Source organism: Eucalyptus grandis, chromosome 9, assembly GCF_016545825.1.
Source record: "Eucalyptus grandis isolate ANBG69807.140 chromosome 9, ASM1654582v1, whole genome shotgun sequence".
Classification (NCBI taxonomy): Eukaryota; Viridiplantae; Streptophyta; class Magnoliopsida; order Myrtales; family Myrtaceae; genus Eucalyptus; species Eucalyptus grandis.
Window position 1 is genome coordinate 34030788 of NC_052620.1, and position 70509 is coordinate 34101296.

Below are 70509 nucleotides of genomic sequence, written 5' to 3' on the forward strand. Positions count from 1 at the left end.
GGTGATAAACTATAGATTATATACGTGTACATAGGTGCCATTAGCAAAGCTAGAAGTGCGTGTATGATTATTCTAGAAATCTCATCATTTCCTTTTTAGCTATATTTTAATCTGTTCAGCCTGTCGACCAAGACCCCAATAAAAATCACCACCATCTCATTTATCTAACTAACTCGAATGCGGTCATAATCATTCAACCCCATGCTCATATAGTCCCCCATCTCTAGGCCTCTCTCTCTCTCTCTCGCTCTCTCTCTCTCTGTCCATCGCAGAAATGAAAGGAGAGATACAGTCGCGCCACCACAGAACCACACCGAAAATAGTCCTCCTCGTCACCATCCTCTTCGCCCTCCTCATCATCATCTCCCTCTACAATCTTTTCCTCTCTCAGCCCCTCCTAATCTTCTCAAGAACAACCTCCTCCTCCTTCTTCTTCTCCTCCTCCTCCTCCTCCTCCTCGGATGAGGCTGTCGTCGCCGTTGAAGAGGATGACCCTGCCATTTGCTCAAGCATGGTGGAGATCTGCGACATATTCACGGGGGAGTGGGTGCCGAACCCACGGGCGCCGTACTACACGAACAAGACCTGCTGGGCGATCCACGAGCACCAGAACTGCATGAAGTATGGCCGGCCCGACACCGACTTCATGAAGTGGCGTTGGCAGCCGGACGGCTGCAAGCTCCCCGTCTTCAACCCGGCGCGTTTCCTGGAGCTGGTGAGGGGCAAGTCCATGGCATTCGTGGGGGACTCCGTGGCCAGGAACCAAATGCAGTCCATGATCTGCCTCCTTTCTAGGGTACGTACACAGTCCACTCACTATGCCTTTGCCTTTTCTTGGTTTCTTCTTCACCTTCATTGAAGCCCATCTCGGTACTTGCTACTTTCGTTTTCAGGAATTGCATTAGGTCTATTACTTTCTTTTATTCTAATTAGCACAACGATGTAGGGGGTTTTTTTTACTGATTTACACGGGTGGATATTAATATGAAAATACAAATATTCCTTACTATAGAAGTTACATTATGACCAACAACGATTAAAATGAAAATTCAATAAGTTCTTTATTATATCATTCAATCTTTTGACGTAATAAATCTGACCACATCTGTATTGATGTTTTGGTTAGGAGTCCTAGAAAGGCGCAACGTGCCTGGCCCCGTTTGGTTCGGCTCTGGGAATGGGCTTTGGGACTCTAAAGTCCTTTGGCCAAATGCAAACGCGTTTGGTTCAATTTTTTGGGCGACTTTGGCGAGATACAATTACATTTCCAAAGGACTCTAAGCGCCCTTAGTCCAAAGTAGGTCTAGAGGTCCTTTGGGAACTTGCATTTTCGGAATGCAAGTTCGTTTGGGTTACTGTTCATCTTCAGGTTAATGTTCATCTTCGAAGAAACCACTGCATGGAGAAGCCGATCGGAGGCCGGCGATCGCCAATGAAGGGGTTGCGCGCACTGGCGATGCGCTGGCGACTGCCGCCTGAGGGTCATTGGACCTCAAGCGACACTTGGGTTGCGCGACCTAGGCGGTCGCTTGAGGTCACATGACCTTAGGCGACGGCCGCCTAGGGTCGCTCGACCTTGACGACCGTTTAGGGGCCAGATCCGGCGGTCCGGCCGCCAGATCCGGTGGTCCGGTGGCTGGACTTAAAAAAAAAAAAATACAAACATCTATTTTTTTTTTTTTTTCAATTTAATAAAAGTCTTTCACTAGTGCAAATTTTACCAAACGGTATTTTGACCAAAGTTGTTTCTCAATACAAATTAGAATTACAATTCACCAAATGATATTTGCATTTCGGAAAACCCTCTTCACCCAAAGGTATTTGCATTTTTGCAAATGCATTCCCCAAAAGCCGAACCAAACGGAGTACGTGTGTTTAGAAGTTTGAGCACCACTTTGTACAAATTTAATGACGTCACATGGCCCGATCGAAAGTAATCTTTTTACTATTAACATGTGGCTTGAGGGACGAATGCAAAACAGAATTCCTTTTTTATTTTCTAAGGTCCCCATCTGTGCAAGATGAATAAAATATTAGTAATATCAGTTTTCACGAGTAATGACGTGTGAGATTCCGGAAAATGTGGCTAGCTCTTCACTTCTTATCACATAGCTACATGAACTTCAATATCTTACTAATTTCTTACATTATTGTTTCTTTCACTCGACTAACTCGAGTCAAGATGAAAGTCAGCACGCTGATATTCACAGCCGTAGCTACGGCGAGTTTGCATGTCTTCGCTCGAGTAGAAAGGTCTCTCCTTTTTGAGGAACAGGCACGACCATGTGAATTAGACTTTGGAGATAGATGTTCGACTTTGGGTGTTGAGTCGAGGATCTGCGTCGATTGGACATTTTCCTTGGACGTAGTTACGCTCACGTCTTTATGAGAGTTTGAACTAATTCGCCCCCCCATAAAGTAAACGGGTTTGTTGACCAAAACCCATCGAGAGTTCTAAGGTTGAGGTTGAGATAGATGTAGCAGGTGAAGATAACATGGAGTGGAATACCTCGAACACATTAATCGATGGCTTCTTCTTTAAAAAGATTTAAATACTAATTAAGAAAACCATTTTTCAAAAAATGAATTTGAAATTGAGGGTGATATGTCACAAACAATGAGAGACTCGTTCGGGGTTTGTCTTTTTTCTTTTTCTTGCTTTCTAAGTCTTGGTCTTTCAATAGTAGCCATCAATTGATATAGTAGCAAAGGGAAATTGCCCTAATTCCATGAATTGGGCTGCACATGCTTGCTGCTGAAGCCTTCTGCACATGCTTGCTGCTGAAGCCTTCTTAAGGCGCAAGTAAACATGTCACTTCAGTAACCATACATGGTGGAACACTCGTGAGTTATTATATTGGTTAATTAAACTCAGTCAAGGGTCATAAATGAGTTTATAATAGTGAAGTCCAAAATAATATGGGTGTTAAATGAGTTCACGACTTATTCAGACTTAGCCCACTTCTATGACTCTTTTTACACTCTCTTGTCTTCATTCGATTTTGTGCTCGCTCATTTTGCAGTTTTACTAAAGTTAATGTATGAGTTTTCATAAATTAGGATGAGTATGGAAGTATTTTATCAATATGGATTGAATTGGGCGTGAGTCACTGAATTTGTATCATATAAAAGTGAGTCAAAAACTGATTAAATAGGTTAATTTAAGTCAGACTATTTTTGACTGGACCCAAACTCGATCCGATGGCAGGTAGAATAGTTATGTACCTGACGAACCTTTTCATGATGATGGTAGGTGGAATATCCTATTTATGTCTCGCACACGCCGGATGAGCAAGGCCTGCGCTGGAGGTACGTGACCTACAACTTCACGCTCGCCAACTTCTGGACACCCTACCTGGTCAAGTCCGTGGAGACCGACCCGAACGGGCCAACCAAGACGGGCCTCTTCAGCCTCCACCTCGACGAGGCCGACAACAGGTGGTTGTCCAAGGCCGAGGAGTTCGACTACCTGATCGTCTCTGCAGGGCACTGGTTCTACCGCCCGCTCGTCTTCCACGAGGGCGGCAAGATTGTGGGGTGCCAATTTTGCTTGCTAGAGAACGTCCCGTACCTGACCAAGTTCTACGGCTATCGGAAGGCATTCAGGACGGCGTTCAAGGCCATCAACGGGCTCAAGAACTACAAGGGCATCACTTACCTGAGGACCTTCGCGCCTTCTCACTTCGAAGGCGGGATTTGGAACCAGGGCGGCAACTGCGTGCGGACGAGGCCGTTCCGGAGCAACGAGACCGCTCTCGCTGACGAGAACCTGGAGCTGTACAAGATCCAGGTGGAGGAGTTCCGGAAGGCCGAGCAGGAAGCGAGGGAGAGGGGGCTCAAGTACCGGCTGCTCGACACAACGCAGGCGACGCTAATGCGGCCCGATGGCCACCCGAGCCGGTACGGGCACTGGCCGCACGACAACGTGACCCTGTACAATGACTGCGTGCACTGGTGCCTGCCGGGGCCGATCGACACGTGGAGCGACTTCCTGCTCGAGATGCTGAAGACCGAGGGCCGAAGGTCGAGGGAAGAGAAGCTCCGGTTCAGCGACCGGAAGTTGAAGGCCTAAGCGCGATCGATGGTCTTTAGTACGTAAGGTTAATGTGGTCGATTGGCACTGTCATTTTCTATTTGGGCATGGGAAATTGGAAAAATTGGTTGTCCTATATTTTTGGTTTCGTGGTTCCATTAGAGCGAGTTTATTCAAGAAATAAATAAATTATTTCATGTGTTGGCCGTGACTATGGGTCCTCGACACTAGATGAAGCAAAGTCAAGTGGTATTTATTATCTTTTCTCCTACAATTGAGTAGAAAAAAGGATGGAAAAAAAAAGAGGAAAAATAATATAAATGGTTCATGTACTTTGGTCTATTATGTAATGGAGTCCATGAATTTTTAATTTATTCGATGTGGTTCCCTAGCTATAGCCAAATATACAATGTGATCCTTAAATTTTCAATTTGTTCAATGTGTTCCCTAAATTTTCAGTACATAATCAATTTAGTCCATTAACTATATAAAAATATTCAACATTGACCCTGAACTTGAATTCATTGAAAGACATAATTGATTATTTTCATATAATTTAAGCACTAAGTTGAACAATACTAAGGCTAGGTCCAAATACTATTTGCTTTGGGTCAGAGCTCATATGGGTTTTGTTCTTCTACTCTTCGTCTAAATCACCCTTGTTGACTAGCTTCAGAACATATGAAAAACTACTAGATAAAGACAATTATTCATCGTTATCACTAGGTAGTACACAAAGAATGCTTATGTCAGATCACAATTTTGACTCTACTAATTACAAAAAATAACTGGGTTCATCTTACCAAGTATGAAGGTCAAGAGTAACTACCTCACTAAATTTAATTAACTTCATCCAGAAAAGGTCTTGTTACAAGTTAGGACAAGTGGCAATGTGGGATGGCACTTCACCTCACCACATTTAGGCGATGTGGGATTTGGTTCATACCTACCCTCACTCCTGCACTCGATGGATCGATTAATTACAGGCTCACTAGCCTCCGTGTGGTTCATCCTTGAACCTCAAACTTCCCCGACCCATTACAAGCTCACCAGCTTTTGTGTGGTTCGTCCTTGCACCTCATTCTTCCGATTGGGCTTGGCTCTAATATCACAATGTTAAGCCTATATCTCACTTATAATGATATTGTCCGTTTTGGGCTAGTGCCCACATGTTTTGTTCTTGTGGGCCTTGCTAGAAAAGACCTTGTTACAAGTAAGGACAAGTGTTATCACATATATGACACCTCATCTCACCACACTCACATATATGATACTTCATCTTATCACATTCAAGCGATATGGAATTTGGTTCATTCATGTCCCCATTGCCATCCTAGAGCCAGAGCTGCACTTTGTCTGAGCCCCAAAGCTTCGGCAATCACTCTTGCCCTGAATGGATTGGGTCATTACAAACAAGTACAAAAAATTTAGGGACTCATTGAACATATTAAAAGTCTATGGACCACATTGTATATTAAATTAAAGTTTATGAATTACTTTAAACAAATTAAAAAGTTAAGAATCACATTACATATTAATTAATAGTTCATGGACCATTTGTGTCATTATAAATCAATGCAAACTTTGAAGCTAGCAAATGGGATTGAACACCGGAGAGATGTTGACTTTTCTGATTTGGGATGCCAGCACCACAACTTAATTTTAGATACGGAGTAATAGCATATTTTGCTTGGAATATGTTATTATATTAAATAAATAAAATCAAACGATGATATTTTTATTATGGGTACTGTCTAAGGCACTTCTTAAGTTGACTATAGTTGGAAGTAAAATTTTTCAAGTCACTTCGAAAAAAAAAAACAAAACATTTTAATAAAACCATTTATCTCAAATAGTAAATATTAAGTTTATAAAGCATATTTAATAAGATTAAATTTTAAGTTAACACCTTCCTTATATAATTATTATTTTTTGTCGTATTAGTAAAAGTGCCAGTTAAGGAAGCAAGCATGCATTGACAAACGAGAGGTTGTAATCATTATTATTTTTTCCCCTTATTTTTTCCCCACGTGCTCGAAAAGTCTACCTTCCAATTCAAGAAAGGATAGTGGTTAGTGTGAACAACATTTCTTTAATCCATACACATTAATCTAACCTTGGATCCACTAATCGCTGCACTTCATTAACGAGAGAACTTTGACAAAAACGTTAACGTTTAGGAGAAGTAAAATGCCAAGTCAACGTTATTTTTGATCATACATATGTAGCGGTTGACGCGGGAAATCAGTTAAGGAAAAGGGCTCATTCCTTTGAAAAACGCTCAACTTCAGGTTTTTATCCTGAATTTTTTTTTGTCCCATAAAAAATTCCTAATTTTCACTCTAATCTTAAGTCTAATCAAGTATCCAAATATAATCACTGATTTTTTCGATATCATCAACATTAGGAGGTTGCTGTTGTTCCTTTCAAGGTGGGGTTGTTGGTGAAAACACCGTTTTTGATAATGAACCTCTAACTAATTATGATATCAATAATTTTGAGTAAATTAGTGGCAATTTGTCGCGATCAAATTTTCGGGTGTGAACCACCTAGGGTTTGGCTAATGGATTGTTAAGCCTAAACTTAACTCGGTTCTCCCAAGCCCATATCAATTCGCGATTTAAGTTTAAGTTCTTAACATGCAATTAATTTTCAATTATGAGTCACCACTAATTTATTTTTGGTGGGTCGATTAGAAACCCAAGTAAATTAAAGTTTTACTTTACTCCTACAAACCAGAGACTCTAGGTACGGGGATTTAGTTACACTAGATTTCTCTAATACATTTTCGATACCATTATTTTATTTTCCAAAAAATATTTTTGCGGACAGCTTAAATTGATTTTAAATCTATTTCTTTAACATGTGAGGTAATTCATGTAGGTACGCAATCCACCAATTTAACACTCAGATAAACAATAAATAAATTGCAAAAACTTATTTCAAAGTAACGAAAGCATTTGGAATGTTAAATTAAAATCCACATCAACAACCTTAGATAAGGTTTCTAATTAACACGCAATTTCTTTTTTTGTTTTCACTTAATTAATGAAAATAATGCAATATGCAGTGCAATATTAACTAAATGACCTAATTCTAATGACATGTAATTTCTAATTAAATGAGTCTAGCAAAAATACTAAATGACATGCATTTTAGTGAATCTAACCCTAATGACGTGCATATAACATTTTTTTCTTTTTCCTAAAAGAATGCATTTTATCCTAAATAATAAAAATAATTTAACTTATGACATTTTTTTTGTATTTTTCATGAAATTCGAAATTTGGTGAAATGTGAAAATTACCTAACTAGATTAAGATCCTATTTAATTTATATTATGAATTAGGTTGAGCCAAATTCTAATTTAAACTAAAATATTATCTTAACCTAAATAATCCTAAAATGCAATATATCTAAAAATACCTAAACTTATAATAAATTAATAAAAAAAATTATCTAAAATTAAACCAAGTGCAATTTAACCCGACGTACAAAATATGCCATAATTCTACATGACATATGCATGATAATTTTTTGTTTTTTTTTAATTAATTTTCGAAATTAATAATTGCCAAATAATTAAACATGCAATCCAAATTAAAATCTAGCAACCTAAATTGATTTATTTGAATTTTGAATTTTGAATTTTTTTTTTTAAAAATTTGAAATAAAATTCCTATTCTAAAAATGTAAACCCTAAAATATGCAATATTCTAGCTCAAACATATCTCAAGATAAACGAGGTAATTAAGACGAGACAACTCATTCAAAATCATAAAAAATATCACGCATCGTTTAGATCAAAGGATAATATTTCGTTAGTAAAATCTATAAATTGATCTTAAGCCTTAAAGATCAAAATATCAATTTTATTCCCACTTAATTAATTATTTTATCTAAAGTTCTTTATAGATGAAAACAAAAACCTCTTTACACGTGGTTGCGAATCATGGGAATATATCGGGATTTTCAATTATGCATAGATAGTATTTCAACTAAAGAAAACAACATATAAAGAGATAATAATTATAAAATAGAGAAAAAAACCTAAACTAGCCTAATAAAGTAAAGCAAAAATACCTAATAATTTTTTTTAAAAGAAAAAAAAAAGAGGGAAATCCTGGCCGCTGGTTTTGGGGGTAATCGCCGGCGAGGGTTTCCGGCGTAGACACCGGGAGCGGCTCAACGGCGGCGAGACAACATGGAGCGTCACTGGGTGCGGGCGTCGTGGGCGAGGGACTCCGAGCACGGGCAGAGGCAAGGCAGAGACGACGTTGGGGCGGCGAGGCAACGGGGAGCGTCGCGGGCGGAGCAGGAGCTTTGGATCTCCTGGTGTCGGTCACGAGTAGGGCGGAGAGCAACCCCGGGTCGTCAGGTCACTGGATCTATGGCGTCGGGTGACCGATCGGAGGTCGCGATGAGGTTGCAGGCGGAGTGTGATGGAGCAGGGGCTTCAGATCGACGCGAGCTCGCGAGTGAAGGTTCGGAGCGGCGGTCCAACGTCGCGGGTGCGGCCGAGTCGTGGCGGCGGCGGCAGTGCAGGCAAGCAGCGCCGGTGCCGGCAGGGACACTCCCACAAGGAAGATGAACAGTCACGTGGGGGCTTTTCTCTTTTTTTTTTGGTTTGGTCTCTTTCTCTCACGTCACTTTTTCAACTTCACTTTTGTGTACTTTTTCACCGAAAGAAAGAGCCCCCTTTTACTTTGCACGCGGTGTATTTTATAAGTCCAAAAAATGTATCCTCACGACGTATATTTTTTCCTTTTTTGCTTGCGCACAATACCCCTAAATATGTCGTTAAAACAGACATATCCCGCGCAATATTCTATTTTGTATTTCTTGCATATTCTATCTAGAAAAATTCCCTCTTTGCACAAAATACACCCCTAGTGTATATTACCTAAAAATATGAAAAATCTAAATGGAATATATGAAAATATTCCCTTCACCGAGGCCTAAAATAAAACTAAATAAAAATAAAATGTTTCTAAATTATATGCCATGTGTGTTTTTTTTAGTTTAGTAAAAATTAACCTAAAATTTGTGCAAAAATTTAGGTGTCAACACACTTTTTAGATGAGTGAAAGTGGAGGATTTTTTATGAGACAAAAAAAGTTGATGATAGAATTGGGGTTAGATTTAAAGTTTTGGGTGTTTTGGGGAATTAGACCAATAGAAAAAAATATAAAACAAAACATGATGACATCATTTTCTATATATAAAGCTAAACACATTGAGATCAAATAAAAAAAAAATGGGATCGATCAACGCCACTTACATTTATGAAAGTAGATTTCGAACCCATAAAATAATGCAATAAAGTCAATGATGTACCGTTCTAACGTAATTTATAGTCCCCACGCGAAAAACGACGAGCTACTAATCTCTTTCTCTAGCAATAAACGGTAAGCCCCGTGGACGTTGCCATTCTTGCTATTCAATTGGTGTACAGCGATGTCTCACCAGAAGAGAAAATGGCATATTGGCATTACTCCACTTGCCTTTAATTTATTCATGAGGCTTTTGTCTTAGCCTCCTCTCATTCTCCTATTTAATTCGTGCACAATTCTGGAGTTTATATCTAGACGCATCGAGCTATTACATCACATTTTATGGCTAAAGTTTTCATGATATATAAAAGGGAAATCACTTATTCTAATCAATCCACGTGAAACTTTGGTGAGTGATTAGAGATATGCTAACGTATGGTTTTCTAATATGTTCATACACATATCTTTCGTGATACAGATCTTATATCTTTGAAAAATGACATAAGTAATCCTTAAACTTTGGCTCAATGTATAACGTTGTCAATGAATTTTAACTTAATGTACAATGTGATCCATAAACTTTGAATTCGTTCAATATAATCTCCGAATTTTTTGTGCATGTTCAATTTATTCCTTAGTGTAATGAAAATGTTCAATTTTGTTCTTAATCTTGAATTAATAAAAAGGATTATATTGAATATTTTTACATTGTTCAAACACTACATTGAACATGTAATAAAAATTTAGGGACTATATTGAATAAATAAAAAGTTCAAGAACTACATTATATATTAAACTAAAGTTTAAATATTGCATTACATATTTGATCAAAGTTTAAGAATTATCTATGTCATTATCTCTATATCTTTTGTAATATAATCCTTGTGAGCTTCGCTTCTTGAGACGTATGTCATGCGCTCGCCATTGCCGTTGGTGCTTTAACCTAACGGGGGCTTAAAGAAAGACACGGAAAAAAGAACACAACAAAAGCGACGAAAGAAGCAGTGGCTTCGAAACGACTAAAAATCTTTTTAAAAGCTTTGATTCCAAATATGAATGGCCCATTTGGTTCGGCTTTTGGGGAATACATTTGCCAAAATGCAAATACCTTTGGGTGAATGGGGTTTTCCGAAATGCAAATATCGTTTGGTAAAATTTGCATTGAGATACAACTTTGGCCAAAATACCGTTTGGTAAAATTTACATTTGTAAATGACTTTTATTAAATTAAAAAAACAAAAAAACATTTGTATTAATTTTTTTGAAGTTTGGCCACCGGACCACCGGATCCGGGCCGGATGGCCCGGCGCGACCCCCAGCGACGTTGCGGGTCACGACCTAGGCGACCGTCGCCCGGTTGCGGTGCCGCTGGTCGCGCGACCCAAACGTCGCCGGGGTCGGGCGACCCTCAGGTGGCGGTCGTCGGCGGCTGATGGTTGTCGGCCTCCGATCAGCTTCTTCGCGGTGGTGTGCAGTGATTTTTGGAGAAGATGAATAGTGCCGAACTTGCATTCCAGAGATGCAACTTCCCAAAGTACCTTCGGAGCTGCATTGGGCTAAAGGCCCTTAGAGCCACTTGGAGATGCAATTGCATCTCGCCAAAGTCGTCCAAAAAACCGAACCAAACACATTTGCATTTGGCCAAGGGACTTTAGAGCCCAAATAGGCTTTCCAAATGCCCAACCAAATAGGGCTGAAGTCCTAAATGCCGTTCTCATATTTTTCGACATAACTTTCATGCATGCCTAGAAGACTCTCTCTCTCTCTCTCTCTCTCTCTCTCTCTCTCTCTCTCTATCTCTCTCTCTCGCTTGCACGAACACCGTACACACATCCCTCATCCGCCATGAAGGTCCCGCTCTCGGCGCATCACGGTGATAGGAATGCACCGCAGCACAGCGCAGGTGTCAACTTCAGGAGCATGGCGATGATCGTTCCAGCCATGATTCTTCTTGTCGTGATCTCTCTGTGGCTCCTCGTCGTGACCTCGCCCGTCCAGCCTCAAGATTATCCTCCGGCATGGTTGATGGAGGACAAGAACGATAGCCCCAACAACACGAGGAGTGGGGGTGGCAGTGGCAGCGGCGGCGGTAGCGGTGGTGAGGGAGAAGAAATGCGATGTGTTCATGGGGAAATGAGTGTACCGCCCGGACGCGCCGACATACTACACCAACGAGACTTGCTATGCGATAAGTGACCAGCAGAACTGCATGAAGTTCGGGAGGCTCGACATGGAGTTCTTGAAGTGGCGGTGGGAGCTAGACGGGTGTGAGCTCCCGCCGTTCGACACTGCTGAGTTCGCTGAGATGGCACGGGGGAAGTCAATCGCCTTCGTCAGTGACTCTCTTGGGAGGAACCACATGCAGTCCCTGTTGTGCCTCTTGTCTAACGTAAGTGCTCGATCTAGTTTCGGTTGACTAGATTATTCTAATTGCCACGAGCTAATCACTTCCTCTATTCAAAACATGAGAATCTATGATGTGGACATCGAGCCATATTGAGAAGGTGGTGCTAGGGACCCATTGTCTAATCCTATTGGTTCGATTACTCGAGCGGGGGCCGCAATTTAGGCAAGCTGTTGGCGTCATGGTTCGTGATCTTCGACGTGGAGATAATCTTTGATCAAATCTTGAAAATCTTGGCGCAATTTGATTATCTGGTCACAAAATATTTGACTAAGTATATATATATATAGATTGGTTTTAGGGTTTGTGTGGCAGCTAGAAGGCTTATATTAAAGATTGACTGAATTTCTTTGGGGGACAAATATTTTTTTTAAGAAAAAAGTTGAGAGATTATCTTTTACTGTTCTTTTGAGAAGTCGACCTTATCAAGGTTCTCTTGTGACAGGTCCCTACGACTGTGAATTCTTTCGCTTGTGGCGCCTATAACATTGGTTGGTTGACACGCGTTCGTCAACAGGTCACGTTCATACCGAAGTTGCCAATCACAAGTTTGATTGAGGTCGGGGTTCGCAATTCTCACCATTCGAGCCTTCATAGAACGATCTTTCTGCAATGATTCACATCATTTTGGTATTAGAGCTTGCTTTTACAAGGTCTATTTATCTTCAATTTTTTGTTTATATTCAGCAATTTGAGATTTATTGAGCTAGAGTTTCGGTTCTAGCCAATTTAAGGATCCGATTGCTTTTGTGCTTCCATATATAGTTGTTTGTTGTTAGATTTAATTTTTTTTCTAGCATCATAAATTGTATCTGAGTTCGTAAAAAAAAGAAGAAGAGAAAGTTCGTAAAAAAAAAAAAAGAGAAATAAGATGCACAAAAAAAGGTGCACAAGAGAAAAAAAACAGATTCAGCAGAAAAAAAAAAATAGCCGAACAAAAAAAAAATCAAGAAGGCGACTCATTTGTTAGTGGACGAATTGAAACAAAATCAGTAGTAATTTGCGTTTCAATTGGAATTTCGAAAGTTGTACTTATTGGTTTGAAATTGCTATTTGCTCAAACAAAATCAACATTGATCTAATCTTGTCCGATTAGTTTGATTCATTGTCGTGAGGGGGTTGAGAGACGGGTTTTGAGTCCAATAAAGAGCTTGTGAAAAGATAATACGAGAGGGAAAAGACAAGAGTGTGTAATCTTAATTGATGGTGGAAAAAGCCTAGACTTGAGTTAAACACGAGAGGAGTGACAAACACATTGAGAGAAACACGTGAGGGAGCGATTGGTGAGGATTATTGTGACTAACGTATACTTGTAGGTCTAAAATATGTTGCATGAAAAAAACGTGAATTAAAGGGAGGTTGACTCTGTACAAAAGGATGAAGCACTTGTAGAAAGCATTCAACAATTGAAGGCTGTAGTGGAGGAGCTTAGTGGCCAAATAATGGGGAATGACATGAGGGTTGATGGTGACCAAGAGCTACCCAGGGAAGGCCGCAACATCAGCGAGACGCCTTTAGAACACGACATAGAAGGTGTCGGCATTATGATGATGATGAGGTCGACATGGAGGATGATCGAGATGCTTGATTTGGAAAGTGGAATAGAGCCCGAGGGTTTAGACACTGAGAATATAATGAACTTGACAATATTAAGATGGAGATTCCTTCTTTCCAAGGGAAGAATGATCCCGATGCGTATCTAGAGTGGGAGAAATGCATGGCGATGTATTTTATTGCCAACAATACTCCGAGCTAAAAAAGGTAAAAATTGTAGCTGTTGAATTGACTGATTATGCTTTAATTTGGTGGAATCAATGTGTGACTAGTAGGAGATGCAATGGTGAAAGATCGATAGAGAGTGGGATGAGTTGAAAGCGGTGATGAGGATGCGTTTTGAACCAAGTCATTACCATCGAGATTTATTTCAAAAATTACAAAATCTCACACAATGCAATAAAAGCGTGGAAGAGTATCACAATGAGATGGAGATTGTCATGATCCGTGCTAATGTGGTGGAGGATCGTGAGGCCACAATGTCAAGATTTTTGAGTGGTTTGAGCCGAGACATAGCAAGGGTGGTGAGTTGCAACACTATGTTGAATTGGAGGAATTGGTGGATAAAGCCATCAAAGTTGAGCGACAATTGAAGTTGGACCGAAATCACAAGAGTGGAGGAAATTCAAATCAGAATTGAAGATCCAATTGGAAGAGATGAGAAGCCAAATTGGAGAGGAAACAACACTAAAACCGAAACCTCAAAGGAGAAGGAGAGGGACGGTAAAGTTGGACCAAATTCAATTTCAGGTAAAACCGAAAACCCTAATACTAGAACTTGTGAGATTAAATGTTTTAAGTGTTTGGGTAAGGGTCATATGGCGAATCAATGCCCTAATAGGAGGGTGATGATCATGACTGGACATGGTGTTATAGAGTCCGAAAGTGAAAGGGAAGAAGAGAATGATGAGATGCTACCATTAGAGGATTGCAGTGATGGAGAAATAGCTATAAAATGAGACTTATTGGTGGTTAGGTGTTCTCTTAGTGTGCAAGTAAAGGAGGAGGAGCATCATCAACAAAGAGATAACTTGTTTCATACAAGATATGTGGTGAATGGTAAGATTTGTAGTTTGATAATTGATGGAGGTAGTTGTGCAAATGTGGCAAGTTGTAATATGGTGGATAAGTTGGGTTTGAAGACGACAAAGCACCCTAGGCCTTATAAACTTCAATGGTTAAATGATAGTGGAGAGGTGAAAGTATCAAAGCAAGTTCGAATCCCATTTGAGATAGGGAGATACAAGGACGAGGTAAGTATGATGTTAGTGCTACATTTAATGTTTCTGACTTGACTCTTTTTGATGCAAGTGATGATTTGAGGACAAATCCTTTGCACGGGGGGAGGGAATGATGTGGACATCGAGCCATATTGAGGAGGTGGTGCTAGGAATCCATTGTCTATTCCTACTAGTTCGATTACTTGAGCGCGGCCAAGTAATTTAGGCAAGATGTTGGCGTCATGGTTCGTGATCTTCGGCGTGGAGATGACCTTGGATCAAATCTTGAAGAATCTTAAAAATCTTGGTGCAATTTGATTATCTTGTCACCAAATATTTGACCAAGTCAATATATATATATATATATATATATATATATATATATATATATTCTTGTTTAGGTATATTTTAGAATATGACGCATTAGATTTCTAGGGTTGGTTTTAAGGTTTGTGTGGCGGCTAAAAAACTTATATTAAAAACTGACTGCATTCCTTTGGGGGACAGATATTTTTTTTTAAGAAAAAAGTTGAGAGATTCTCTTCTACTATTCTTTTGAGGACTTGACCTTATCAAGATTCTCTTGTGACGATCAATTCGACTTATCTAGCGAGATAGCGAATTCTTTCGCTTGTGGCGTCTATAATGTTGGTTGGTTGACACACGTTCGTTAACAGGTCACGTTCAAACTTGTGATTACGCGTTTGTAAACATGTCACGTTCATATCGAGATTGCTAATCACAGGTTTGATTGGAGGTCGAGGTTCGCAATTTGCATCATCCGGGTCTTCGTAGAACAATATTTCCGCAATGATTCACATCAAACTACTTACGATTGACCTTGTTTATCATGTGATTATACTCAAGATGAGCCCTGACCAATGAATTTTCTTGTCTGCATAATTCAGTTTTACGTCGATTTGACCGATTGCTTGCGGTGTTTGAATTGCCTTCTCTTCCTCTTCCCCCAAAGAGGTTAAAGAGGTGGATAAATGCGCTTAGAGAAATGCGCTAAGTCAATGTGAGCTGTTCTTAGAATGACATTTTCTTATTTTTAATGGAAATTTAAGAGCAGAAAATCATAGATGTTCATACAAGCGAAAAGGATAGCTTCTCTCATTAATTCGCGGTGTTGATTGAGCCGAGCCCTTCAATGCGCAAGGGTTGGGAGTATACTCATCCTTCCTCACATGCCGATGACGAGATCATTAGGCATTTCGAGACCATTGCATCCAACGTACGCTGTGTTTCAAAACGGGTTGCTGTTCATGTGATCATTACTATCGTGGCGTGATCAATCTGGTGAGCACTAAGTAGGTCTTGAGTTCTAATGCTTTCTTGGGAAGAACAACTTGGACCGTGTTTTATTAGCAATCGGAAGAGTCGGGTCCTAAGGCTAAGGGCGCGTTTGGTAACGATTCTGTTCCCGAGAGTAGATTCTGATCATAAATGATTCTTTTTTATTCTGTTCCCGGGAACTGATTCTAAGCATTTTAAGCCGTTTGGTAACTATCCAAAATTTCTGATTCTGGAATAGAATTGCGTTTGGTACCGTGCTTATTAATTCTGTTCCAAATCAATTTCTTTTAATTTTTAAATAAATTTTTTACTTTTTTTTTACTTTTTTTCATTTTTTTTTTTTCATTTTTTCTTTTTCTCATCTTCTTCTTCTTCTTGTGGCCGGCGACCTCACCGAAGCGTTGCTAGCCCTCGTCGGTCAAGCCTCGCCGGCAGCTGGGCGAGGCTCGCCTAGCCTCGCTAGTGACCAGGCCAGCCTCGCCGGGGCTGGGCGAGCCTTGCCGGTGGCTAGGCAAGCTCGTCGAGGTTGGGCGAGCCTCGCCTAGCCACCGGTGGGGCTAGGCGTCACGAGGCTTGCCTAGCCCCTGCCCAGCCTTGGCGAGCCTCGCTAGTGGTTGGGCAAGCCTCCAGCGAGCTCGCGGTGGTCGGGCTTGCCTCCGGCGGAGGCGAGCTCGTCGGATCGGCGGCGGCGACGGCGGGACGGCGGACGACGGACGGTGGCGGGCGGTGGTGGACAGCGGTTGCGAGATGGTCAAGGGAAGAAGAAGAGTTCTTGATTTTGATTCTCAAATTCGTTTCCGAAACAAGAATCAACATTTTTTTTTTGTTCTTGATTCTATTCTCAATTTGTTCCCGAGAACAAAAATCTTACCAAACACGATTCTAGGCCCAAACTGATTCTTGGAACAAAGAATCAGAATTTGGCCCTGTTTGGATGGTTACCAAACAGGGCCTAAGAGTCCTAGTGATCATACGACCTTGTAATCGTGCATCGCTCGAATATCAATAAAAACAAAATTAACAAGGTGTCATTATAAGCCAACCAAATAAGGTGTAACTATATTTTCTAACCTAAGCACAAATTACGGTTAATATTCCATAAACCCTAAAGTGATACGTCCGTGTCAAATTTATTTTAAACTAATTTTTGATAATCAAAAACTTTAAATTAGTTTACATGCGACATCAAAAACCTCAAACTACTATATTTATGATAATTTTACATGCTGTTAATTTTTGTTGAATAAAATTAATTCCATGAAAAACTACAAATTAGTACATCTGTAACAAACGAAGGATACGATCCTAAATTGATATACTTCTATCATCACCGTTATCCAATTCAGTAATTTGATAATAAAATTTAATGAAATTTAATGGAGATAAATTTATCATAGATGTATCATATTATGATTTTTCATTGTATACCCTAAAAATTATTTGTAAAGAATTTGGGTGTGAAGTCAACAGTCCATCAAATTGCTTGTGGAAAGGTGGGGGTCCCAAGCAGCAAAAAGCCGGGCTCCCGGAGCAAAAAGCCCATGGGCTCGCTCCCGTTGTTCGGCCCGGTTTAAGATCCGAACCGCGGCGTCGTTTTTACCCGATATTTTTCTAATAAAGTCCAGGCCTCACCCGGAAGTCCGGCCGTCAGTCATCACCTTCCTCCCGATTCAAACTTTCGATTTCCGCGGCAAAAACCGTCCGTCTTCGTCTCCCATGGCGCACGAAGGTTCTCCAGATTCGTTCCTAACGCGTGCCTCCCGTCGATCGCTTCGCTTCTAGGGTTTTGCCCTCGTGCTTTCTCGCTCCGAGAACTGCCTCTCTCTAGATCGTCTGCGTCTTGGATCCGATTTCGCGGCGTTCGGTAGCGCGTGTGGGGAGTAGAATCGAGTGTGAATGGAGTCGTTCCTCGGTAGATGCTATTGATAGGGCTTCGAGGGGAGCTGCGATGCTCCTGAATCGTCTTTGTCCGTTTTGTAGCAATTTCCACTGATGTTGTTTTTCCTCGCTTTGTTTTGTCTCAGTTGCCGGTCCAGTCCGAGGCATGGAGTCCGTCGTGGCTTCGGTGAGTGGATACCATGGTGCGGAGCGCTTCGATCTTATTAAGCTGATTTCTTCGATGGGAGCTAGCTACGTCGGAGCCATGTCGAGCTCGACCACGCATTTGGTGAGTTTTGCTGGCTGGATGCGGTGGAATTCCGGTTGCGAGAGCGTGGCGTGAAGTCATGGACTGTCTTATAATTTGGTCTTGTGGTTTGCTCTGGGTGTTGAAATACAGGTTTGCAGAAGATTTGAAGGGCAAAAATATGATCTTGCCAGGAAGTTTAAGACGCATGTGGTCAATCACCGGTGGGTGGAAGAGTGCATAAAGCAAGGAAAGCGTGTTCCGGAACATCCCTACACATGGGAAAGGTGTGTATCAGTAATCAATTTAGCTGATGTATACATGAGAATATGGGATGCGGTCTAGAATTTTCATTTCATTTCGAATTGTTATTAGATTGGTCTGAATGTTACCTTAAAACCATCCTGTCACAGTCAATTAGGCTCAAAGATTCCTCGTTGCACGCTGTCGTGGTCATTAAATGTGTCCTCTTCTGAACATTACAAAAAAGGAGATCTCCTTAATTAAAAAATTTGTGCTTCTCCTTAAGAAAGCTTTAGCTGCTGGCTAGCATGGCCTCTGGTTGAAGGAAAATGCATGCCCTAGATGGAACTATGCCCTTTTCAAATGAGGACTTTATTTTCCGACAACATTCAGGGAGTTTTTGGTTAGTTTGGTAGTTTCTTTTTCTTGACTAGTTTTCCATCAGGTAGTTAATATAGGACATTCTTCATGTACTTGATTCAGGAAAAGTCTGCTTTTTAGAATCAAGTCTGCTATAGGTAATGTGGCATAACAATGTTGGGTCCAGGTATCGGACTGGACAGAGGGAGTGAATTAAATACATGAAATGCACTTACGTACGCAACAGTTTCAGCTAGGTGTTGGTGTTTGTTGCAACTTGTCTGTGAAACTCACAAGCATAGTTATGAGATGACGGTCTGACAGCAAAATTAATATCTTGTATCAATTATTTTGCATGATATAGAAACTTGAACACGATAGAAGCTATTTGATTTCACTTGAGACTATTTGACACTGATTTTTCTGTGTATAATGCTTATGAGGTGGTAAAAGAATTATTGGCTTGAGTTTGCCCCATGTTTACAAAAAGAGGAAATTCTGCAAGTTTGCTCAAATAGTCATAGTGGTTCTGCCATCCATCCATCTATTCTGTTTCTTTTTTTTTTCCCGTGTTAGTTAGTAGTGATGGAAATAATGTTGGCTGGTTTAGGTTATTTTTGGCTCAAGATGAATTCCTTGGTACCTTTGTTTTATTGTCTGTAGAAGTCATTGTTTTCTCCAAATTTTTTCAGAAAAATCGTCATCTATGCTATTTGCTAATCATGTTATTGTTGTTAAATTACAATGTGATGATGCTGATGAATTTTATGCAGTGGGGAGGAAGTGGGATCATTGTTGTTGCCAGTCCCAGTGAATTCTAAGCCATACATCACAAGGAAGAAGCATAAAGTACTTTCTGATCAGTCCAACTTTGCTAGTGCATCAACGAGACAAGTAGCTGATTCAGCTTTTGAAGATAATAGAAGTGATATTTGGACTGACTCTCATTTGTTGAAGGAGGTATGGCCCAGACTGCATTTTGAATCTCATTTTTTGCTTCTCCAGTTCATCATGTCCTGCAGTTTTCATATACTTTTCCATAATTCTGTTGTGAATGACTTGGCTTTGCCCTTGGTTTCTGCATTTCGTGTGCTTTACCACCTAGTTCATCAGATTGACTCCTATTGTTCATTGACTGTATTAAAGGGGCTGATGATTTCATCTCTTTTGCTCCTGTTTAGCGTTATGCGTTAGCTTTCAGTCTCTTACACCTGTATAATATATGTGTGATGTATTCCTCTTGCAGTGACCATTTTAATAGCCAGTACACAGAATCCTGATCTGTCTGTGTTATGCTGGTATCATAACTTATGCTCATATGAGACTTGGCTGCTCAGACAGACATGCTGATGCTCATGAATTTTGCACTTGGTCGAGAAGAGGATGGTCTGCAACAAATTAATTGTTATCTGTAGTGGCTAAGATACTTTTAAAGTAATGATTTTAAATCAAACTCATCTGTTTGCGGCCATTCTAGTTTTCATGACTCACTAGATTTGTATACTTTTGTTCTATCCCTTGTATTGCATTCTGAATACTTCCATTGATGCACACATGAAATGTACAATTAGAAAAAACCAAGCAGCAAAACTTCATGTTGTCAGAATTATGGAGATTAAGTTTCACTGTACTGACGGAGACGCTTTATATCTTGTACAAAGAAGCCACTAGTCTCTCCCTCAAGACACAGGTAGATCTAGGAGACAGCATAGCATAGTGGAACTCATCCTTGATAACATTTCCTTTTGGATTTTCAAAACACAAATACCTAATTGTTTTCACTTTGAATTGCAAAATTCTCACTACCAAGGTTTACCTAGGTAAGTGCTTTGTTTTTGTATAAAAACTTATGTTAAGTATTTGAGCATAATTTCTTTTTAGCTTGTCCTCTTTTTCAGTTTGTTTTGTTTTTCAATCAGAATCAAACTAAGCATCCAGCACATCTAGTAAAATGATTTTTCTTGTATACTACTACATACTCCAAAGGTGCAGTATTTCAGCAGCCTGAGATGAATTTTGTCTAAGTCTTCTGAAATCAGGGGCCAGGTTTTAAAGTTAGTTTTACTGGTTTTTCTCCATAGATTTTTCTTTCACTTTTCTCTTTGATATTATGATAGATGCTTATTCTGGTGAAGTCAGATTGCCACTAATGAGCTTGTACCTCTTCTATGTTGTGAAGTGTCCAGAGCTGAATCGGTCATCTAGAAGGTTGTTGAGAGGAAAAAGAATCATTACCCCGCATGAAGAGTCACATCTTAGTCCATCTATGTGTTTTGGGAGAAGAGAAATGAAGTCATTCAGTGGCAATGGGGATTCTTCTTATGCTGAATCTTCTAAAAGGGGCAGAAATTTGGTAAAAAGGAATGCTAAAAGAGAGGCTTTGAAGTTAACTGCCTCGGATTCGGACCAGGAATGCTATGTGGTTGGTGGTGATGACAAATATGGGGACATAACATCTCCATCTGAACAGTTGAATGGTAAGTTTGTCAGTACCAGAAAGGGAGCGACACAAAATGGACCCTACGGGCATGAGGGAGCAATAAATGGCATTATTGAAGATGTTGATGAGATTGAAGATCGGAATTACGATCACCAGCCTTCTCCTGAGGATTCAATTCGGAAGGATTTACCGGACTCCCTAGAAAGAGTTTCAAAAGATGAACTGAATGCAGAGAAGTTAAGTCTTGAGGTTGATGATGTGGGGCAGACTGATTATGTTAAGTGTTTACCATCATCAGTGGAGTTATCATGTGTTATATGTTGGACGGAGTACAGCTCAACCAGAGGGATACTACCATGTGGACATAGATTTTGTTATTCGTGCATTCGGAATTGGTCTGACCATATGGTACGTGTTCTTTTGGTTTCATTTTTGTGCATTTCCCAAAATAGTGATTGCCCTAAAAATTGTATTGGCTCTTGAACATCTGCTAGTGTGACAAAGTTCTTTCTGATAGTACATGGGCATGTTGCTGGCCCGAGGTAGAGCACTTAATGGGCTGGGGTGGCCCAATTTTGCCTTACCAACCCCAGGGAAACTCTAAATAAAGGCCTAGATCGTTTATATAGATATATTTTTATATAATTAGCATTCACATGACAAGTGTGAAACTTTTCACTGTCTTTTCCTTCTGGAGTTAATTAGTAAAGAAAGAGCTTGAATATCTCTCTTTGCACTTAGTGTTATATATGTCAGGTCCTTCTAGTTTGCACCCTGTAAGCTTTGGTGGAAAACAGTTGTTTCAATACCTTTTCAGTTTACATTACCAGGTACTGTCATTGGATAAGCATGCATTGGCTGGATATAATTCTATGTCGACTGTGAAGCTCGGTAGAATACATTTGCAATCAGTTGGCACTAGGATGCTGCATTACACCTGGCCTTCTATCTTTCAATATTTGTTGAAGTACAACTGTTCATATTTTCCATCTCTCCTAAACTACTTTTTTGTTACTCCATGGCATTAACTAGTCAAATGTCACTTGCAAATCTAAATTTTGTATATTGGAGTGACAGAAGAAGAAGCTGAACCTTTCTATAGAAGTTTCTCAAACGAGCTATATGTTGCTTATTTGGGGAACAAGCCAAATTGCCCTTTTTCTGATGGAAGTTTTGAACTAGCTTAAGCTGCTTAGGTTGCATCTTGAAAGTGTCATATTCTACTTTTGGGACTCTTATTTTGCTAACACTGTACTCCTTGGTTTGAGTTGAAAGTGATCACAATTTAGCGAAACCGTGTTTGCAGTCTTCAAGGAAAACGACTTCAACTTGTCCCCTGTGTAAGACGAGTTTTGTTAGCATCACAAAGGTGGAAGATTCTTCTGGTTCAGAGCAAAAAATATACTCCCAGACCATTCCACATGACCAATCAACTAGTGAAGTCTATGTTGTGACTGATCAAGGGAGAACGAGTTCCAGAGCCGAGGTACTTTCTAACTGTGTTACGTTGTCCTGTTTCTGCATATTCATTTGACAGTTATTGACGCTCCTCCGTAGGTACATGTTTCACATTTTTTGGTCTCTAATGAGAGTACTATCGATTCCTTGGGGTCATTTCACAGAACATATTTTTGCTGCTCCAAGAGGAAAAGAAAAAGGAAGGAAATGAAGGATGTGTGCTAGTATTTCGAGGCTTATCTATTAGTAATAATGAATATGAGGTTAGAGAATGAGTTTTTTCGTAGATGTTTAATGCAGGAGAATAAATCAGGTTACACGACTGTTGCATGCATGGAAGGTTAGAACACAATGCAGTTGAATTTTGGAAATGTTGTTTAATACCATTTGCTGATAGTAAGTTGAGGTGCTGAAGTTCCGAAATGGCAGAGCACCTTTCAGTACCTTAGTATACGTCTATTTTTGTCCAAGGGCATGCTGGAAGAAGGGCAAAGAAATAAAGATGCATCTGTTTCCTTTTCTTTTCCTTTCTGACAAACTGCAACGGAAATAAATATAATCACAATTCAGATAACATGAGCCAGATCATGATAATGCAACAAAACAACAATCCATGGGAGATAAAAGATAAAATAAAAGGAAATAAAATGCATTGAGATTTTATGGACAAGTTCTGGATTAGGAGTCATTAAGATCAATTACCACTTGAGCACTTTTCAGCCTAGCATTTGTGGGACAATGGCTTAAATTTAGTACTAACATCTGCATGTCTGAAATCACCCAGTGAAAGCTGGTAGTTCCTTTCCTCTCATCATTTGAAATGCATTTCAGTTTTCTGTTTGGGGTGTTCAATAATCTCTCCTCAAACTAGAACTTTTATAGATGCTGATTGCGTGTCCAACTTTTCTTGTTTGTGCTATGCAGTCATTTGGAGCGCAAGTCTGTAGTGAATGTCGCTCTCGTGAGCCGGTGGATCTCCTCATCAGCTGCCACCTGTGCCATACCCGCTGCATTCATTCCTACTGCTTGGATCCCCCGTTGCTACCGTGGACATGCGTTCACTGCAAGGATCTCCAGATGCTTTTCCATCTTCCCCACTAGCCAATACATAGTAGCGTGCAATTCATTTTCATGTATGGTCAAACTCAAGTGTTGAATGACTTCTTGATAGTCATCTGATAACCACAAGCCAATTCGCTTGTGCCAACTTTCAATCGAAGTACCTTTCTGGGGATGGCTAGTTTGTAATTTGTACTAGTTCTGTTGTGAGAGCAGCTCTTACTGATCATCTCGATACCATGAATAAAGTTTTGTGCAATTTGATAGTTGGCTATTGCGTCATCGATAGGAATTGTGCTGATACATTGGCATGTGATCGTTTTCCAAGGTCCCACTCTAGTGGCAGGGTAGAAACTAGTGGCTTTATGCATCATTGATTTCAAAGAATTGATAATTATAATCCTCGAATCAAAGGTGGATAACGCAGCTTGTGTATAATCTCCTCTACTTTAACAGTGCACCGTCTATTTTCCAATTAATTAATCTGTGCAAACATGTCACTTTGTTAGACTCGTGATTTCAAGTTTTCATCTCTTTTCTACTTTACCGACTCTAGTGATGGTGATAGGTCACTTGCCAAATCCATGATAGATTCTTCTTATAACAGGAGAAGTTCCTTCCCTCAGCAAATTAGGTCCCATTGTCCAAAAGCCTGAACTAGGAAAACTCCGCAAAGGTAAGGTTCAAAACAAACTTCCTCTTTCGTGATGATTACAAACTCCTCAATGACCAAGCCCGCCCGAAAAAAAAAACTACCCGATTCGTCCTTTCTTGCTCGTGTGATTCAAAAAGGATTGCACAGACATTTCACGAATGCCATGGTCGACAAAATCCATCACAACACAGGAAAAACTTGCAGAGCCCACGTAAACAAGATCGAGCTTGAAATCCCATCTAACTTCTTACGCAATCTTTTGAAACTAGAAGTATCAATATCAGACAACGTTTATGGCGTGAGAACCTTGTCAAGTTGTCCTTCCTTGTCACGTTGTCCTTGGAAGGACCCCTGACTGTAGAATTATTGAGTATATTCTCCGGAAAAAGGCAGCATGGTTCGTGCGTCGCATGCTTTTGTACGGTTGCTGTCGTCCCCTGTTCAACAGTAGAGGCAAATGGGGGAAAAAATCAATTTGGACTTCGCTTTATGTGGAAATTCTAACAAAAGAGCCTCCTCCCATGATGTCCAACCGAGCCAATCGAGTCCCATGATGTCCACCCATCCTCTAAGTGACCGTGCTTTATTACGTGCATGCAATTTGCCACGTCACTATCTGCTCCCACTTGCGCTCCTTTTGTCCTCTCTATCTTCTCGAGCTCGTGTCCTCCTCGCCTGAGAGCCGAAAGTTGCAAAGTGCACGTCGACGACACATGCCCCCACGAGAAAAGGGAGAAGAAGGCTGAATATTTTTCTGTTTCCATCGTCGCCCGACGGATATGACATAGCAAATCGAAATCTATTCTAACAAATCGTACGTAGATTTTGCGAGTTGCTTTTATGATATATTGGCTTCTTTGCATGTCTTTATCACATGTAGACCCGTCAAAATGGATCATAAATCTATTTCTTACCATAAATGTCAAATGTGTTAATTATATTGAGTAATTTGATCACAAATTGATTTAAACACCGTATGAATTTTAATGGATTATAAATGGGCCATAAATGAGTATAAGATTTACTTAAACTCTATCCATTTTTATGGTTCACCCTTTAGACTCTTTCGCTTTCACTTAATTGATTATATATGAAAATATTTAAGTAATATGAATTTTGGATCGAATATGAAATGCATATGGATTGAGTCGAGTATAAATATTAGAGTTGCATTGTATAAAAATAGATAAAATGAACCACCGCCCATGGTGGTGCAGTTGGTTTTGGGCTCTCTCCCCCTCATGAAGTGGAGGGGTTCGAATTCTAGAGGCATCGCATTTGCGCCACTCAAACGCGGTTGGATATGTGGTGGTGGCTCGATCCGCCCCGGGTTTACGTGTAGGTTGGGCTTGGCCGACGGATTCCTGGGTCATAAGAAAAAAAAAAAAAAAATAATGAATTACATTGATATATTTTAATTGGATTATTTATGAGCCGGCCCAAATGCAATCATACCCATTTGATAGGTCTAACCACAGGTTATGAATATGCAAAGTATCTTTTAAGGGCATGGTGATAGAAAGCAATCGCTATAAAGGATGTCCAGCAAAAGCAGCTTTGTCTCATCCCGAGTCAATTGCAGCTTTTTGTTATGTGGATGAGGATGAGAGAAGACGCACGGACGATTCACCGGGCTTAAGCTCGTCATGCGTGGAAGCAAGAAACGTCCCGGAGCACGGACCACAGAGAAATGTGTGCAGGCTAGGTCGCGCACGTGTCTTTCCACAGACGACAGCGTCGGTCGGCAAAAATTTTCCACGGCTCCGGACGATCCTGAACGGGCCCCTTCGATCGACGCGTGCGTACCTCATTGGTCGAAACGCAAAAGATCGAACGAACCTTTCGGTTTTTCGGCGGAATTTAAGCGCAGAGTTTTGCAGAAGACGCCAGCATCTTGTCGAGCAGAAAACGACCCGACTTCGCACACTTACTGAATCACCTAATCATTCATTAGCGTCTAATCACGACTCTGCAAACTGTACTTGACGTGCTGGCTATGCACCGGAGGTTTTCATAGGTTCGTCGTCTCTCTCCACGACCGCATTTAAACCGCGGGGAACGCATGTGCACCGTATCTTTCCGCGCGAAACAATTACTACCGCCAACGCCTCCACCTATCATCGTACGTACCCTCTCCTCGTACCGTAGGCGCGCGGCACGACAAGAAAGGAATGGAATTCGAGAGAAAATTCACTCCTACGCAATCACGCCTTTCGAAAATCTTAATACCTACAGACAAGAAAGCACCACCGACATCGTTCGCCCGAGAGAAAACACGAAAAAGTTAATCATTGGATGGAGGTGGGGACGGGAATTCAAAAGGCTACGCTCCTGCTCTTGGGGGAGTCGGCGACCTTGAGGGTCTCCTCGATGAGCTTGCGGGCCTTCCTGCTTCTGATCTCGACCCGCATGCTGTCGCTCTTCTCGATCTTGTCGTAGAGCGGCTTCTTCAGCTTCAGCGACCTCAGCTTCGACTTCAGGCTCCCCACCAGCCTCTCGATGCCCATCATCACCATCGCCCGAGTCCTCCCTCCGATTGACCTCCTGCACAGAACAAGAAGAGGACTGAGGACGCCAGTCCCATGACGAACAGAGCGGGGAGAAAGGAGAGATTTTTAACATGAAGAGGCGGAGCCAGTTCTTGGGTACTTACCAACAGAGAGCGAGAGAGTGGGGATGAATTGGGTTGGAGTTTTCGAGCGTTGCGAGAGAAGCAACGAGAAGAGAGAGAGAGATAAAGAAGACAAGGAAGAGGAGATGAGAAAGAGCCAGGCTTTCTCGAATTACATGGAAGCCTTTTTGTGCTGTGGTGGCCTCATTAAACATTTTCCGTTTTATCTATTTTTTCTTTTCTTTTGGACCCAGCTATATGCATGCACATTTCACGTGCTGGCCATGGGCTATTTTTTCCGAACATAATGGAGGGATTTCGCTATCCCTTATTTACAGTTTGGTGAGTAGCAGTTATAAAATTGAACGTTTTCATATTCTATCATATCTCGTTAATTGTTTGGTAAGAACCAACACATCAGTACAAGTGCACAAACGGAAATGGCAAAAAATCCCTCGCAATTCCTAATGAAAAAAATGGGGAAAATTATTAAGAATATTTTAAACTTACTTCCAATTCAATTTTGAACAATTCAATTGCGTCGATTGAGTCTCAAACATTTTCGCAATTTGTCAATTGAGTCTATTTGGCCAATTTTGGCTAGAAATCGGAGACATAGACACTGGTCATTTTATGTTACATGTAGGCATTTTAAAACAATATTTTAATGATTTTTCGAATTTTTTAAATATTTTTTAGGTTTTTGCTTTTTTTCCCCTTTACTTTCTTTTCTTTTTGTCTTTTTAGAGAGAGTGTTTGTGCTCACCAACATTTGGCGAAGGAATTGGAGCCCTTGCCTAGATATGATGAGGGACGTGAGTCGTGACACTCTTGCTGTGCCCATTAATAACCATGACACCCTGTGGGCCAAAGTGAAAGCATGTGAACCATTGTTGGGTCTAGGCGAGCGCTTACATGCTCTTGCCTAGTGCTCGCCTAGTGCCAACAAGGGTCACTAGCCCTCCCTTATTTAAAAATGACTATGTTAGCATAGGTTGTGCTATATAAAACGGTTGGCATCCATGTTAGTGATTTCCAGCTATAATTGGTCGGATGGACTCAGTTGTGAAAATGTAAAAGGATTTATAACTCGATTGACACGATTAAAATGTTTAGGATTGAATTAGCATTGGTGCAATAGATTTTTTTTTTTTGGATAGTTTTCCCTAAAAAAAAATTCCCTAAAAAATTGGAAACACAAATGGAGACAACTTCCAATAATCAATTCATGATTATTGTATGATCAAAACCTTAAACAACAAAGGAGCTCATTGCAGCATTCAAAAGCCTACTGAATTGACTACAATGATAAATTAATGGGTTAAAATGGTATTAACGAGATATATTAGTCAAAGAATGCCAAGTCTTGTATAAGAGAGAATGTATAATTATTCACCTTCGTGATTATGAAAAGTAGACTCTCTTGTGATACTTCAATATGATTCCGAGAGTTGTGGAGGAGAATGAGATTTGACTCTCTTGCTGCTGATGTGAAACTTCGATGTTAACTAGAGAGTTACATAGGAGTTGTGAAGTTTCAACGCAAATAAGAGCTATGGAGGAGAAGGAGATCAAGAGGTAGAGTTTCCTAGAAAAGGACATAAAAATCTCTATTCAGATTTATTCTACCTTACGGGATATCTTTATCCATATATATCTTTTTTAAATTTGGTAAGGGGAAATTGTTCAATCAATTTTAAACCTCTTGTACGGACCATATTGACAATTTCCCGAAAAGGTTTATGAACTTTCAATGCGAATTACAGTTACGAAGAAGAAGCAGATCAAGAAGAATTTTTCAAAAAAGGACAGAGAAATATCTACTCACCTTTATTCTACCCCCATGGGATATTTTTTTCATACTATATCTTTCTTAAATTCAGCTAGGGGAAATTGTTCAATCAATCTTAAACCTCTTCTACATTGAAAATTTCCTGAAAAGGTTAATGAAGTTTCAACACGAATCAAAGCTATGGAGGAGAAGGAGATCAAGAAGGTAGAGCTTTTCAGAAAGGGACATAACAATCTCTATTTACCTTTATTCTACCTCCATGGGATATTTTTATCCATACTAAATCTTTCTTAAATTCGGCTAGGGGAAATTGAATCTTAAATCTCTTGTACGGACTACTTAAAAAATTTCCTGAATATTTCTATTAAAAAATTTGACAAAATCGAGAAGTTTAGAATTAAATTAATAAGCATACAATAGATTTAAGACCGATCGGGTAATATTTTATATTTGACCTTATCCCGTCTTGGACAGCAACCAAATATAGGATAGGATGAGAATGATTACATTCCAATTTTAATCCTGATTATCAAATGTAGCCTTGATCTTTGGGACATCAGATGTATTTTGTCAGCTGTGGACCTATGGCCACATACCGATGATTAATGACAATCATCAATGGCTCCCACGGCCTCCGGATTCGAATGCTAGGCCTGACAACTTTCAGTACCAATTTGGCCCATCAAGTTTTCCTTTTGGGCCAGTAAGAGGCCCCCGTCAAGTTTAGCCATTTAAATTCGTAGAACAAAGACTGAATTTAATGATAGGAGCTCCTCTGAAAATGAATATAATCTCCGTTTTCCACGCTCGATTTAAGCGCGCGTCTAAGAGCGTTACCACATCTAACCGTGAAGTCCTTATCGAGGATTCTCACGAACATTTACACGCACGGTCCCTTCTTCCCTCCTAGAGCCGTGTATCATAGGTTATCCGAAAAGGAGTCTCTTATTTATAGCGTCGTGATTTGATAATGATAAGTCTGGTGGAGCTTATTTAGTGGCATAATATTGGCTCGAAACGATTTAAAATTCATACACAACTTTAATGGCGAGGAATGCTAAGGCATACCAACCCGCGACGTAGGAAGGGGGACCATGGTGCATAGGGAAAATTGTAGATTTTATGGCGACGGTCCTACCAATCATTAGCCAATCTTTCAGCGATGACATCAAAAAAAAAAAAAAAGGACTACAAATTTACTTTGTCCCCTCCGCTTCATGTATTGGTGACACTGGTTTCAAACGACATGCTCGGGACTCTGATTGATTTGCGATAACTACAAGAAATGGGATAGTGGTTGGCACGCCGATGCTTCGTACGGTATATATGCATACTCATGCGCCATGAAAATCAATCAATTGGTCTAAAATTTATTGTACTAATGCTAATTCGATTTTGAACTTTTCAATTTTGGCAATTTAGTCCCCAACCTTTATGTGAAATTCTAATGTGATTTTTCTATTTTCACTAGAAATCGCCGACGTTGTGGTATACTACATAGGATGACTAGTACCGCGAAAATTGACCGAAAGAACTACATAGAAATTTGACTAAAAAATTGGGGGCTAAATTGTCGAAATGGAAATGCTTAGGACTAAGGGTGCTTGGTTCTCGGTCTATTCCGATCCCACTCAAGAACTGTGAACTGGACCGATTCCCAATTTCTTGGACCACTGGTCACTTAGCAATGATCGGATGACCAAGCAATGAGACAGGTGTTGGTGCTCCTCTTCCTGAAGGGTTCAAAAAGAATAAGGAATGCCTGCAACGAGAAGCTCTACTAAGGAAGGGACATGCGAATAAGAGATCCGACACATACTATTCATATGTACAAACAAACATATGGTGGCCGCACTTACAGCCAAACCACTAAACTTTTGGCAACATTTGACAGGGGTGATTTATAGCGTTACCGAAGAGTGAAGAGCGAGACCGCTAGAGTGGAATAAGCTACCGGACAAGCGAGAGCCGAGAGACCGAAGAGTGAAGAGCAAGGCATAAGGGAAAGACTAGAGTGAAGAGCAAGGCGTTACAAGAGGGAAAGATTGGAGGCCGATTAGAGTTTGTTTGTTTTCTTTAAGAATTACAGAAAAAACAAAAAAAAGTATAGTCAGTTTGGTTTGGTTGGTGCGATTCCCAACTTGGAATTCGGAACTGGACCGGTATCTCTAGAATTGCAAGAAATTGATCGGTTTAGTTCAGTCCGAGTAATTCTCAGTTTGGACGATCCGTCTTGCTCATCTCTATTTAGGACTGAACTAACATTCATATAATGAGTTTCAGACTAATTGGACATTTTTTCCTACTCATGTAAGCACACACCCGAACTTTTTTTTTTTTTTTAAATTTTGTTCTCGCAAAAAGATACAATTATGTTAATTGGATAGTCGTGAATGATATCAGGATTTAGCGTCCTTTATGACCTTGTACCGGAGGGAGAAAATGTAGGCTTATAGTACACAACCTATCCTCCTATTCTATTGTATTGATTATCCTAAACCTAACTTTAATTTATTTCGATGTGAATGGTGCCACCCTCTTAGTTGGTGAGAGGCCCCTCTCGAAACCCAGGAAATTATGTGGCTCCTGGGCTTTTCAGCTACTCATGCACGTTATCTTCCAATCGAGACATTAGTCTTGCGCAAGAAGACGAATAAAGACAATGAAGTCGTAATCAGGCTCCCCTTCCCAGCTGTACTGGTCTAAGTTATATTTACTTACTATGCCCGTAAAGTTCCATTTATTTAGCAAAAAATAAGTAAAACTTACTTACGAAATTATTTACATATAAATTATGAGTATATTTTTTATTAATCGATTATTTTAAGCAATACAAGACATTATCCATTGAAAAAACATTTTTCAACTCATTTACTTTTATATATATATATATATATATATATATATATATATATATATATATATATATATATATATAATCTAAGAGAACAAGTACCTTTCGAACTCTCATCGATCATCCGGTAATCTACTTTCTTGCTCTTACCCATTTACTGTCTAATAGACAATCTCACATCATTAGCGAATTAAATTTTAAAGGAGTAGATTCAAGGATGGATGGTGTGAGTGTCCACGAATATATAATAGGATTCTTGAGAGAAGGAAGATCTATACGTCATTAATCAAGTGATAAAGTATAGATTATATACGTGTACGCTAGAAGTGTGTGTATGATTATTCTAGAAATCTCATCATTTCCTTTTTAGCTATATTTTAATCTGTTCAGCCTGTCGACCAAGACCCCAATAAAAATCACCACGATCTCGTTTATCTAACTCACTCGAATGCGGTCATAATCATTCATCCCCATGCTCATATAGTCCCCCATCTCTAGGCCTCTCTCTCTCTCTCTCTCTCTCTCTCTCTCTCTCCATCGCAGAAATGAAAGGAGAGATACAGTCGCACCACCACAGAACCACACCGAAGATAGTCCTCCTCGTCACCATCCTCTTCGCCCTCCTCATCATCATCTCCCTCTACAACCCTTTCCTCTCTCAGCCCCTCCTCATCTTCTCAAGAACAACCTCCTCCTCTTCCTCCTCCTCCTCGGATGAGGCTGTCGTCGCGGTTGAAGAGGATGACCCTGCCATCGGCTCAAGCACGGCGGAGATCTGCGACATATTCACGGGGGAGTGGGTGCCGAACCCGCGGGCGCCGTACTACACGAACAAGACCTGCTGGGCGATCCACGAGCACCAGAACTGCATGAAGTATGGCCGGCCCGACACCGACTTCATGAAGTGGCGGTGGAAGCCGGACGGCTGCGAGCTCCCCCTCTTCAACCCGGCGCAGTTCCTGGAGCTGGTGAGGGGCAAGTCCATGGCATTCGTGGGGGACTCCGTGGCCAGGAACCAAATGCAGTCCATGATCTGCCTCCTTTCTAGGGTACGTACGCAGTCCACTCACTAAGCCTTTGCCTTTTCTTGGTTTCTTCTTCACCTCCATTGAAGCGCATCTCGGTACTTGCTACTTTCGTTTTCAGGAGTTGCATTAGGTCTATTACTTTCTTTTATTTCAATTAGCACAACGATAGAGGGGGGTTTTTCACTGATTTACGCGGCTGGAAATTAATATGAAAATCCAAATATTCCTTACTATAGAAGTTGCATTACGACCAACAACGATTAAAATGAAAATTCAATAAATTCTTTATTATATCATTCAATCTTTTGACGTAATAAATCTGACCGCATCTGTACTGATGTTTTGGTTCGGCATCCTAGAAAGGCGCAAGGCGACTGTGTGTTTAGAAGTTTGAGCACCGCTTTGTACAAATTTAGTGGCATCACATGGCCCGATCGAAAGTAATCTTTTTACTATTAACATGTGGCTTGAGGGACGAATGCAAAGCAGAATTTCTTTTTTATTTTCTAAGGTCCCCCATCTGTGCAAGATGAATAAAATATTAGTAATGTCAGTTTTCACGAGTAATGACGTGTGAGATTCCAGAAAATGTGGCTAGCTCTTCACTTCTTATCACATAGCTACGTGAACTTCAATATCTTACTAATTTCTTAGATTATTGTTTCTTTCACTCGACTAAGTAGAGTCGAGATGAAAGTCAGCACGCTGATATTCACAGCCGTAGCTACGGCGAGTTTGCTCGAGTAGAAAGGTCTCTCCTTTTTTAGGAACAGGCACGACCATGTGAATTAGACTTTGGAGATAGATGTTTGACTTTGGGCGTTGAGTCGAGGTTCTGCGTCGATTGGACATTTTCCTTGGACGTAGTTACGCCCACGTCTTTATGAGAGTTTGAACTAATTCGCCCCCAATAAAGAAAACGGGTTTGTTGACCAAAACCCATCAAGAGATGTGAATCTTTTTCTAAGGTTTAGGTAGATGTAGCAGGTGAAGATAACGTGGAGGGGAAATACCTCGAACACATTAATCGATGGCTTCTTCTTTAAAAAGATTTAGATACTAATTAAGAAAACCATTTTTCCAAAAAATGAATTTGAAATTGGGGGTGATGTGTCACAAACAATGAGAGACTCGGTCGGGATTTGTCTTTTTTCTTTTTCTTGCTTTCTAAATCTTGGTCTGCCATTATGAGCTATCAATTGATATAGTAGCAAAGGGAAATTGCCCTAATTCCATAAATTGGGCTGGACATGCTTGCTGCTGAAGCCTTCTTAAGGCGCAAGTAAACATGTCACTTCAGTAGCCATACATGGTGGAACACTCGCGATAGAATCATTATATCTGGCAATAGATTATACGACCACCCTCATTATAGATGCCCAAGTCAATCAATTTTGCCACAACTGGAAGCTTGTACGAATGACTTTTGATTAGCAGAGTAATTTTTGTCTTTGATTCGGATTAGGGTCCAATCGGTTCTATCAAATTTAGGCTCAGATCCATCAAATTTATTAGTTTGGCTTGGCACAATTTGTACATCTATTCACTTGATGTTTCAAGATTTTCTTTTTTTAAACAGTTGCAACTTACACAGCCCTTTTCTAGATGCACAACTGTAGCACATATTTTTCCTTATTTGTTGAAGGGTCAAATCTGATTTAATGGGTACACACACATTTATACACACACACACACACACACACACACACACACACACACACACACACACACACACACACACATATATATATGCATATAATTGTCTGGTTGAAGGGTCACATTGAGATGTCTCTTTCTTAAAGAACAGTAAGACAGATTAGGAGATAGGAAAAAGAGGGCATGTAGCCAGCTAATAAGGCTGGCCATGGTCAAGATTTGTGACATCGGCCTATTAATTAAGGCCATTTGCTGGTGTACACAATTATTATATTCCGGACCGAACAATTCTTAAAGGCATCAACCTTTGTTCGATTCGTATGATCCAACTTGAAGAGTGAAGACGGCATATCAATCATAAGTATATATTTATCTATTTATTTGAGATTTTCGGATGCCCTCGCTTTGTAGATTAAAATTTTTTCAGGGACTTTCATATTTAAAGTAAGGAATTCCTTTCTTGAATTCGGGTCCCTTAAATAAGATGAATCACGACAATTGATTTTTATGGTTCTAGCCTGAGCCCCATGATATCAACAGTAGTGATCCACTCGATCAATTAGATCCGGATCGGGGCTAGTATCCCGGTTTCAAAGCAACCTCTTTTGCTTGTACAATAACAATATCATCATAAAAACAGCAAGAAAAAAGAAAATAGAATAGGATAATCGATTTAAAATTTTATATTTTTACAAAGGAAAAAGAGTTAAGTAATAATTAATAGTACATGATCGTGGGGCTACAGGGTTTTAGATCTCATTGCATGTTCGGATTGGACCACGGTCCATGGCTTAAATATTACTTTACTATTAAGAGGGGCATGCAGACAGGCACTGATTAAATAATACAAGCAGAAGAAGCCGAGAAGCACGCGAAGGCTCACATGCACACACATGTTCCTTTGTAGCCATCTGCGCTTTGATACCATTTAGGAGCCAATGGGATTCGATTTAGAAAACGTCCATTGGCAAAAGGAATCTCATATCTCGTGGTTTCACCAATTTTTATTGTCTCTATCCCTCCAGAATAATTCCCGATCGAATCCATTTGCTTTTAATTTTTGGACCATGACAATGAAAGTCCTAAATCATAGGTCGATTAGTCACTTTGATTCTGAAACTTTTTATTAGACCATTTATGTCCTAAAATTTGTTTCTGTTCGTCACTTGAGTCCTCGAGTTGTTGAGTTAGTTTTGAACAGAGGAAAGTTCATGTGGATTTTTTTAAAATGAACTTTTGCTTTATTTAGATACGTGATGATGATGATGTGATACTAGTAAATGTCATATGAAAAAAACTCGATATATAATAGAAGAAATAAAAGAAAGAAGACAGAGGGAGCTAGATAAGGGGTTGCTTGCACTCGTTAGCACGGTGGTGGCAATGGTGTCGCCACCATCGCGAGATTGAGGGTGCTCGCCCAGTCCCCAAATCTAGTGTGGGAAAGCAACCCTCTCTCCCTTGCTCGTGGTGAGAGCCACATTTGGGCTATGGTGGCTAGCGGGGATGGTGGGGGGTGAGAGCAATCATCCCTTGCTAGGTTATTAAGGAGGGTCATTGTCGTCATTTTTTTTTATATAAAAAATGTCGAAATGGGTCGTAAACTCATTTTTTAACTCGATATTTGATAAGTTGAGTTGTTATATGGTTTAATTAAACTCAATAAAGGGTCATAAATGAGTTTAGAATGGTAGAATCCAAAATAATATGTGTTAAACGAATTCACAACTTATTTAGACTTAACCCACTTCTATAACTCTTTTTACACTCTCTCGTCTTCACTCAATCTTGTGCTCGCTCACTTGGTAGTCTTACTAAAGTTAATGTATGAGTTTTCATAAATTAGGATGAGTATGGAAATCATTTTATCAATATGAATTGGATTGGGCATGAGTTATTAAATTTATATCACATGAAAGTGAGACAAAACTGATTAAATATGTCAATTTGAGTCAGATAATTTTCAGTCGGATCCAAACTCGATCCGACAACAAGTAGAATAGTTATGTACTTGATGAACCTTTTCGTGATGATGGCAGGTGGAATATCCGATTGATGTCTCGCACACGTCGAATCAGCAATACATGCGCTGGAGGTACGTGACCTACAACTTCACGCTCGCCAACTTCTGGACGCCCCACCTGGTCAAGTCCGCGGAGACCGACCCGAACGGGCCGACCAAGACGGGCCTCTTCAGCCTCCACCTCGACGAGGCCGACGACAGGTGGTTGTCCGAGGCCGAGGAGTTTGACTACCTGATCGTCTCCGCAGGGCATTGGTTCTACCGTCCGCTCGTCTTCCACGAGGGCGGCAAGATTGTGGGGTGCCATTTTTGCTTGCTAGAGAACGTTCCGGACCTGACCAAGTTCTACGGCTACCGGAAGGCGTTCAGGACAGCGTTCAAGGCCATCAACGGGCTCAAGAACTACAAGGGCATCACCTACCTGAGGACCTTCGCGCCTTCTCACTTCGAAGGCGGGATTTGGAACCAGGGCGGCAACTGCGTCCGGACAAGGCCGTTCCAGAGCAACGAGACCGCGCTCGCCGACGAGAACCTCGAGCTGTACATGATCCAGGTGGAGGAGTTCCGGAAGGCTGAGCAGGAAGCGAGGGAGAGGGGGCTCAAGTACCGGCTGCTCGACACGACGCAGGCGACGCTGATGCGGCCGGACGGCCACCCGAGCCGGTACGGGCACTGGCCGCACGAGAACGTGACCCTGTACAACGACTGCGTGCATTGGTGCCTGCCGGGGCCGATCGACACGTGGAGCGACTTCCTGCTCGAGATGCTGAAGACCGAGGGCCGGAGGTCAAGGGAAGAGAAGCTCCGGTTCAGCGACCGGAAGTTGAAGGCCTAAGCGCGATCGATGGTCTTTAGTACATAAGGTTAATGTGGTCGATTGGCACTGTCTTTTTCTATTTGGGCATTGGAAATTGGAAAAATTGGTTGTCCTATATTTTTGGTTCCGTGGTTCCATTAGAGCGAGTTTATTCAAGAAATAAATAAATTATTTTAATGTGTTGGCCGTAATTATGGGTCCTCGACACTAGATGAAGCAAAGTTAAGTAGTATCTATTATCTTTTCTCCTTCAATTGAGTAGAAAAAATGATGGAAAAAAAGGAAAAATAATATAAATGGTTCATGAACTTTGATATATTATGTAATATAGTCCTTGAATTTTTAATTTATTCAATGTAGTTCCCTAGCTGTAACCAAATATACAATGTAATCATTGAATTTTCAATTTGTTCAATATATTCCCTAAATTTTTAGTACATAATCAATTTAACCCATTAACTATATAAAAATATTCAACATTGACCTTGAACTTGAATTCATTGAAGGACATAATTGAATATTTTCATATAGTTCAAAGATCAAGTTGAACAATACTAAGCTTTGGTCCAGTGACGATACTATCTGCTTTGGGCCGGAGCCCGTATGATTTTGTTCTTCTGCTCTTCGTCTGAATCGCCCCCGTTGACTAGCTTTAGAACATATGACAAACTACTAGATAAAGACAATTATTCATCGTTATCACTAGGTAGTACACAAAGAATGATTATGTCATATCACAATTTTGACTCTACTAATTACAAAAAATAACTGGGTTCATCTTACCAAGCATGAAGGTCAAGAGTAATTACCTCACTAAATTTAATTAACTTCATCAAGAAAAGGTCTCATTACAAGTTAGGACAAGTGGCGATGTGAGATGTTACTTCACCTCACCACATTTAGGCAATGTGCGATTTGGTTCATTCCTACCCTCACTCCTGCACTCGACGGATCGATTCATTACAGGCTCACCAGACTCTGTGTGGTTCATCCTTGAACCTTAAACTTCCCCAGCCCATTACAAGCTCACCAGCTTTTGTGTGGTTCGTCCTTGAACTTCATACTTCTGGTTGGGCTTGGCTCTAATATCATAATGTTAAGCCTAGGTCTCACTTATAATTATATTGTCCGTTTTGGGCCAGTGCCCGCATGTTTTGTTCTTGTTGGCTTTGCCAAAAAAGACCTTGTTACAAGTTAGGACAAGTGTTATCACATATATGACACTTTATCTCACCACACTCACATATATGATACTTCATCTCACCACATTCAAGCGATATGGAATTTGGTTCATTCTTGTTCCCATTGCCATCCTAGAGCCAAAGCTGCACTTTTTCTGAGCCCTAAAGCCTCAGCAATCACTCTTGCCCTCAATGGATTGGGTCATTACAAACAAGTACAAAAAATTTAGGGACTCATTGAACAAAGTCTATGGATTGCATTGCATATTAAATTAAAGTTTGGGAATTACTTTAAAAAAATTAAAAAGTTAAAAATCACATTACATATTAATTCATAGTTCATGGACCATTTGTGTCATTATAAATCAATGGAAACTTTGAAGCTAGCAAATGGGATTGAACACCGGAGAGATGTTAACTTTTTTCTGATTTGGGATGCCTGCACCACAACTTAATTTTAGCTACGGAGTAATAGCATATTCTGCTTGGAATATGTTATTATATTAAATAAATAAAATCAAGATGATATTTTTATTATGGGTACTGTCTAAGGCACTTGTTAAGTTGACTATAGTTGGAAGTAAAATTTTTCAGGTCACTTCGAAAAAAAAAAAAACAAAAGCTACACATTTTAATAAAACCATTTACCTCAAATAGTAAATGTTAAGTTTATAAAGCATATTTAATAAGATTAAATTTTAAGTTAACACCTTATATAATTATCGTTTTTGTCGTACTAGTAAAAATGCCGATTAAGGAAGCAAGCATGCATTGACGAACGAGAGGTTGTAATCATTATTATTTTTTCCCCACATGCTCGAAAAGTCTACCTTCAATTCAAGAAAGGATAGTGGTTAGTGTGAACAACATTTCTTTAATCCATACACATTAATCTAAACTTGGATCCACCAATCGGTGCACTTCATTAATGAGAGAACTTTGATAAAAACGTTAACGTTTAGGAGCAGTAAAATGCCAAGTCAACTTTATTTTTGGTCGTACATATGTAGCGGTTGACGAGGCAAATCAATTAAGAAAAGGGCTCATTCCTTTGAAAAACGCTCAACTTTAGGTTTTTATCATGAATTTTTTTTCGTCCCATAAAAAATCCATAATTTTCACTCTAGTCTTAAATCTTATTAAGTATCCAAATATCGCCACTGATTTCTTTGATGTCATCAACATTAGGAGGTTGCTATGGTTCCTTTCAAGGTGAGGTTGTTTGGTGAAAACACCGGTTTTGATAATGAACCTCTAATTGATTCTGATATAGATAATTTTGAGCAAATTAGTGGCAGGTTTTAGACGAGTGAAAGTTGAGAATTTTTTATGAGACAAAAAAAGTTCATGATTGAATTGGGGTTAAATATGAAGGTTTGGGTGTTTTGGGGAATTAGACCATTAGAAAAAATATAAAAAAAAACACGATGACATCATTTTCCATATATAAAGCTAAACACGTTGAGATCAAATAACAAAAAAAAATGGGATCGATCAACGCCACTTACTATTTATAAAAGTAGATTTCGAACCCATAAAAGAATGTAATAAAGACAATGACGTACCGTTCTAACCTAATTTTATATTCTCCACGCGAACAACAACAAGCTACTAATCTCTTTCTCTAGCAAGAAACGATAAGCCCCGTGGATGTTGCCATTCTTGCTATTCAATTGGTGTACAGCGATGTCTCACCAGAAGAGAAAATGGCATATTGGCATTACTCCACTTGCCTATCATTTATTCATGAATTATTGGCTTTTGTCTTAGCCTCCTCTCATTCTCCTATTTAATTCGCGCACAAGGCTGGAGTTTGTATTTAGACGCATTGAGCTGTTACATCACATCTTATGGCTAAAATCCAATTTTCATGATATATAAAAAGGAAATCTCTTATTCTAATCAATCCACGTGGAACTTTGGCGAGTGATTAGAGAGATGCTATCGTATGGTTTTCTAATATGTTCATACTCATATCTTTTGTGATACAAATCTTATATCTTTGGAAAATGACACAAATAATCTTTAAACTTTGGCTCAATGTATAATGTTGTCAATGAATTTTAATTTAATGTCTAATATGATTCCTAAATTTTGAATTTGTTCAATATAATTCTCGAACTTTTGATACATGTTCAATTTATTTATTAGAGTATATGAAAATGTTCAATTTTGTCCCTAATCTTGAATTGATAAAAGGGTTACATTCAATATTTTTACATAGTTCAAACACTATACTATATATGTAACAAAAATTTAGGAACTGTATTGAACAAATAAAAAGTTCAGAAACTACATTACATATTAAACTAAAATTAAGATATCACATTACACATTTGATCAAAGTTTAAGAAGTATTTGTGTCATTATTTCTATATCTTTTGTAATATAATCCCTGTGAACTTTGCTTCTTGAGACGTATGTCATGCGCTCGCCATTGCCGTCGGTGCTTCAACCTAACGGGGGCTTAAAGAAAGACAAGGAAAAAAGAACACGACACAAACGACAAAAGAAGCAGTGGCTTCGAAACGACTAAAAATATTTTTAAATGCTTTGATTCCAAATATGAAGTCCTAAACGCCGACCTCATATTTTTCGACGTACCTTTCATGCACGCTTAGAAGAGTCTCTCTCTCTCTCTCTCTCGCTCGCTCGCGCTTGCACGAACGCCATACACACACCCCTTATCTGCCATGAAGGTCCCGCTCTCGGAGCATCACGGCGATAGGAACGCGCCGCAGCACAACGCAGGTGTCAACTTCAGGAGGGCGACGATGATCGTTCCCGCCGTGATTCTTCTTGCCGCGATCCCTCTATGGCTCCTCGTTGTGAGCTCGCCCGTCCAGCCTCAAGATTATCCTCCAGCACGGTTGATGGAGGACGAGAACGGCAGCCCCGAGGACACAGTATTGGGGGCGGCAGTGGCAGCGGCGGCAGTGCCGGTGGTGAGGGAGAAGAAATGCGACGTGTTCGTGGGGAAATGGGTGTACCGCCCGGACGCGCCGACATACTACACCAACGAGACTTGCTATGCGATAAGCGACCAGCAGAACTGCATGAAGTTCGGGAGGCCCGACATGGAGTTCCTGAAGTGGCGTTGGGAGCCGGACGGGTGCGAGCTCCCCCCGTTCAACGCTGCCGAGTTCGCTGAGATGGCGCGAGGGAAGTCAATCGCCTTCGTCGGCGACTCTCTGGGGAGGAACCACATGCAGTCCCTGTTGTGCCTCTTGTCCAGCGTAAGTGCTCGATCCAGTTACGGTTGACTAGATTATTCTAATCGCCACGAACTAATCACTTCCTCTATTCAAAACATGAGAAACTACTTACGATCGACCTTGTTTATCATGTGATTATACTCAAGATGAGCCCTGGCCAATGAATTTTCTCGTCTGCAGAATTTAGTTTTACGTCGATTTGACCGATTGCTTGCAGTGTCTGAGTCGTGGGCAGAGAAATGCGCTAAGTCAATATGAGCTGTTCTTAGAATGACCTTTTCTTATTTTTAATGGAAGTTTAAGAGCAGAAGATCGTATGCCCACGACTCCCTTTCTCCTAATTATTGCTCTAAAAACGACGCAAGAGCGAACAAAACAAGGACTTATTATATTTTCGGGAATGTCATAATAAATTTTTCGACTATACCTTAGGAAAAATATTTGCCTAGATAGTGATGAGTGTATTCATATCGATCATAACTTATATATACAAAATTCTCTAGTAAGGTTGACTTTTAAGTTGTAATTTCATCTTTGATCTTACCGCGTTTTATGTGTAAAATCATTAGGTAGACCAACCGGAGGACATATCTCTCCGGTACACCACGGACTACAACTTCAAGCGGTGGTACCTCCCCAAGCACAACCTAACCCTAGGCACCTTCTGGGCCCCTTTCCTGGTCCGCACCACCGACGCCCGCGGTGGCCAGACCCTCAACGGCATCCTCACGCTCCACCTAGACGAGCTCCACCCTTCTTGGTCCGCTGAGATCAGCGCCTTTGACTATGTCATCGTCTCGGCGGGCCAGTGGTTCTTCCGCCCGCTCATCTACTACCGGAACGGGCGGCTCCTGGGCTGTTCAGCATGCGGGCAGGACAACGTGACCGAGGTGTCGAGGTTCCAGGCATATCAAGCGGCGCTACGCACCACGCTGAGAGCCATCACGGGAAGGAAGGGCCGTGAGGGCAGCGGCGGGGGCGGCACCACATTCCTGAGGACGTTCTCGCCAGCACACTTCGAGCACGGGGACTGGACCGACGGGGGGAGCTGCCCAAGGACGCGGCCGTTCGGGAGCGACGAGAAGAAGCTGGAGGGCTACGACCTGGAGTTCTACGTGGCGCAGGTGGAGGAGTTCCTGGAAGCGGAGAGGCAGGCGAGGGCGGATGGGTCGAAGATCCGGCTGCTCGACACGACGCGGGCGATGCTGCTCCGGCCCGACGGGCATCCGAACCGACAGTGCAACTGGCCCAAGAGCAACGTGGGCCGGGCCGATTGTGTGCACTGGTGCTTGCCCGGCCCGATCGATACGTGGAACGAGCTCTTGTTTTATGTGATGAAGTCGGACAGAGGTGGGAAGTTCGCTCAAAGGAAGCTACAGAACTTGCGCAGCTGATGTTTATGTTTATACGATATCGAGTGGAATTGGGAAAAAGGCAAGTGCATTTTTTTATCGTTCGAAAAATGGTTTTGGCAATTTTCTGTTTTTCCAGCCGAAAATTTTCGGCAAAGCATGGGGAATAGCGATTCCGTTTGGGCCCGTTTCCGCTCTTGAACACGGCTTTAAATGACCTAGCATAAACCCGTTGTTGCAGGCCACTAAACCTGTCAAAATGAGTGATAAATTCATTTATTAATTCATATGAGTGTTAAATGGGTTAATTATATTGACAAAATATGTCATAAATGGATTTAAATATAATATGAGTGTTAAATAGGTCATAAATGGGTTTAGTTAAATAGGTATATCATAGCCCAATATATTACTATGACCCTCTCTTCACACTCTCCCTCCTTCACTTGTTCTTGCGCTCACTCTTATCTCAGTTTTGCTATGAATTTTCGTCAACTGGATTAGATATGGAATTGTTTTAGCAATATGGATTGGGTCGCGTATAAATCAGGTTAAGTATGAGTAACTAGATTTGCATTGCATGGAAATTGATCAAAATGGGTTAAATGGGTCTATTTGGGTCGGACAATATATGACCCAATCTAATCCACTCGTTTTATGGTTTACTTATCATTAGGGGTGATTAGTTCTTGGTTTGGTTCGATCGCACCAACAAATCGGTAATTGGACCAAGAGAATCGGTACCCCACTTATGGGATCAATGATTTGGTAGATTTACATATCTTAGTTGAAATTTTTGGATTAATTGAATCGCTAATCCTGTTGCAAGTTGAAATTGGGATTTCCTCCAAGATTTAGGGAGAAGATTGAGCGATGATGGCATCGTAATTATAGGGGCATGCTCGAAAGAAGGAGGATGATTCAATGGATTCCTTTCCATCAATGACGAACTCACAACTAAAAGGAAGGTATGAGTAAGCGAGGGAGGTAAAATCGGGAAATCTTTGTAGGAAAGAAATAAAGTAAAATAAAGAAAGAAGCAAGAGACAAAAGGAGCAAATTGGATGAATTCATGCAACAATAAGAAAGAAACAAAGATTTGCTTCATCATTCAGAATAAGTGAGGTGTGAGAGCAGATTAGGGTTGAGGTTTACACTTTACTTCTTTACGAAATCAAAAAAATATAAATTGGTTGATTGAAATGTTTTGGTTTCGAAGTGGGAACCAGGAACCCGACTGAAAATCATTGGTTCCAATTTGATGGAATCGAGAACCGGACTAACGGCCCATAAGACCACTTAAAATGGGCTGGTCTGATCCAGTTCGGTCCAAGTGATTCTATATGCTCATCCCTACCCATCATAGGAGGGTATAGTTGGTAGGAGTGAATGGTTCTAAGATGGGTAGATACTAGACTAGAAACCTGGAATCTAACTCGTGATAGCCAATTCCTTTTTTTTGGACCTTATACCCTACTTTGTTTGCACTGAAACCTATTTTGGAACCTACCCTATTTTTCTGCTCTAGTTTGAGGATCTATCTTGTTTGTACTAGAACTTATTTTGCAACCATCCAATATCCTATATGGCTTCGAATTTTACTCTCATAATTTGTATTGAAACATTAAGCACATGTAATAAATAAGTACATGAACTTTTTGACTAAACGAAAAATTAAGGATCAACAAGAATAATTATCATAAATAAACGTCACAATACAAAGCAAAAATCCTAACATTGCATAAACATTAGTAGTGAACATGGATCTAATGTTAGTCTCATTCTCACAATTACTATTGGAAACTATTCATTTATCTAAAATGGTTAACAAATCTTTATTACAAGCATAACTTCTCCTCCAAAAGTGAAATAAGGCGAGCCAAATTATGTGGTATAAAATCTATAACAAAGACCTAAAATTTATACATAAAGAAAATCAACAAGACCGGGTGAGTTAAGATTGCGTGAAGAGAGACATAGGGAGGGGGAGAGAGAGAGAGAGAGAGGCGACTGAGTGAGTTAGTTTTTTTTTTTTTTTTTTTTTTAACCCAAGTACAAACCGGTTCTAAAATAGGTTTGGTGGGCCTTTCATTCGAATTGGGAATTGGACCAGTTCCAACTGGTTTCCAAAAAATGGAACCAGTTTGCGGACCGGTTCAAATAGTAACTTGTTCGCAGACCTATTTTCTGGGTGGTCCGATCCGGTTTCCGGATAAACCTGATCAGGTTTCCGGATAAACTCAATCCGGTTGCACACCCCTAGTTGCCACGGAAAAAAGGATGCGTGCTTTGGAATGTACCGGCGCAAAAGGTTCTGGATGAAGTTTCGATTGCTTGATGTGGGGGCGTAAAGGGCGGACGCACATCGATGGACATTGGCCGCCTCGTGCGGATGACATGAACAGCCAAGATCTGATCGATGGGGTCGGTGTCGGTGCTTTTGCCAGTTGCGCCTGGTCCCATCGGCACTCCGGACCCGACACCCGTGCTTCACATCTCGTGAAGGAATGTACTCTGTTTCATGTCGTCCTCGAAAGTGTCCGCTTGCGGTAACCTCTCTAAATTGCAGAGAGAGAGGAGCTTCCTCTCTCTTTTCGTTTCGGATGGGGTCCGATGATCCCTCGGTTTGCCTCGGATCTCGACACTTGTCCACCCAATCGAACAAAAGAATTCTTGATGGCGAGTGAAAGCCGGATACTCGTAATATTAACCCTTTTTTTATTCCTCGGTCTGATGGGCATATGGTCGTTCCCCTTTTTCTGGCGAAATCTGTGGAATCATTCCTTGGCTCTGAAGCCACTCCACGGACTTTTCACTCACCCATCGACTCAGTAGTTTGCAAAGCTCCTTTTGGAGGCCTTACGCATCCTCACCTAAGCCAGCCTGCTCGATCAGTGGCCTCGAGAAGATGAGGGAGAATGTAGACTCTATCTATCCGGGTTGACTGTCTAGAAAAAATCAATGATTTGGAATTTTTTTTTTCAAGTATTTTTTAAAATTTTTCGCCATCACTATCGTTAACCAATCCCCCTCCTGCTATTTTTAAGCTGCACTCTTGCACAGCTAAGAACTAAGAATGATCCTGTATCGAGCGAGCTCTGATGTTCCATCGATCCAGTGGATTCCTTGCAAATGAACTGAATCCAAACGATCAAAAAAGGTGGCTCGCAACCAAAATAAGACAGTTCGATGAGCACATTGTGATGGACGGGCCAGAATGAACTCGACCATGATGCACGATGGCCATTTAAATTTAGAGAGCGACTTCTTTCAGATTCATGTATTGCCCATCATTAGCTGTCGGTTTGTGAAGATATGTGGCTGGATGTCGAAGAAGCCAAGGTTGAATAGGGTCATAGTTGATAACGACCCAATCGATCAACTGTTTATGCAGGCACTAACTGTTATTCATTCAAGAAATGAGGACAATGAAGGTATTGACAAAATGTTACAGACCACGTAATGCAAAGGTTGATGTCCTGACTGAACAAAGAGCAATAAGGCCAGTGTCCCCCCATTTATACATATTGATCTAGGTGCAGGATGATTTTCTTGTGCTACACTTTTGCCTCATTCACTCATGAAGTTCCCAATGTCTGAACTTCACTCAGGCAAAAGCCCTCCACAGTGCAGCAGCAGTGCCAAGAAGGTGCTAGTGGCGCTGCTGGTGCTCGCCTTGACGCCGGTTCTCCTCGCTGCGATCCCCCTTTATTTGTTCGTCACTGGCATGCATCTCAATGTCCCGTTATCTCAGGAGCTGGAGATTAGCACCGGTGAATCCAAAGCAATAGAGGGAGTGGACAGGAGACGCGATGTATTTAGAGGGAAATGGGTCCATCACCCCAATGCCGTGTGCTACGCCAACGTGACTTGCCCTTTGATCATCGATCAGCACAACTGCCTGAAGTTTGGGAGGCTCAACACCGAGTTCTTGAAGTAGCAGTGGAAGCCCGACGAGTGCGAGCTGCCTCAGTTCCACGCCGGCCGGTTCTTGGAGATGGCTCAAGGGAAATCGCTCGCGTTCATGGGGGATTTAGTCAGGAGGAACCAAATGCAGTCGCTGCACTACCTCCTGGCCAATGTAAGTGCCGTCTCTGTGTCCCTACTCAGCTTATGCAGCATTTGCATTTGAGGCCTCTTATGGCAATAGTATTTGTCTGCATAGAGAGAATCCTGCCTCGGCTTATTGGCTGAAGCAAGTTTAAGTACAAATCAATAGTTTATAAAACCGAATTTGGCATTAAACAAGTTGGCTCTCAGCTTCAAAGGATGATCTTTCAGGTGGAATTTCCTGAGGAAATATCTCACAAATACTCAATAGACACGACTTACTTCAAAAGACGGTATTTCTAAGATCACAAGTTCACGCTAGCCACCTTCTAGGCTCCATTCTTGGTAAAGGCCAGAGATGCAGACCCAGATGGTCACTCCTTCAACAGCATCATGAGCCTCTACTTGGACGAGCTCGCTACATCTTGGGCTTCCCGTTGGAAAAATATTAGAATACATAAAAATAGTAATAACTAATATAAATACATTACAAAAGATTAGAAGACGTGCAAGCATTGTCTTTAAAGATAATTTTTTCCCTCGTAGTACAAAACTCGGTACATAAGACTTCAGCAGCTATCCTCTTAAGATGTAACATACTTTCTTCTATATTCCATACTGAATATTAGAAAGAACGGAACAATGTTATGTGTATAACCAAGCAAAAAGAAAGGAAAGATATGACAACATAGTGCATCTTCAAAGATTGTGGTTTGAAAATATTTAAAACAAGAGAAAGAGAGAGCCATTAAGAGATTGTCATAAATCAATTGGTAATTAAAAGGATGACCATTATAAAATTATGAAGAGTTTATGAAGTAATAAATCAGAAGTTATAAAGTCATTAGACGACCATTATACGGTTGTTAGAAAGCTGTTATATGGCAATTGTTAAACCATTACAAAATTGGTGACTTTAATGACAATGTAATTTCTTATAAATATTACCGTCATAATTTCTAATAAATATTTCAAAACTATTGAAATATCTAACAATCCTCCACATATTTCAAAAAGTTTTGAAAAGAAAAAATAGAATAATGTTGGGTTATTGGAGAGTATTGCATCGAAACTGGTGCTTGTTAGGCTATGGACCAGCCATAAGAAAAATGAAATGTAATTCATAAAAATCATTGGTGAAGTTTGAAACTTCTATGAACCAAGACTTTCTTTTTGTGAATTATAATTTTCATCAATCATAGTTGTTGACACCTATTTTTTTATCTTTCAAATAGTATAAAAAAATCAAAATCAAAAAAATTTTAACTATTAATTTCCTTTTAAAAAAAAAAAAAGAGTTGTGAGGTCCGGGTCGGGCCGGATTCGGCCTTGGCCCGACCTGGCCCCTTTTTCCTTTTATTTTCTCCCTGCGTGGGCTTGGGCTCAAGCCCTCTCCTTTCCTTTTTCTTTTTTCTTTTCTTCTTTTCCCCTCGCACGGCCCAGCCCTCTTCTTCCCTCCGGCCCGGCCCACCCCGTTGTCTTCTCCCTCAGCCATTTTCTGCACGGGGAACCAGCGAAGCAGAAAGCAGCCGTCCACTTGGGTAAATGGCGAAGCCGAAAGCAGGGGCAGCGAGGTCAGAGGAGACAGCATCATCTCGCTGGCAGGTCGGCAGGTTGCGCGAAGCCGATTCGGACGCATGCGGAGCCGATTCGCGCGCACGCGAGCAAAAGGAAGAGAAGCAGGGAGAGATCTGCACCAAAAAAGAAAAGGGGGGAAGAGATCGAAAGAAAACGGACATAGGAGGAAGGAAAACAGAGGGAGAGAGAGAGAGAACAGGGTGAGGGCGAGAGAAACAGGAGAGGAAGGAGGGGGAATTCGCCGAGGCCACCGCCGTCAACATGTCTCCCAACCGCCGCAACCGCCGCCGACGCATCTTCGGGCCGCCATCGCCGCCGCCACAGACGCGTCTTCCAAGCTGCCATTCCCGTCCGAAACCGGGTAGGCCTTTCATTGAAATTTCTGGTGTGCGTTTCTGGAAATGAGTCGGCCGGAGCTCATCCCGATTAGTTCGGGCGAGCTCTGGCCGCCTTCCTGTCCTTGTTACCCCGCTTGCTATTCTGCAATGTCGCCTTCGAAGTCTGGATAGGTGCTCGGGCTGCGACCGAGACAAAGTCTGTTAGTTTTGTTAGTGTATACAACCTGTTTGTGGAATTGTCCGAGTGAACTCCGCCCCCCGATTGCTCCATGTAGGGCCCCCTAGGACTGCTGGTGGTCGAAGGGATGCCGTTGCGGCCGGAGAGCTCGAGTTGTGTCCCCCATCTCCCCGAGACGTCGCTGCCGCGCGGGCGTTCGCGTTCCCGCATCCTTCGTTGCGGCGAGCGGTCGCGACCCGGGGATTGCGGGTCGAGTTGGGCTAGATCGTGGATTGGCCCACTCGGCCTTTGTCCCCGACTTGGGCCCGTCGTTTGGGCCCAAGTCGGGCGAGCGAAGGCCCGATCAAAGGCGATCGGGCCTAGCCTGCCGGACCGAACCGGGTCCTGGTCGGAGATGGGACCCGACTTGCGAATCGGGCCGAACCGGGTTCGGTCATACGGACCCGACTCGGTCCGGCCCCGAATTTTATTTTAGTTTACTTTATTATTTAGTTTAAAAAAAAAAAATATAAAAAAGCAATTTCGAAAAATCCAAAAAATTTAAATATAAAAAAAATTAAAAATTAAAAATTTTTTTAATTTTTTTAAAACAATTTCGAAAATAAAAAAAATATTTAAAAATTAGAAATTAGTTATTTTTCTTTTAATTTTTTTAATTTTTTTTAAAAAATTAAAATATTTAAAACAATTTCGAAAATCCAAAAAATATTTAAAAATTAGAAATTAGTTATTTTCTTTAAAAAAAAATTAATTAAAAAATTAAAAATTTCGAAAATCCAAAAATGATGGGGTTTGATTAGGACTTGCTATTTTTGCCATTTTAGCGTAATTAGACCTTTATGTGCTCGTATGTTGATTACGTTGCATGTTTAATTTGCATATCTAATTATGTTTGATTGCATGTGTTTAATTTTATGGCAATTAGGATCTTGATAGTTATGATTATTACTTTAATGATTGCGCACCCGCATGATCGTCTCATATGTTAGTGGATAAGTATAAAATCAATTCAAACTGCCTGTCAAAAATCATTTTGTTAAAATGAACAAGATTAGGTACCGAAAGGGCACTAATTGGTTAATTAGTGTAATCAAGTCCCCGAACCTAGATTCTCTGGTTGCGTAGGAAGTGAGGTACACTCCCATACCTCACTTGGTTTCTAGCCGACCCCAATAGGCTAGTGGCGACTCCTTTTGTGCAAAAATTCTAAAGAATATCCCAATGTCACGCGGGATATGGGCTTGGGAGAGCCCGCGCCTGATCACGGGCCTTAGCCCCGTCCTTTAAGCAATACCCCTAAACCTGTTCCCTCCCCCCGAGGGTAGGTCGCGACAGCTTGGTGACTTCGTTGGGGACTTGGTTTTAAACCTTAGAGGACTTAGGCCAATATTAATCTTGTTCATAAATATTTTTGTTTGGCAGCGAGGGTTTCAGGTACGTCCCTAACATTAAAGGTGTTAAATGTTTTTGTAGAATGGGAGGTATAAGGGGAAGTGTTTGCTGACCTTTGTCTTGTAGGGAGGTGAATGAATGTATGGTTTATTATTCATGTATGAAGTGTTGATTGCTTATAAATTGTCATGCTTGCATCCCCTGCATTGCACTACACCATAGCACACACAACCTGCCGCCGGACCTGGGCCGCATAGGATCACTTAGGATGGTGTTGAGGTGGATACCACTCCGACTACAACCGGGTAGTACGAGTCGCCCACCTTAACCCCGGAATTTCTTTCTTCATGTCGAAGGTACCCACCCCGGTCTGCAATCGCGCAACACGGGTCGGTTCTTTGACAAAGTCGGAGTCATAGGTAACCCGACCTAGCTGCAACCTTGCTGGTTCAGTCCGGTGATCCCATGGCTTCATTTTGAGCCGTCTAGAGTAGAAATCGAACTACCGCCCATGCGCATGTCTATGGCATTGCTACTCAATGAATAGGGTAAGGTTTTCAAAATTCTTTTATGTGCAATTTATTTATTTGTTTTCTTTTTGGTCGGTCCATGACAAAATAGGTTTGTCGTAACTTTGGTTGGCATACGATGGGGGTACCCGAGCTTCACATCTTTTCCGCCTCGAGGGCCGAGCTCCGCACGTGGTGGGATGGACTGGATCTGACTGGCCGTGATTGGGTGCAATCTTATGTCGGACGATTACTCCCCTTATTAGAGATAGAGACTCATTATGGTGTCGTGCGAGCGTTAGCGCATTTTTGGTGCCCCGCAACTTGTACGTTCATATTCGGTGATCACGAGCTTACTCCAACCTTGGAGGAATACATTATTGCCATTGGAAAGCCCTTAGCGTCGAAGTTGGTTAGCCCACCTGTAGGAATTGAACATGCATCGACCTTATCTGATTTCCTTAAAATTAAAGAAGATGATGTGAGAAAAGTTTTGAAAGCCAATCGCAAAACCTGCCCATTTTCATTTCTAAATGAGCTTTTTCAAATTGCCACATCTTTCCAAAAGAATAAGATATTCCTACTAGCTTTCTTCGGGTTTGTGATATTCCCACATTGTAGAAATGCTATTAACCCTTCCGTAGCGTGGGTAGTTCGTGAAATATGTATGGGAAAGAGTTTTGTTAATGCTATCTTTATTGAAACTTTTCTTTCCCTTACTCGTTTTAAAGAAAATAAAGACAAAGTTTTCCATGCTCCTCCTGCACTCTTGCAAATTTGGTTTTTCTCTCACATTAAGGGGTTCGGTAGCTTGATGACTTGTGAGCGACATTTCGACTCTAGCCATCCCATCCTAAAGTTTAGAGATAGAAAAAGTTTTCCCCCGATTATCATTATTCCGAGTGGCTAGTTTTCATGACCAACCCCAGACCTGAGGATTTTCAATGGCATGCCAAATGGCTTCGAGTTCAAGAAGCGCGGTTCGTGTGTGGGCTTACTGGACCTATTCCTTTGTTGGGAATCACCGGAGTCATCGAATATTACCCGACGCGAGTCACCCGACAATTTCAAGAGGTTCAATAGCTTCCACCGTCAATTCAGGAAGACCCACTCAGGATAGACTTCCCTGACGGATGCCAAGATCATGAGGACTCCGTCGCGTTGATCAAGTCGATGTGGGATATGTGCCACCCTCGAAAGTTGATATGGCCTGAAGAAGAGTTGGAGGGGCAAGAGAAGACCTATTATGCCTCGAAGGAGTACATCCTTAGGCACAAGATTCCGGAGAGCCTCCGCTCGAAGATTCCTGAAGTGCCATTAAGGATCACCCATCGAGCTGAGATCAAGCGCCTCAAAAGGGAGCTCGAGGAGGCCGAAGAGCGTGCTTTGAAGTTAGCCCGAGTTAGTGGAGCTGCCTCGAGTGGAAGCCATCCTCATCAGTTAGATTGAGTCAAGTGCGATTTGTAATGGGACCATACTCACATGCGTTACAATGTTAAAGAATTTGTCTCGAGTCTCAATGTTGGGAGTTAAAAGAATGTCTTTCCATTTTGGAAGTAGCTTTGTTTGTAGGGGTTTTCTATCATGTTTTTCTTGTATTATGTGGCAACCTAGCTTCGAATGAAACGAACAAATTGGGGCAATTAGATATTTGTCGTGGGCCAACCGCCTAATTATTACTTGTACTTATATATGCTTATCTACCTTTGCTTCAGGTACTAACCGATCGATTGTCTTCTACTGATCGTCGACATGGCCAAGCGGAGATCCCCAATTCGCACGCACGCAAAAGTCAGAATGGAGAACGATGACACCAACGTGCGCATGGCAAAGATGGAGGACCAGCTGGCCCAACTCACCGCAATGATGCTTGAAATAAGCCGAAGCTTAAGGAGCCCCCGTCGTAGTTGTCCTTTGGAACATCCACTCCTGCATTATCAGGACATGCTTTCCCGTTGACGGGAGGCACGCACGTTGCTGATCTCCCCGAGAAAGAAATTGCCGGAGAAGCTCCTTCTGTCACGCTAATCATCGTCAATTTGGATCATTCTCTGAAGGAAAACCCAACACCTCGCCTAAGTGATGAGAGTGAAAAACGTTTGGCAAAGATGGAAGAGCGACTATGTGTCTTGCAAGGTTACGAGTTGAAAGGAGCTGATAGGTTATCTCCATACACCAAGACGAGCTTTCCTGAGAATTTCTAGGAGCCTGAGTTCACAAGAAAGTATGACGGAACGGGATGCCCAATGACCCACCTTAGGTATTACATGAGAAAAATGGCTCGCTATGCTGACAACGTGCCATTCCTCATACACACATTCCAAGATAGTTTGGAAGGCATTGCCCTGACGTAGTTCATTGTGCTGGACATTGAAGAATTCATTAGTTGGGATGACTTAACCAATGAGTTCTTACAACAATACCGGTTTAACACCGAGCTTGCCCCCACGAGGGAAGAGTTGACTCGGGTTGAGAAGAAGAGGAATGAGTCATTCAAGGCCTTCGCGCAAAGGTGGAGGAGCATGGCCTCACAAGTGAAGCCGGCCTTGAATGAGAGGGAGATGAAGCAGTTGTTCCTCAAGACATTGCCCTTTGAATACTTCTAAGGGTTAGTATTCTCGGGTTGCCAAACATTTTCACAGCTAGTTGAGGTAGGTGAAGGAGTTGAATGGGCAATGGTTGAGGGAAAGATTTCAACCGGAGGCGCGAAGAAATTCCCAGCAAGAAAAGATAAGGAGGCCGCAATTGAAGTAGCGCTTGTGCAAGAGCCCCATTTCCCTCGGCCAACCGCAACACCCGAGCACAAGCTTACGATGGTTCCAGGTAGTTCATCACAAGCATACGATAATGGCAAGAGGCCGTTTCGAAAGGGGTTTTCTCCACTACCATGCCCGCTGTCAAAGTTATTGCCCATGCTTCTTGAAAAGAGGATGGTCGCAAAGGAGGTGCCTAGAGATAACCCCCCGAGGTTCGCCGGGTTCGATATAACCAAGACCTGTGAATACCACATGGGAGAAAGGGGGCATGATGTAGATAATTGTCACATGTTAAGATACAAAGTTCAACAGCTTCTAGACAAGAACATTTTGACTTTCAGGGAAGCTCAGCCCAACGTGCAACTGAACCCTCTACCAAATCATGTAGGGGAGTGAACTCAATTTACGAGGACACACGGGCGAGTCGCAACCTCTAGTATTGGATGCTTCCGAGTTGTATGAATCCCTAGTGCTAGCAGGATACTATGAAGGCCAGGAGGATGTGACCCTAGAAGAGAAATTGAACCGCGTCCGTAGGATGATAACCATGGGAGTAATCAGACGCGGAGAAGAGGAAGAGAAGGTTGTATCCATGACAATGCCATCATCATTCTGCTCATCTTTCTGCAACTTTGCTGGTATGTCTCGGGCGAGGAAGGTTATGCATGGAATTTCGAAGACCCCAGCTTTATACGAGGAATGGGTGATAGCTATGATTACCCCGATGGTGATTGAACTGTCCGATGAGGAGCTCGCCGGTGATATTGAGTTGGAAATTGCTGAACCCACAGTGATCGACCTTATGGTCGAAGAGATGTCGACAATCGAAGTCACGGGAGGAAACACAATGCCGGTCACGATTGAATTGCCTCCCCAGGAGGAAGACGGAATGGTAATGCTGGAGTATCCTCCCGAATTCGATTCCAAAGCTGTACCTTGGGGTTACGGAACAAATGAGGTAGATGTTGTCATGCGATCAGGCCGCTGTTACGCACCTGATAAGGGAATAGAAAAGAAGGCCGTGACCGAGGAGGAGGCAAAGCAATTTTTGGCTGTAGTAAAGTCTAGTGAGTTCAACGTGGTGGATCAACTGCGGAAGTTGCCGGCTCAAATCTCCCTCCTGGAATTATTCAAATCTTCCGAGAAGCATAGGGACATCTTGCTAGTCTAGTCTTTTGTTTTGAGTCCTCTGAATTCATGGTTGTCCCTTCAAAGTAGGGCGGTTCTCGTCTAGCCTAGTCTTTTGTTTTGTGTCTTCTCCCCTACGTGGGATCTCGTAGTTTTTCTTTATTTATTTCCCGTTTATGTCATTTGTAATGTGAACTATGGTCAACCCCGATTTTGAGCCGTTGGTCGTGGGTGGTGTGTGTTAAAATATGGCCTTATCTTTCCTCATTCAATAAAATAGACACGTGTTTTATTAAGGACATGTGGAGGCACATCAAACTAGTCCTATGATGGTCACTGAGGCCTAGGTCTCCACATGCTCCCTTATTAGACTGCCTTGCAAGGATGAGGAAATCCGAGGATATGAGGATGAGTTCTTGAAACTTTTACAAAAAATACTTCAAAAAACGACATGCATTATTTTTATTGTCGACATTGCTCTAACTCATTTTATCGCATCTCAGGCATTACATTATGCATAATCATAATAAGGACGCATATGACTCGGACGTGCATGAAGAAAGTCTCTCAGGTTCCGATGACATTGACGATGACGATTAGAAGGGGATTGAACGCGAATGGAATCGATATGAAGGATCGAAGCCATTGACCGAAGAGCGAACAATCACCATAAATTTAGGTGATGCAAAGAATGTCAAGGAAGTAAGGATCGGGGCATGTCTCTCAGAGTCAGAGGCGGAAAAGATGACTAATCTTTTGAAAGAATATCAAGATGTGTTCGCCTGGACATATGCCGATATGCCGAGATTGGACCCCGAAATTGTGAAACATGCTCTACCAACAGATCTTGATATGCCACCCAAGAAGCAAAGACTCAGGAGAACTAAACCAGAATTGTCCAAGAAGATCGAAGAAGAAGTAATGAAGCTGCTGAAAGTAGATTTTATCGAAGTGACACATTATCCTGATTGGGTAGCAAATATCATGCCTGTAATGAAGAAAGATGGGCGAGTCAGGGTATGTGTTGACTATCGTGATCTAAATCGAGCAAGCCCCAAAGACGATTTCCCACTCCCACATATCGATGTCTTGGTTGACAGCACGGTGGGATTTGAGTTATTCTCCTTCATGGACGGTTTTTCTGGATATAATCAAATCCGTATGAAGAAGGAGGATAGGAGCAAAACATCATTTATAACTCCTTGGGGAACTTTCTGCTACAAAGTGATGCCTTTTGGTCTAAAGAATGCTGGGGCAACGTATCAAAGGGCCATGGTCACGTTGTTTCATGACATGATGCACAAGGAGATTGAGGTATACGTGGATGATATGATTGCAAAGTCAAGACAGGGTGAGGACCATGTTGGAGTCTTGCAAAAGCTGTTCAAACGTCTTCGGAAATTCAAGCTGCGCCTTAATCCCACAAAATGCGTTTTTGGGACGAGATTAGGGAAGCTGTTAGGGTTCATGGTTAGCAACAAGGGCATAGAGATTGATCCGTCAAAGGTCAAGGCTATTTGTGATTTACGAGCCCCGATCACCACCAAGGAGGTCCGCAGCTTGATGGGGCGGCTCAATTATGTGGCGAGGTTCATCTATCAATTGTTTGAAACATCGAAACCATTCTTCAAACTCCTGAAAAAGAATGCAAAGATTGAGTGGGATATTGAGTGTCAGGGTGCCTTCGAGAAGATAAAACACTATCTCACTCATGCACCAGTCTTAGTACCCCCTCTCCCTAAAATTCCCCTAATTTTGTACTTGACCATACATGATGAATCATTGGGAGCCATGTTAGCACAAAAAAGACCAAATGACGGGAGAGAATGCGCGATATATTACTTGAGCAAGAAGTTTACTGTTTCCGAGATGAACTACACAGCAGTTGAGAGAACTTGTGTGGCCTTGATTTGGGTCTTGCACAGGTTGCGACAATACACGCTTCCATCACCGAATCCTGTTGGTGACCGAAAATGATCCCATCAGATACCTCCTGGAGAAGCCGGCATTGGTTGGCAAGTTGGCCAAGTGGCAAATATTAATTTCAGAGTTTGACATTCAGAGCCTGGGGCAGAAGTCCGTTAAAGGTCGCGCCATAGTAGACATGTTGGCAGAAAGTCCCGAGTGGTCCAGGACATTTGATGAAGATAGTGATGCAGGGGAGCAAATTTTACTTGTATCAAGTGACAAATGGACGATGTACTTCGATGGTGCAGTTAATTTAGTCAAGTCGGAGTGCTTGGGGCGTTCTTATCTCCCTAGGCGGTCAGCACTACCACCGTTGCCGCTAAATTGACGTTCCCTTGCACGAATAATATTGCCGAATATGAAGCATGCATTCTCGGCCTCCAAGCTGCTATTGACATGAAGATCCGAAAGATGCAGGTTTATGGTGATTCAACCCTTATCATCTTACAGACTAAAGGCGAATGGCGAACACAAGATTCTAAATTGATTCCGTATTATGAGTTCCTGGGGAAGTTGACGGAAGAATTCCAAGAAATAGAATTTGAATACTTGCCAAGGTCTCAAAATCAGTTTGCTGATGCCCTAGCTACCTTGTCTTAAATGTTACAAATAGCTGGAGGCTTGGACATTGAACCATTAAGAATTGAAATCTTTAGGTGCCCAGCTTATTGCATGACGATTGAAGAAGAACCGGACGGACAGCCTTGGTATCATGACATCTTAAAGTATCTGCAGAATGGTAAATTTCCCGAAGGAAGTGAAGCAGCAGATGGAAAGCATTTAATAAAGTTAGCATCGAAATTCTTCACCAGTGGGGATGTCATTTACAAAAGGTCATTCGACTCGACATTGCTAAGGTGTGTCGACGCTAAGGAAGCCGACCGTTTGATGAAAGAGATACATGAAGGGAGTGTGGCCCCCATATGAATGGACACTTCTTGGTGAGAAAGATCATGCGACTTGGTTATTATTGGCTGACCATGGAGTCGACGCATTCAGCACGTACGACGGTGTCACCGTGCATTTATGGAGATAGGATAAATGCCCCTCCAAATGAGCTTCACCAAATGTCTCAACCCTGGCCCTTTTCAATGTGGGGAATTGACGTGATTGGGTCCATTAACCCCAAAGCTTCAAATGGGCATCAATTTATCCTGGTGGTGATAGACTATTTTACTAAGTGGATCGAGGCCAATTCATATGTTAATGTTACTGCCAAGAATGTGGCGAAGTTCATTCGTCGCGACATTGTCGCTCGCTACGGGGTGCCGGAGGCGATCATTACCGACAATGGCACTAATTTGAACAACAAAGTCGTAGATGGATTGTTTAGTGAGTTTCGAATTAAGCATTTGAACTCGTCACCGTATCGTCCTCAGATGAATGGAGCAGTGGAGGCGGCGAACAAGAACATAAAGAAAATCCTATCGAAGACTGCCGAGAATTATCATGATTGGCATGATAGACTCCCTTACGCGTTAATGGCGTATCGAACTTCTATCTGCACCTCCACAGGGGCAACTCCTTTTTCACTCGTGTATGGGATGGAGGCAGTCTTACCTGTTGAAGTTGAGGTCCCTTCTTTAAGGGTCCTTTCCCAATCTATGCTCGATGAGACCGAGTGGATGCAACAGAGGCATGAGCAGTCAAACTTGATTGATGAGAAGAGATTGCAAGCTGTGTGTCATGGCCAATGCTATCAGAGACGAGTTGCAAAAGCCTTCAATCGAAGGGTGCGTCCTAGATACTTTGAAGTCAATGACCAGTGCTGAGGAAAGTGCTTCCGATTATACCGCACCCTCGTGGAAAATTCACCCCGAACTATGAAGGGCCGTATGTCATTAAAAAGATTATGCTTGGTGGTGCTATGATTTTAGTTGAAATGGATGGCAGTGAATTGCCTAGACCTGTAAATTCAGATGCAGTCAAGAAATACTTTCCATGATTGAAATCAAGGTCGAAGAACCACTTCATGCGCAATCGAGTCACATGGCATCATGCATAGCATCATAGATATCATACATATATCACATACACGCATATCTATTTGTGTTTCAGGCACCTTACCGTTCGATGAGGAAAATGGCGGAGGGAAAAGTCGATTTAAAAGACCCATCAAGTCTCCGCACAAATGGTTGAATATCTCTTTTTCTTAAATGAGAGGTAAAAAAAAAAAAAAAAAAAAACCGTGGGTCATAGCCTCATTCCTACCACCTATTTTCTGGTGCCACTATATGTGCTTCATGTCGGTAATTCTCGAAGAGGGGAGCTCGTAAGAATGATTTTATTATGATAAAAAGTTGAAACATTAATCATGCCAAACAAGGAGTGCTTAGAATGAAGAAAGGTAAGTCATTTCCAAACACATCCTTCGAACACTTTCAAGAGTTGAGTGAAAAACAACATTCTCTTAGGATGGAGGATCCATTCGCATTGAGCGTGAAGATCGAAATGATAAAGGCATTTCCTTCATTAATCCCAAACGCCAAGCTGATATATTGCTAGCCCTTCAGGCCAAATAGAGATGATCCTCCAAAATACCCCTGTCGAGGACAACCCGACATTGGGGTAGCATAGGAGGTTGCAGTCGTGTTGTAAAGCGAATGATTGGGAAAGATCCTATTACTTTCACTTGCATCAATCTTCTGGTGATAGCTTCAAAGGAATTCTCATTAGATCTTGACTCATCCCAATGTGAAGAAGAGCATTTCATTCTCCACCCAAACACTGATACCCATTGCTTTAACCAATTTGGGCCTGATTATTCATTTCTAAATCCCGAGCGGTGATCATCTCCCTTCATTGGGGCAAAGCATAAGAATTGATCAAAAACAATTGACAATTACGAGAACAATGTGAAAAGTATCTCGAAAATCATAAGAGCTCCAGAAGTTCAAAAAGCGAAAAGTTCGACAAACTAGGGGGCATGAAAAAGCAGTGTGCTTGGTAAAAGCAAGGCCAATGCCAAAAAAAAAAAAAATCATCCCGAGTGCAAAGGAAATTAGAGAAAGAAGCAAAGCTCTCATGCAGATATGCTTAATCAAGGGACTTTCGAGATGCGTTATATTTCAAAAGCCAAATGATTTGGAAAGATCAAGTGACTTGGTCATGATGCCATGATGATCACCGACTCTTAAAGACCCTATTGAAAGTTTTAAGCCTTTCGAGCCTTTCCCGAGCCGACATTATAACCCTTTTCCGAAGCCTCTTCTGATTGGGATAATTTGAGTGAAAATGAGAATACCATAAAGAAGCTACTGCTTGAAGGAGTGGAAGTAATTCTATCTTGTCTTATCTTCTAAGCTCTCGACTTGTAAACCCAATGAAGATAATGACAAATGTTCATTTATTGGTCTCAAAGCAACAATTCATTTGTGCGAGCCCTAACCGAGCCCGTATTGCGGTCATTTCAAAAGTCCTTTTTGATCGATCAGATTGTGCTCATTGTGAATGTTTCCGGAAGCCTTCGACGTAGGTTATGTGAGATACCTTCAGTAACCAATTATCTCCCACACGAATGGATGGGATCAAGTAGCCATTTTATTGAGAGTGCGTGAGAAACCCTTTCTGACTAAGAAGCTCTAGTTTGGCATGCTTAATGAACCTTTTCTCGAGTCGTAGCCGTCCTGATGAGAACTTGCCTCCTAGAAAATTTGATGATTGATGATATATCCACGAGCAAGATGACAGTTTTGTGGCACATGATGCTGATGGGCATCGAATGTTTTTCTAAAGCAATCGGACTTAGCTTGATTATTTTGTTCAATTAATGTTACAATATTGCCAATACGTCTCTTGATGACGTCTCTAATGACATTTGCTCAAGTTGAGTTTGACAGGATTCATCAGTGAAGCCATGCAATTTTCTAAGGGGTTAGTGGGTGCTTCCCTAAAAAACCAAAGGTTCATGGTTAGCCTTAAACCATGTCATCTCCAAAGGTTTATGGTTAACCTTAAACCATGTCATTTCCAAGATTGGTGGGTTCATCCGTAAACCACGCTTGTCCGCATCCTAGTCGAAACCCGTTCGTACACGGTGAGACTATCATACTCGGTCAAAACTCATTTTTACACGATGAGACTTTAGTCATTTCCCTTCTTATGATCCGGAGAGCCTTGTATCCTGGAGTCTTCCTCACCTCTTATGACCCGGAGAGCCTTGTATCCTGGAGTCTTCCACCCTTCTTATGACCCGGAGAGCTTTGTATCCTGGAGTCTTCCACCCTTCTTATGACCCGGAGAGCTTTGTATCCCGGAGTCTTCCTCACTTCTCATGACCCGGAGAGCTTTGTATCCTGGAGTCTTCCTCACTTCTCATGACCCGGAGAGCTTTGTATCTTGGAGTCATCCTCACTTCTCATGACCCGGAGAGCCTTGTATCCTAGAGTCTTCCTCACTTCTTATGACCCGGAGAGCTTTGTATCCTGGAGTCTTCCACCCTTCTTATGACCCGGAGAGCTTTGTATCCTGGAGTCTTCCTCACTTCTTATGACCCGGAGAGGCTTGTATCCTGAAGTCTTCCACCCTTCTCATGACCTGGAGAGCTTTGTATCCCGGAGTCTTCCTCACTTCTTATGACCCGGAGAGTTTTGTATCCTCGAGTCTTCCACCCTTCTTATGACCCGGAGAGCTTTGTATCCCGGAGTCTTCCTCACTTCTTATGACCCGGAGAGCCTTGTATCCTGGAGTCTTCCACCCTTCTCATGACCCGGAGAGCCTTGTATCCCGGAGTCTTCCTCACTTCTTATGACCCGGAGAGCTTCGTATGACCCAGAGAGCCTTGTATCCTGGAGTCTTCCTCACTTTTTATGACTCGGTGGGCTTCTGCAGCCCGAAGTCTTTCTTCACCTTATTGACAAGACGCATTTCCATAATTATGAGTTCTTTTCGTCGACCTAATATGTGCATATGCACCTAGGGTCTTTCTATCGCCAAAAATAGATTAGGTGTCGTCTGTCTTTGATTGCAACCTCTTCGAGGCTACATTCAAAGAGGGGCAGCTGTTGACACCTATATTTTTATCTTTCAAATAGTATAAAAAAAATCAAAATCAAAAAAATTTTAACTATTAATTTCCTTTAAAAAAAAAAAAAAAGAGTTGTGAGGTCCGGGTCGGGCCGGATCCGACCTTGGCCCAACCTGGCCCCTTTTTCCTTTTATTTTCTCCCTGCGTGGGCTTGGGCTCAAGCCCTCCCCTTTCCTTTTTCTTTTTTCTTTTCTTCTTTTCCCCTTGCACGGCCCAGCCCTCTTCTTCCCTCCGGCCTGGCCCACCCCGTTGTCTTCTCCCTCAGCCATTTTCTGCACGGGGAACCAGCGAAGCAGAAAACAGCCGTCCACTTGGGTAAATGGCGAAGCTGAAAGCAGGGGCAACGAGGGCAGAGGAGACAGCATCATCTCGCTGGCAGGTCAGCAGGTTGCGCGAAGCCGATTCGGACGCATGCGGAGCCGATTCGCGCGCACGCGAGCAAAAGGAAGAGAAGTAGGGAGAGATCTGCACCAAAAAAGAAAAGGGGGGAAGAGATCGAAAGAAAACGGACAGAGGAGGAAGGAAAATAGAGGGAGAGAGAGAGAGAACGGGGTGAGGGCGAAAGAAACGAGGAGAGGAAGGAGGGGGAATTCACCGAGGCCACTGCCGTCAACGCGTCTCCCAACCACCGCAACCGCCGCCGATGCATCTCCGGGCCGCCATCGCCGCTGCCACCGCCGCCGCTGCAGACGCGTCTTCCAAGCTGCCATTCCCGTATGAAACCGGGTAGGCCTTTCATCGAAATTTCTGGTGTGCGTTTTTGGAAATGAGTCGGCCGGAGCTCATCCCGATTAGTTCGGGCGAGCTCCGGCCGCCTTCCTGTCCATGTTACCCCGCTTGCTATTCTGCAATGTCGCCTTCGAAGTCTGGATAGGTGCTCGGGCTGCGACCGAGACAAAGTCTGTTAGTTTTGTTAGTGTATACAACCTGTTTGTGGAATTGTCCGAGCGAACTCCGCCCCCCGATTGCTCCACGTAGGGCCCCCTAGGACTGCTGGTGGCCGAAAGGACGCCGCCGCGACTGGAGAGCTCGAGCTTTGTGCCCCATCTGCCCAAGACGTTGCCGCCGCGGGCGTTCGCCGTTCCGACATCCTTGGTCGCGACGAGCGATCGCGACTAGGGATTGCAGTCGAGTTGGGCCGATCGTGGGTGCCCACTCGGCCTTTGTCCTGACTTGGGCCCGTTGTTTGGGCCCAAGTCAGGCTGAGCGAAGGCCCAATCAAAGGCAATCGGGCCTAGCCAACCGGACCGAACCCGGTCCGGCGATTGGACCCGACCCCGTCCGCCCGAATTTTATTTTAGTTTACTTTATTATTTAGTTTTTTTTTTAAAAAAATATATAAAAAGCAATTTCGAAAAGTCCAAAAATTTAAATATAAAAAAATTAAAAATTAAAAATTTAAAAAAATTAAAATTTTTTAAAACAATTTCGAAAATAAAAAAATATTTTAAAAATTAGAAATTAGTTATTTTTCTTTTAAAAAATTTTTTAAAAAATTAAAAAATTTAAAACAATTTCGAAAATCAAAAAATATTTAAAAATTAGAAATTAGTTATTTTTCTTAAAAAAATTAATTAAAAAATTAAAAATTTCGAAAATCCAAAAATGATGGGGTTTGATTAGGACTTGCCATGTATGTTGATTACGTTGCATGTTTAATTTGCATATCTAATTATGTTTGATTGCATGTGTTTTATTTTATGGCAATTAGGATCTTGATAGTTATGATTATTACTTTAATGATTGCGCACCCGCATGATCGCCTCATATGTTAGTGGATAAGTATAAAATCAATTCAAACTGCATGTCAAAAATCATTTTGTTAAAATGAACAAGATTAGGTACCGAAAGGGTACTAATTGGTTAATTAGTGTAATCAAGTCCCCGAACCTAGATTTTCTGGTTGCGTAGGAAGTGAGGTACACTCCCATACCTCACTTGGTTTCTAGCCGACCCCAATAGGCTAGTGGCGACTCCTTTTGTGCAAAAATTCTAAAGAATATCCTAATGTCACGCGGGGTATGGGCTTGGGAGAGCCCGCGCCTGATCACGGGCCTTAGCCTCGTCCTTTAGGCAATACCCCTAAACTTGTTCCCTCCCCTCGAGGGTAGGTCGCGACAATAGTACTCTCCCACAAACTTTGTTGTTCAAATGCAGTTTTGCGCTAATATGCCATGTGCATGCTTAGTTTATTCATAAGTACTTTAGAGATTATCACCAATAATTCTCATAGGAGCGGCCCTGATTCCATCAAGCGTATTTTGCAGCTTAATACACCACTAACAATGATTATGGAATTTTATTAAGAGCTTAGTTCAACCTCTTTTTCTTTACAGTTTTGCACTATCTTCAAAACACAATTTTTAATAGTGCATTAGATCAACAAATGACTTGTTATTATCCATATGAACCTAATTCATGGGATTGCCAATCACATAGGTTGGGTTACCATCACTGTTGATTTTCTTCAATTGGCTTGATTCCATTCCCCTCGATGTATAGTCAGAGGATTGACCAAAATCAATTATGACTTAACATAATCAATCAACATAAATCCTTTTTTTTAAGGAATTATTTTAGAACATCACGTCTTAGCCTGACATCTCTTTTTACCATTGAAAGTTCCATTCTTTCCAATGGCTATTGCCAAAAATTGCCTTTTGGCAATCACAATGTCTAGACATAGGTGTCGTTTCATTTCTATAGGAAACATACGATAAGAAATTTCTCAACTACTCAGCCTTAATTTTAATGAGTTTGAGAATTTTTTTTTCTTCCCAAGAACTTGAGTAGTTACTCAGTCACCAATATAAATATTTCCTTCTCCTTCCTTACTAGAGGTTAGGAGGATAAAGCATTATGTTTTTAGCATGCCTAGTAGCACTTGAGTCTAATTCCAATTCTTTTGCAATTGCCAAAATATTGGCTTGGAAAATGACTATTATAATTACATCATCAGATTATCTATTTCAATCAAGTCAAATTTTGGTTTAGTAGGATTGTCATTTCTTCCATAATTTTGTTAGGCTAATTTCAAAGTTACATCATCTCTACCAAGGGTGAACACATATCTTATAGTGGATTTTGTCTCATATAATTCGAGATCCAGTTATCCTTTTAATACAACAAAAATTCACTATGTATGATGACCTAATTTATGGTTCCTCGAATAATATAAAAATCCAATCCAAGAACACCTTCACCAGTTTATTTCTAAGTCAAAATTGACGTGTTTAAGCTTGTGGTGATTTCATAGGTCTAATACGATGGTTTTGAGGTCTTGTTTTGAGCCTAATTGGGGTATCATGCACCTTGTCAACCACGGGACCCCCGATGACCTAATCGAGTGTGTCGAGAAGGGTGGGGAGGTGTTCTTCAACCTCCCGATCAAGGAGAACGAGAAGTATGCCAATGGCCAAAGCTCCGAGAAGGTGGGACGAGCGGAGAAAAATAGAGGAAGCATCATTTGGTTTTGATGTCCTTCTTTAAGAAAGAAAGAGAAAAAGCTTTGAATAAAAACAGAGGAAGCATCGTTTGGGTTAAGCGTTCTTCTTTGAGAGAAAGAGAAATAGCCTTGCAAATTGAAGTGAGAAGAGAGAAACTTTCAAGCAGGAGTTTAGTATTTACTACCTTGCCCTTTTTTTTGCCACCAAGCTAAGCCAAGCCAAGCCTGCCAATCAAGAAGCAAAACCTTTATATTTTCCAGCAGGTCCCACTCACAGGACACGTGTGAAAATTTGAGTGGCACATGTGCACCATGTCAGTGGATGATATGATGCGTTCATACCATTAAATAAATTCTCGAAGTTTTGACATTCTCAATGATAATACTTGTAGTAAATGTCATTCAAGAGTCATTCCATTATCTTTGTTTTTGAATCACTTTGCCTTTATTATAGGAATCAAGTTTAGCATGCCTTTATCCTAAGAACTGAGTTTAGCAGGTCCTTGAAGACTTTTTCCTCTTTTGTTTGTATGTCCTATCTTTTTCAATCTTCCGCACCATATTCCATGATTTCACATTCACTAGCTCTCTCTCTCTCCCTTCCTTGCCTTGGAAGAATTCCGGGAGTTCCCTTGCGTTGATCCTTTACTTTCTAAATTCACATTCCCAAATGCAATTTAAATTGCCTTCCCATTCCCTTCCCCAACTTCACTTCCAACCCTATCTCTTTCCAACTCTCTCTCTTTCCACTCAAAAAGACAAAAGACCATCGATATCGACTCACTAGCTCCATTCCAATTGTCCTTCTCCTCATCCTAAGTCTTCATTAAATTCGTCCCCATAAAAATCTCATTCCTTTTGAGATCCTATCAACAATAGACCTTTTGAATCGGGATTGAGAAAGAAGCCCACGAGCAATAAGTTTTTGGTGTTTTGATAACGACCCAATCATACTTTACGAGAGTTTTTTTCAGTCCTCAGGTTTGACTTTCCTAGTTCACTATAATAATCCATTTCCTTCTTTTTCTCCTCTTTCTCTGGCAAGTCATCTTAAATTGGAAAAAGAGAAAAAAAAATAGAGAAATATTTGCTAAACACGTGTAATGACTTGCCAACCAGCAAACAAACAGAAAATTCAATTATGGGGATCTCCTTCAATTTTGATTCCCCTCCTTTTCCTCCTTTCACGGCGGAGGTGCTGAAGGAGGCGGCAGCGGCGGTGGTGGAGGCAAAGGAGGCGGCGCCGGCTGCGGCAAAGGTGGTGTTGGTGAAGGTGGCGGAGGCGGAGGTGGCGGAGGTGAAGGCGGTGGTAGCGGAGGCAGTGTCGGTGGCAGCAGAGGCGAAGGCGGCAGCGGTAGAGGCGGCAAAGGAGGCGGCGGTGAAGGCGGCGGCGGTGGCAACGAAGGTGGCGTTAGAGGTGGTGTCGGCGAAGGCGGCGGAGGCGGCAGAGGTGGCGGTGGCAAAGGCGACATTGGGGAAGGCGAAGGCGGTGACGGTAGTGGCGGCGGAGGCGGCGGCAGTAGAGGAGGCGTTCCGCTTCGTCTTTCAACCCTAACAACCTATTGGCATATCTTATCAGTGTGCAATTAACTCTAACACAAATAAAATAAGAGAGTAAGGGATAGAAAATTGCACACAAACGATTATAGTGGTTTGGCGTTGACAAGCTTACGTCCACTCTCCCACTCTAACAACCTATTGGTTGGATTCTACTATAAAAATCAATTTGAGGTTAGAAAATTTGAGTAATGATTACTCAAGCTCGTGTGAATAACTCCTCACACACTCTCAACCTATAAGTGATTACATAATATTGCACACAAAGACGAATGTATTTGATTGGAAACACTCTTCAAACTTTGAAATTATAAGCTTTGATTCTCTTATGTTGTGTTTTTCCTTTTAGCTTCAATACCTCATTTGATGCTCCTCCTTGTTTAAGCTGACCATTGGATATATCTCTAGGAGGATTATCCAACCAATCTACTTGTTGGCCCATATCTTACTTAGAAGATTTGATCGCTTTGAGGTTGTCAAGGATAAAGCTTCTCATCGATTCTATTGCTCATATAGCAATTTGGGAATTCACAAGTCAAGTACTTCAATTTGAAAAAAAATGCTTCATCTTAAGTCCAACGTTCTAGGAAGTCCAAATCTTCAAGAGATATTTTGGAAAACTTTCCTTTGTAACTCCTTATATATAAGGTAAGAAATCCAATCAATTGCCACTAACCTTTGCACGAGTATATTGACTCATTTCTAACCATTTGATAGAACATATAAAGAAGGAAATAATTAAATCATAACTTCGGTTTTGATTGATAAATCACATCCCATCAGATTTTCTATCTGAAAATATTTATCATTAGAATTAGAATTTTTATTTTAAATAGATTTTGTTAATCTTCAAAATTACTTAGAGTTTACTTAGACTTTACTTGTTTAAGAAATAAATAAAAAATATAAATCAGTTCTTGGCGGTCCGATTTCCACTTGAAAGTAGGAACTAGATCGAAAATTACCAGTTTTAATTTGATGGGACTGATCCCCAGACAAAATAAAAACTACATTTTAATAAAACCATTTACCTCAAATAGTAAATTTAAGTTTATAAAGCATATTTAATAAGATTAGATTTTAAGTTAACACCTTCCTTATATAATTATCATTTTAGTCGTATCAATAAAAATGCCAGTTAAGGAAGAAAGCACGCACTGACGAATGAGAGGTTGTAATCATTATTATTTATTTCCCCTTATTTTTTCCCCACATGCTCGAAAATTCTACCTTCCAATCATGAATGCCATTAATTCAAGAAAGCATAGTAGTTAGGGTGAACGACATTTCTTTAATCCATACACATTAATCTAAACTTGGATCCACCAATCGGTGCACTTCATTAGTGGGAGAACTTTGGAAAAAACGTTAACGTTTAGGAGAAGTAAAATGCCAAGTCAACTTTATTTTTGGTCGTACATATGTAGCGGTTGATGAGGGAAATCAATTAGGAAAAGGGCTCATTCCTTTGAAAAACGCTCAACTTTAGGTTTTTATTCTGAATTTTTTTTGTCCCATAAAAAATCCTTAATTTTCGCTCTAGTCTTAAATCTGATCAAGTATCCAAATATTGCCACTGATTTCTTCAATATTATCAACATTAGGAAGTCGCTATTGTTCCTTTAAAGGTGAGGTTGTTTGGTGAAAACACTAGTTCCGATAATGAAGCTTTAATTGATTCTAATGTCGATAATTTTGAGTAAATTAGTGGCAGTTTTTAGACGAGTGAAAGTTGAGGATTTTTTTATGAGATAAAAAAAGTTCACGATAGAATTGGGATTGGATCTAAAGTTTTGGGTGTTTTGGAGAATTAGACCTTTAGAAAAAATATAAAACAAAATATGATGTCATCATTTTCCATTTATAAAGTAAAGCTAAACACATTGAGGTCGAATAAAAAGAAAGGGATCGATCAACGTCACTTGCTATTTATGAAAGTAGATTTCGAACTCATAATAGAATGCACTAAAGACAATGACGTACCGTTCTAACCTAATTTTATATTCCCCACGCGAAGAACGACGAGCTACTAATCTCTTTCTCTAGCAAGAAACGATAAGCCCCGTGGACGTTGCCATTCTTGCTATTCAATTGGTGTACAGCGATGTCTCACCAGAAGAGAAAATGGCATATTGGCATTACTCCACTTGCCTTTAATTTATTGATGAACTGTTGGCTTTTGTCTTAGCCTCCTCTCATTCTCCGATTTAATTCGTGCACAATGCTGGAGTTTGTATCTAGACGCATCGAGCTGTTACATCACATTTTATGGCTAAAGTCCAATTTTCATGATATATAAAAAGGATCTCTTATTCTAATCAATCCACGTCGAACTTTGGCAAGGGATTAGAGATATGCTAACGTATGGTTTTCCAATATGGTCATACGCATATCTTTTGTGATAAAAATCTTGTATCTTGGGAAAACGACACAAATAATTTTTAAACTTTGGTTCAATGTGTAATGTTGTCAATGAATTTTAACTTAATGTACAATGTGATCCCTAAATTTTGAATTTGTTCAATGTAATCCCCAAAATTTTGGTGCATGTTCAATTATTCCTTAGAATATATGAAAATGTTCAATTTTGTCCCTAATCTTGAATTGATAAAAGGGTTATATTGAATATTTTTACATAATTCAAACACTGCATTAAATATGTAATAAAAATTTATGAACTATATTAAACAAATAAAAAGTTCAAAAAGTACATTACATATTAACTAAAACTTAGATATCACATTACACATTTGATCAAAGTTCAAGAATTATTTGTGTCATTATTTCTATATCTTTTGTAATATAATCCCTGTGAGCTTTGCTTCTTGATGCGTATGTCATGCGCTCGCCATTGCCGTCGGCGCTTCAACCCAACGGGGGCTTAAAGAAAGACACGAAAAAAAGAACACGACACAAACGACAAAAGAAGCATTGGCTTCGAAACGACTAAAAATATTTTTAAATGCTTTTATTCCAAATATGAGGTCCTAAACGCCGACCTCATTTTTTTCGACGTACCTTTCATGCACGCCTAGAAGAGTCTCTCTCTCTCTCTCTCGCGCGCGCGCTTGCACGAACACCGTACACACACCCCTTATCCGCCATGAAGGTCCCGCTCTCGGAGCATCACGGCGATAGGAACGCGCCGCAGCACAGCGCAGGTGTCAACTTAAGGAGGGCGGCGATGATCTTTCCAGCCGTGATTCTTCTTGCCGTGATCTCTCTGTGGCTCCTCGTCGTGAGCTCGCTAGTCCAGCCTCAAGATTATCCTCCGGCATGGTTGATGGAGGACAAGAATGGCGGCCCCGAGAACCCGGTATTGGGGGCGGCAGTGGCAGCAGCGGCAGTGCCAGTGGCGAGGGAGAAGAAATGCGACGTGTTCGTGGGGAAATGGGTGTACCGCCCGGATGCGCCGACATACTACAACAACGAGACTTGCTATGCGATAAGCGACCAGCAGAACTGCATGAAGTTCGGGAGGCCCGACACGGAGTTCCTGAAGTGGCGGTGGGAGCCGGAGGGGTGCGAGCTCCCACCGTTCGATGCTGCCGAGTTCGCGGAGATGGCGCGAGGGAAGTCAATCGCCTTCGTCGGCGACTCTCTGGGGAGGAACCACATGCAGTCCTTGTCGTGCCTCTTGTCCAGCGTAAGTGCTCGATCCAGTTACGGTTGACTAGATTATTCTAATCGCCACGAGCTAATCACTTCCTCTATTCAAAACATGAGAAACTACTTACGATCGACCTTGTTTATCATGTGATTATACTCAAGATGAGCCCTGGCCAATGAATTTTCTCGTCTGCAGAATTTAGTTTTACGTCGATTTTGTTGGAGTACAACACCTAATATAATAATAATAAGCCAAAGAGAAGTGTGCTGCAGCGTCACTTCGTAAACCGCCAAAGAAGAGAGTTCTTGAAGAAGCCACAAGC

General features: G+C 41.4%; 6 protein-coding genes and 1 long non-coding RNA gene across 8 annotated transcripts in view; 6 read left to right on the forward strand and 1 right to left on the reverse strand.

Moving 5' to 3' along the window:
- Positions 1–213: 213 nt before the first annotated feature.
- LOC104419479 (protein trichome birefringence-like 19) lies at positions 214–4228 on the forward strand. Its single transcript, XM_010031159.3, has 2 exons — positions 214–796; positions 3254–4228. Exons 1-2 carry the CDS (start codon positions 275–277, stop codon positions 4070–4072), a joined length of 1341 nt encoding a protein of 446 aa, XP_010029461.3. The 5' UTR covers positions 214–274; the 3' UTR covers positions 4073–4228.
- Positions 4229–17427: 13199 nt separating this feature from the next.
- LOC104419480 lies at positions 17428–23750 on the forward strand. Of its 2 annotated transcripts, none has more exons than XM_010031161.2 (7): positions 17428–17512; positions 17808–17950; positions 18062–18195; positions 19285–19471; positions 20691–21359; positions 22258–22437; positions 23334–23750. In XM_010031161.2, exons 1-7 carry the CDS (start codon positions 17500–17502, stop codon positions 23508–23510), a joined length of 1503 nt encoding a protein of 500 aa, XP_010029463.2. In that variant the 5' UTR covers positions 17428–17499; the 3' UTR covers positions 23511–23750. The 2 variants fall into 2 exon arrangements, with proteins under 2 accessions (XP_010029463.2, XP_010029462.2); XM_010031160.3 differs by having other exon boundaries at positions 17442–17695.
- A 2550-nt stretch (positions 23751–26300) lies between these two features.
- Positions 26301–26938, reverse strand: LOC104419481. The gene is made up of 2 exons (XR_720815.3): positions 26777–26938; positions 26301–26667 (listed from the first exon to the last, which is right to left on the reverse strand). It is a non-coding gene; the product is annotated as an uncharacterized LOC104419481 (long non-coding RNA).
- Positions 26939–31837: 4899 nt separating this feature from the next.
- LOC104419482 (protein trichome birefringence-like 19) lies at positions 31838–37095 on the forward strand. Its single transcript, XM_010031162.3, has 2 exons — positions 31838–32429; positions 36104–37095. Exons 1-2 carry the CDS (start codon positions 31926–31928, stop codon positions 36920–36922), a joined length of 1323 nt encoding a protein of 440 aa, XP_010029464.1. The 5' UTR covers positions 31838–31925; the 3' UTR covers positions 36923–37095.
- A 3569-nt stretch (positions 37096–40664) lies between these two features.
- LOC120288118 (protein trichome birefringence-like 19) lies at positions 40665–42838 on the forward strand. Its single transcript, XM_039301501.1, has 2 exons — positions 40665–41321; positions 41870–42838. Exons 1-2 carry the CDS (start codon positions 40779–40781, stop codon positions 42692–42694), a joined length of 1368 nt encoding a protein of 455 aa, XP_039157435.1. The 5' UTR covers positions 40665–40778; the 3' UTR covers positions 42695–42838.
- Positions 42839–55853: 13015 nt separating this feature from the next.
- Positions 55854–58321, forward strand: LOC120288515 (uncharacterized protein K02A2.6-like). Its single transcript, XM_039302557.1, has 4 exons — positions 55854–56259; positions 56507–56846; positions 57206–57288; positions 57717–58321. The coding sequence occupies exons 1-4, from the start codon at positions 55854–55856 to the stop codon at positions 58319–58321; spliced, it is 1434 nt and encodes a 477-aa protein (XP_039158491.1).
- Positions 58322–69586: 11265 nt separating this feature from the next.
- LOC104419484 (protein trichome birefringence-like 19) overlaps positions 69587–70509 on the forward strand; it is a 1593-nt gene continuing 670 nt past the window's right edge. Inside the window, exon 1 of the mRNA XM_010031164.3 lies at positions 69587–70223. Coding sequence (XP_010029466.2) covers positions 69681–70223 — 543 coding nt within the window. The 5' untranslated portion in view covers positions 69587–69680. The remainder of the gene's footprint in view (positions 70224–70509) is intronic.

What these genes read in the sequence shown, in the direction of transcription:
- LOC104419479 (XM_010031159.3), top strand. Translation starts at nt 275, where the DNA reads ATGAAAGGAGAGATACAGTCGCGCCACCACAGAACCACACCGAAAATA. An exon ending in TGATCTGCCTCCTTTCTAGG is followed by an intron (nt 797 to 3,253) that starts GTACGTACACAG and finishes TGATGATGGTAG; the next exon opens with GTGGAATATCCTATTTATGT.
- LOC120288515 (XM_039302557.1), top strand. Translation starts at nt 55,854, where the DNA reads ATGGTCACGTTGTTTCATGACATGATGCACAAGGAGATTGAGGTATAC. An exon ending in GTGGGATATTGAGTGTCAGG is followed by an intron (nt 56,260 to 56,506) that starts GTGCCTTCGAGA and finishes GGTCTTGCACAG; the next exon opens with GTTGCGACAATACACGCTTC. An exon ending in CGTTCTTATCTCCCTAGGCG is followed by an intron (nt 56,847 to 57,205) that starts GTCAGCACTACC and finishes TGAAATCTTTAG; the next exon opens with GTGCCCAGCTTATTGCATGA.
- LOC104419482 (XM_010031162.3), top strand. Translation starts at nt 31,926, where the DNA reads ATGAAAGGAGAGATACAGTCGCACCACCACAGAACCACACCGAAGATA. An exon ending in TGATCTGCCTCCTTTCTAGG is followed by an intron (nt 32,430 to 36,103) that starts GTACGTACGCAG and finishes TGATGATGGCAG; the next exon opens with GTGGAATATCCGATTGATGT.
- LOC120288118 (XM_039301501.1), top strand. Translation starts at nt 40,779, where the DNA reads ATGAAGGTCCCGCTCTCGGAGCATCACGGCGATAGGAACGCGCCGCAG. An exon ending in TGTTGTGCCTCTTGTCCAGC is followed by an intron (nt 41,322 to 41,869) that starts GTAAGTGCTCGA and finishes TAAAATCATTAG; the next exon opens with GTAGACCAACCGGAGGACAT.
- LOC104419480 (XM_010031160.3), top strand. An exon ending in ACTCTCATTTGTTGAAGGAG is followed by an intron (nt 19,472 to 20,690) that starts GTATGGCCCAGA and finishes TATGTTGTGAAG; the next exon opens with TGTCCAGAGCTGAATCGGTC. An exon ending in GAACGAGTTCCAGAGCCGAG is followed by an intron (nt 22,438 to 23,333) that starts GTACTTTCTAAC and finishes TGTGCTATGCAG; the next exon opens with TCATTTGGAGCGCAAGTCTG.